Consider the following 72,089-nt stretch of genomic DNA (forward strand, 5'->3'; position numbering starts at 1 on the left):
GCGATAATGCTTCTGCTTTGATTTCACTCGAAGAACAGAGGAATGTTGAGTTCAGATCTGTGTGTTTGTGTTTATGTGCATGTGTGTGCACGTGCATGACTGGTGGTGCGCATCCATTAGCGGGCTCAAAGTGCAGCAAGTGAAGGCGATAACAGCATGCCAGAACGCATCAGCATGTGAATCTTTCCACTCCATCTCAGCCAGTGCAGCGGGGATTAAAAAGCTTGTTTTTGCAGGTGGGAATTGCTGTGCCATTCAAGAACGCTGACAGCTCTCTCTCTCTCTCTCTCTCTCTCTCTCTCTCTCTCTCTCTCTCTCTCTCCTCTCCCTCCATCCATTTTTTATCTGCTTCAATAAATACATCTGCCTCCCTCCGTCTGACTCTGTTCCTTGGCTCATTCCATCAATCACTGACTGTGAAGCTGGAGAAATGGGAGAGAGAGCTACAGTCGGCTACACACACACACACACACACACACACACACACACCGACAGAGGGGCTGTAATGAGAGGAAGAGATGCAGGTGAACGATGGAAGATTACAGTTTGACCTAATGTCTTGGTTTTGTTAAGACAGTCAGCGGAAACAAATTCTGCACACACATGCAGAGTCACACACACACACACACACACACACACACACATCACAGAATATTAAGGCTGCACATTGTTTTATGGCCCATCATAGCTGTTGTTGGTCCTACTTTACATGCGGTGCTCAGTATTTATATCCAAGAACTATGAATAAGATTTCTCCAGTGTTACTACTCCAGTGTATGTACATTTGCGTGTGTGTATGTATGTGTGTGTGTGTGTGTGTGTGTGTGTGTGTCCTTTTTCACCCTACAGCCCAATGTATTTATTTTCCAGCACCAGGCATTCCAGACACACTGAACTAACACTGAACAGGCCAAAGGTCACTGAATGCAAAGAGAACAGAGAGTAACATGCATTCAGAGGGTTGAGACACACGGTATATGTGCATGTGTGCATTAATATGTTACTGGTGTGTTGTGTAAGTGAATACTTAAAACTAGGGATGCAACTTGGGTCATGGCGACCTTTTATTCTGAAGGCAAGTAGAAGCAGAAGCGCATCCAAATGAAAGAGAGTCCAAACAACAAGGCTGCAAATCCTATACAAGAAATACAAAAACATTTCCACCTGTTCACACCAGAATCGCTGGACAGTTGGTTGATGGTCCAGTTGCTTGTTGGACTTTTACCGTACTGCCTGGTGTATGAGCGCACACTGGATTTCCCTCAGCAGACACCTAAGCAATTCATACTGTTATTCCCCTAAGAACTGTGCAAAGCAAAAAGCGTGACACATGAACAAAGGAACAAAAGAATGCACAAATAGGAGGCCAAAGTAATGTATTAAAATGAGGGGGGGAAAGTAGGGACACAAGAGAGAAGCTGCACTGTCGCTTCAGGCTCAGAACATTTACTAATGAAGATTTTCTCTAGTTTGACTGCGCTCCACTCGCCCACTTCAAATGACACAAAAATCAGCACCATATAAAACATAAACTGCTCATTTTTTATGTAAGTGAATGTTTTTTAACTCTGGTTTATGAATGTTGTGTAACAGGGTGTCTTTCTGCAAGACAATGAAAGAGAAAGAGAGAAAAAGAAACACTTATTTAGACAAGTTCCAGCAGAGTTTTTGTGTATTTCTCTGAGAAGAAATAACCTTGATAAGAGCATGAAGAGAAGGGGGAGGAGGAAGTGCGTCGCTGTCAGCCCTCAGGCTTGTACCTTATCACCTGGGAGGATTTCAGACATCACAGATACCGCGCAGCCCTTTGGTCTAGAGCAGCTGACATTTCCATCGGAGGCACTGACCTGATGCTCTTATCCAAACCAATGAGAATCAAAGCACAATTCAGTGGTGATGTTTTGTATAGGTGACTTTAGTTGGAAGGCTCCAGTGACCTTGTAAAGTGTTTGTCACAATCACAAGAAGTGGAGATGCTGGGGATTGAACCCAGGACCTTGTACATGCGAAGCACACGCTCTACCACTGAGCTACATCCCCACATCTGTCTCTCACACATCATTACAGTTTAATCCCCGTTGTCTGACCAAAGCCAGCTCAATATATTTCTAAAGAGGCTTCAGACACATTTCATTACATTCATATCTTTAATGGCTCTTTAGAGCAACAATAAATACATGGGAGCAAATAAACTTTGCTGTCTTCTGGGGCCCATGAGAGAGGGGTGATGTGTAAGTGACAGATGTGGGGATGTAGCTCAGTGGTAGAGCGCATGCTTTGCATGTATGAGGTTCTGGGTTCAATCCCCAGCATCTCCACTTCTGGTAGTCATGACAAACACTTTCCAAGGTTACTGGTGCCTTCTAACTACCCATGCAAAATAATGTGCATAGTCCTGCCATTGGAAGGTTGTTTGATACTCATGCTTTTGGATAAGAGCATCAGGTCAATGCCTACAATGGAAATACCAACTGCTTTAAGTATTTGGTAATATAACTTTAAAAGATTAGCCCAAACAATGACTGCATCATGTGTGCAGGACAACATGTTTATTGTGGCCTTGTTATCATGTGCTGAATTCAAATGAAATAAATAGTTTAACTGAGTCCATTGCACAAGTATCATGATGTATCTGGGCCTACTTTGGGTATGGTACAGAATCAGTACTTTGGTTTTCCACTGGAGTAATGAGCAGGTGTATTCTGATTGTGTAGAGAGGAACATCGTGGCAACATCCTTACCAGAATGTCTTCAAAGTCATCAAGTGTCACATATGCAGTATGTTCAGGCTTCTGGTGTTACTGAATATAAAACAAAACATGATGGAAAAGCCTGCCGTGCCAGAATAATGCAGTGGGGAAAAAATATAACTGACACTTTGCAGAATTCACCCTGGAACACAGTGTTGAGTTCATTAGACAATAGGGATATTGCATTGCTAATTTAGAAAGAAAAAGAAAACACTGTACCAAGGTAGACAGTAATTGCAAAATGATGAGGAAACAATTACCATCAGTGTCAAATCAAAACCATAGAGAACAGAATAATACAGAATTACACTCTTAAGTACTTCAAAAAGAATACAAACTAACTTTAAAACAAAAGTGGTTTCAAAAACACTGCAGAATAAAGCCAGTTCTGGGAAAAATTGAACATTTTCAATTGTGTATCTAGACAACAGATCTAAATGAATACCAAGATGACAACCAAAATTTATGGTAACCATTGAATCACTTGACAGCAAACACCCCAAACTCACTGAAATATCCAATTACTGAATTGGCTGGAAAACTCCAAATCACTAAAGCAAATGAAGCTTGTGACCCTGATAACATCACAAATGAGGTGCTGAAATTACAGCCCATCTGGGCTTATCGTCCCCATAATGTCATTCACTAGTTGTGTAAACATAGAATTACTAAGACTCAGAAGACAGCCTGGATATAAGAGCTAAATACACACCAAGATGCACATGAAACACACAGAAAACACACACACTGATAAGAGAGGGCATAGAGGGCTTCTACTGTAAAAAAAAAGAATTATTTTCTGCACTGTGACAAAAAGGAGATTGAGATAAATTTAGGTTCAAAGGCAGTACGCTCTGGGATGCAATTTAGCAGAACAGGTTGAGTAAGAGTTATGGAGGAGAGGGGAGAGGAGAGGAGAGGAGAGGAGGAGGAGAGGAGAGAGGGGGAAACAGGTTGTTTTCCAAACCACACATGCTGCCCACAGGACCTCATTCTGTTTACCGTGCAAATCATTCCAGCGACTTGATGACAAAAATGAGCAATCATTTCCTTCTGTTTCCATGGAGATGGACATTTTTCTCTTTGTTCTCTCTCTCTCTCATGTTGTGAAATGTGAGCTGGTGGGCACACACACACACACACACACACACACCCACCCACACATACACGGGCTGGTTAAATTGGACAAATACATCAGTGATCGGCAACAGACTGAATCCAGTGCTGGTGGTCATTCCCTTGTCGACTGTTTTGCCAATTTAAATCACACTGTTATGTAGTCATTTCAAATGTGTTTAGAGCCACAGCCTTCTTCAGGATGTGCTGGTGTTGTTCCACTTGAGTGTCTGCTGGGATTGCACTGCGACCTGATACTTGTTCAGCAGTTTTTTTTTTCTTGACTGCGAGGACGCACACCGCACACGAGTACACACACACACACACACACACACACACACACACACACACACACGTTTCTTACTCCAATTGTAAGGACCTTCATTGACTACATTCATTCCCTCATCCCTGACACTAACAGGTGCTTGGGGACAGCTAGTATTCAGCAGTGGAACTGAACTTGCTAGCGATCCTATCCTACATTCACTACAGCACATGTAGGCCTATAGGCTAAGTTATAGGCACAGAATAGTAACTTCGAGCTAATGTAGCCTACATTAGCAAAACAGGATATGGTTGGTCCCTATTCTGCTATTGGCCATTTACTTATTTTACTGAATCAATTATGCATAGCTTTCCAACCAGTGTTTCTACTGTTTTTCCAATGATTCTGTATCGTACATCTATGATAGGCACAGAATAGTAACGTCTTGCTAATACAGCCACACTCAGCTGGACTTTGTGGAATTGAGCATGTGAAAGCAACACGGTGTGGTTTTCTTAAGGCTCTCTATCCTCTTGCAGATGTAAGCTATGCAGCACACCACATTAAAGTGAACTTTCCGTCTGTGCGCCTCCTGATCAATTTGCAATTCAGAAGGCAAGTGGCAACAGTGGTGATGGAAAACCCCACAAAACATTTGTCTAACCAGTCGAGCAAACAGGGAGCACCTGAATGCACCTCTCAATTTGCATTTGGAAAGACAATATGGAGCTAAAATACCCTGCAAACATTTGTATAGCAGGTGAACAATTGCTGCATGGGGATGGGGGAGCATATAGCTAGAGCCATGTATAGTGTGGTAAAACAATGTGACTCAAAATAAAAGGTAAAAAACTCCCACCTTTGGTCCTCATAACTATAAAAATACAAGAGACACAGAAACACACACACACCGGCAGCTTAATTAGTAGTGACTTCTCAAGCGTGAGTATCATTCCAAGAGGCTCTTCTTCTTCACAGTCCATTAGAGAGCATGGGAGATAAAGAGTGAGAGAAAAGAGAAGGAAAGGGAGGGAGGGAGGGGGTGAACAGATGGAAGGATCCGATGGAGATGGAGAGCCCTCTGGGTGATGAGTGCAGCTCCACTCTCCTTCGTGGCCGCCGTTCCATTCCGGTAATCCGCTCTCTCAATTCACTCCTTCCTCACTTCACGCTCTCCACCCTGTTAACCTCCATCTTCCCGCATCCCTCCCTCCTCCTCTTCTTCTGTCTCTGTGAACATCTAATGGGGTTCACGATCCAATGCAACCACGATACGATGTAATAAATAAAAGTTCAGTGACAACAAAGTCTGACTGTGCAGAATTATGTTTATTTATGAGCCACAAATCTTTCTAGCGATGCCATTGGCTCGCTAGAATGTAAACAACAATTTAAAAATGTCATTACAAAGTGCGAGAGCTTGTGAAAGTGTCTCATTTATGATTACCACAGCAGAATGAAATGGAGCTAATATCACGATTCATTTTTTTGCCCCACAATATGTATTGTCACATTTTTTGTATAGAATTTTGATATATATCGATATATCTTCTTTGTCTTTAAAGTTTGCCAGTAGCCAACTTCTGCCTCCACATGAGCTCTGCCTCTGAGAAACGTTTGTACATCTAAAACCCCAAGCTGCGATTAGAAATGTGCCTTCCATGATGAATCACATAAGCAGATACAGAAACATTTTGAATGCTGCCTTACATCTGGCTGCCTGTGTTTAACTTCAGCATCGCTCGCTGTGCCGGAGCATTGTGGGAAATTTTTTGATCTCAGCACGGTGCTTTCTGGATGATATTTTTGGGTCTCTGTGCTCATTCAAATGCAGGAAAAAAGTAGAACATCCAAGCAGTTTTTAGCATATGAAAAGAGAAATGTTTGCCTCTTCTATCATTTCAAATTCAGTGTTCTCCTACATTTTTGGGCTCTTTTATCTAGACCAGTTTAGCATAAATGGAACAGTAGAATAAGCTTAGATTCATAGATTGCTTACATTATAAACAGTTAACTGAAAATAGATGGAACAAATATTCCTATTTTCTGTGTGATAGATAGTGTTACATAAAGAAATAACCCCTTCTTCACAGAGCTAGAATAGAATAGAATAGAATAGAATAGAATAGAATAGAATAGAATAGAAAATGTGTATAATTCAGAAGCTGGGCAAGGAGCCATGGCAATTTATCACAAAGTGAAATGACATGAAGACTTAGGCACACGACTGGCTACTTTATACCTCCCCAGGGATCACGCACACACACACACACAGACACACACACACACACACAGACACACACACACACACACACACACCACATGCAGCATATCGATTTATAACGTTTGAGAAAGCACCATAAATTGGGCTCAGCGCTATCGATTTTCTGAAGTAATTGTGTGCGTGTGCGTGTGTGTGCGTGTGTGTGTGATCCCCAGTGTGGCATAAAGTGAGTCAGTGTGTGTATGTTGCAGTAGATGTAGTGAAACTCATATTCCATTGGCCAGTATCAGACTCGCGCTGGTAGGTGGTGATTCAGCCTGCAGCCACGGTGAATATGATCCGGTTAGGTCAGCATGGACAGGGATTCTAAATCAGATATCCTCCTCTCTCTCTCTCTCTTTTTTTTTTTTTTTGACACCTGCAGAAATAGGGACAACCAAACCGAATCAAATCAAATTGATATATGACATGAGAGGAGAAGAGAACAGACAACACGGAGGCAGTGAATGACTGATGCCTTGTTGCAGCAGGTGGCGACTCAGCAGCAGAGAATATCGTACTGCAGGCTGTGACACAGCTGCTGTGTGTTGCTCATATGGCTGCATGGACAAGCTAGGCAAGCAAGGCATTTTGGGTGAAAATTATATATATATATATATATATGAAGTACAAGCTCTTTAGGAGATCAATTTAGTAGTGTAAGTATCTATTTTTTACAACAGTGAATCAAAGTTAGGTCGACTTTTTTGTTTGCCAAAGTCCCTCTGGCTCCAAGCCCCTCATTTGCAAAACGCTACACATGCATTTTGGGGAAAAAATATATTATCTGGAGGTCATCATTTAATATCTCTATAATATAGATGATCCAAATCTGTAATACCATTTGTCAGCCAACTACTTAAAGTATAATGGACCCTATTTTCCATTTTTTTCCCATGATACCAATTAATTCTGTTGATTCTTCAGTCCAATAGGGCCAACGAACTCTCCAAAAATCAACCCACTTGACACAGCGGCACATGCAGACAGGCAGTGCTAAAGCAATGGCCAAGGTAACATCAAAACTGTTACAGACTAAGCAATCAGTGTGTTGAAAAAGACATGCTTAGGTGCTTTTGAGGTTGATTTTTTAAGTTAATTGGTCTTATAGAACTTTATTAGCATGCAAGACAGAGATGGAGACAAGTAACTCCGTGAAGAAATTGATGAGATTTTGATAAGGCTCGATCAGTATTATGGAGAAAGATGGGAAAATAAGGTCCAGGTCAAAAATGGTTTGAGTTTAAGTTACTAGCTATCCTTTAAACTCTTCATTGGTGTTACTGTTTCTGTGTGAGGAAAAAAAAACAATCACAAGTTGTTTTTTCATCAACATGGAGTCACTCGAAGTTACTTTAGCCTATCACCATATGTGTTTATAATGAGGGAATGGCCTTAAAGTCAGAGAAGCAAGCATATGGTTGTCAATTCAATTCCCCAGACTGTACAGAACTCTCAGCAGGCAAAATGAACCAGAGTTACTACACTACCACACACACACACACACACACACACACACACACACACACACACACATACACACACACACACTACACCTACAACTACACCCTCAGGTCATAGCTGTAAACAAACAAGCGTTCTTTCATAGTAAATGTGTCTGGTTAAATGTTATGTGGTGGTTCCATCTAATCCTATTAACTGTTTATAAGCCTGAATGAAAACTACATGCTGTGATCCGTATTATCAGGAGGATGCATTTGCTTTGACATTAAAAAGACTTGGCAAGGTTTCCTGCTGGTTAGGCAGATATTCCTCCAACAGGGGAGGCACAGGTTCAATCCAACCCAGACAGACACACAGCATGTGCAGTATTGTGTGACTCATCCGTTTGTTACAGGTCATTCTCCTCCCAATCCATCTATCAGCCTCTCAGATTTTCTGTCTCCATCAAATGAAGCCGTAGGACAACTTAAAACAGAGAGGCTGGACTGCAGCTTTGATATGAAGATCCACTGTTTATCCTTGAAATTATTCAATAAAACCTGTGTTGCCTAAGCTGCGAGGATTATAGACTTTGCTCAGTCTAAACTGTCTATGTTCTATTTAAAAATATCTGCCCATTTTATTTGGCCTTGATATGAAGTCCTTGATCTTAAAATACTGTTTTTTTTACTGAGCTGATGTCAGCTGTTTGATCTCAAGTTGTGTAAACAGCAGTTTTCGGTGAAAGCTTGACAGGGAGGTTGAGGCGTTCTTTTCCCATAAGACTGTGTGTTACATCAGCATCTTCTCTTCCTCGCTCTGACTTGAAATAAAAAGTCAAATGGAAATAAATAAATAGTCTGCAGCCTGGCTGAAGACGAAGCAACCATCTAACGATCTATGGCATTTTCTCCCTTAATTTTTTATCTTTTGCATTGTTTTTGCAATGCAATTCAAATCCCTGGAGGTGCCATGAGTACAATGTTCCTGCCTGAAAGAACACATCCTCTACTCAGAACCTTTAGAGGAGAGTGAACAAGACGAGATAACTGGAGGAATCTGATGGCCGTTTTATCGCTGAGGTTTACAGCGTTTCCCTGATAAGAATGAGAAGCCAGAAGAGAATAAGATGAGAAACAACTCCCGCCCCTCCCATTACAAACCAAAGATCTGATCTGCACTCACATTATATTTTACAAAGTGGGCATTTAGCTGATGCTCTCATCCATGACTGTTGCAATCAGTGCAACAGTAGAAGAAGCTTAACTTCCTAAATTACCAACATTACAAAGCCATAAATGCAACAAATATTCTTATGTCCCTCACTTAAACTCAGCTGGAGCTATGTGATTTACATCAGAGGTTTTTTTTTTTAGCAACCCACACGCTCATATTACAGTCACAATGAAATAAAAAAAAAAAAACTTTTTCACCTTGTTAGCTAATTCTCCATATTCTACAATAAATCAAAAAAAAAAAAAATTACAATATTTTCATTTCCTTGTATTTTTATATTAAAATCCCATTACCTTTTCTTCTGGAAAACTGTGTATGTTTAGTGATAACTTCATGGCTTACCAGTAGGCATAAATATAAATTCCAACCAATAAAACCATCACAGATTTTTTAACAGTCCCACCCCTCCGCCTCCTCTGTCATAAAACTGCATTTCTCTCCCTAACTGATATCCCACTGCATTACACTTTTGAATGCTCCCTCCCTGCGTTATGTCCCGCCCCAACATCCTGTTTCACCAGGAACTGCGTGAAGTTGAGGAAGAAAGCTGCTCCCAAAATGCTGTTTCATTGTGACTTTACATTTTGTTCAGACCCAAACCTAATTTTGTATTCTACTGCGCAGACCAATCTAGCAATTCGGCTAGCTAGCTTAAGGGATTTGAAAAGGGACTGACCAACAAACACCATAATGTAGCTTTAGATATCAGTAGCCATCGATAACGATTTCTCCCCGACGTCTTGGGGACACATTTTAATCCTGCGACGCTCCAACCTTTGCCTCTCGAGAGTCTGATCTGCATGTTGTTGAGATGAGTGACGCTGCTGTCTGGAGCCGGTCGATACTCTGCTACCTTCCTGCTTCCCTCCAGCCGCCAAGCAATTAACCAGCATCACATGAAGACAAGAGATCATTATGGAGGCTAAGCCCTAACGATCAACCCTGTGTGTGTGTGTGTGTGTGTGTCTGCTTGTTTCCTGTCTTTGTGCATCTCTTCCTGTGTCAGTAACAGAGCGTGGGTTGTGCTGCCACACTGACAGAGCGAATCGTTAGCCTCTGCTCTGCTTCTCTAATGCCATTCTCCAGCTCTCTCTCAGCCCTCTGTCTCTGGCCTGCCTCCCATTAGAGCCAATGCTGCGTTCCATGCAAAGTCGGAAGTTGGAAATTCCCCCGCTGGTAGGTCGTAATTCCAGTCTCAGTGCTTTCCAGTAGTCCAAACATGGACATGAGAGTTTCTTTGCCCAGCGTAAAATACTGTTCCCCATGCAACCACTAATGTTAAGCCTATGATATTCGGCAACATTAGTTAGAATAGACTATTAGCAGCTGTAAGTGCATTATATTTCAAATGCATTGTTTAACCAGTTACCACAAAGGTGTTTTGTTAGATTTAAGGTCACGCAGCACTGAAAATCAATACTTCAGTGTATTTTGAGGATTATAAACCTGTTAAGTAATGCTGAGTAGCATTTACAGGGACATCAGATAACTGGTTGAGAAATCTTGCCTTAGTTTCCTACTTGGAATTCAGATTTGAAGGGCCATTCCACAGCATTTTTTCCTAGTAGGATATCAGAATTTCCGACTTTCTAACATCCCTTGAACGCAGCATCAGCACTGTCTCTCAAGCCAATCAGTGTGATCATGTCTGCCCAGGGCGGTCCACAGTCATGTCCTGTCTGCTCCAGACAGAGCCAGGACTGACCCTGCACTAAGCCCAGAACAGCAGCCTGTCTCTGGGGTTTTTGACCCAGCTTTACCCCTTCTCATCCAGGCTGCCTCTCCTCACTCTGAAGTGGGGATGATTTAGTGGGTTCACAGTGAGAGTTACAAGAATTGGCATCAAGCTGCAGCATCAGTCTTAGGGTTAGGGGAATACAGGGCTTGACTTAGCGTAAAAGTTAAATAAATGCCGGTGTCCTGATTTACTCAGATTGCATTGCGAGGGCAATCTGCACATTTTTGGCCCTTTTTTCTGGTCGATTAGAAAAGTTAATGGAGGCAAACTGACCAACAGTAGATTATTTTTCTTTTTCACAATGAAAGGATAGCTTCAGCATACACACACATACACATTAATACACACACGCATACACATTCACACACACACAATCACAGGCACAAGCACAAAAACATGCGCATATACCTGTACACACACACTCTCAATGAGCGATAGGGAGTCAGCAAAAGGTTAAGCAGGTGATTTCAATGAGATTAGCCTCAAACTTGGACAGAATATAATCAGTGCTGGGCAGTGTGTGTGCATGTGTGTGCACGTGTGTGTTTGTGTGTGTGTGTGTACACTTGTGGGAACGTCTTTTGCAAACTGCAAGATTGCAGTAAACCATTACATATTCTGTGTCCTTCAAAAAGGTCACTCTCAACAACAGAGATGGAGTGTGTGTGTGTGTGTGTGTGTGTGTTTGTGTGTACGTCCATATTGTCTGTCGTCTTGAGGTCAAGTGCCTTGGTAGCCGACTCAGCGTCTTTTGTGGTGTATAAAGTCAATGCTGCTTCCCAAAATGATCATTTAGATGAGTTGAGCAGACTGCAGTTTTCCTGATGGTGCATCTGGTTCAAATTGAGGATGTAAATAACAATACTTAATATTTGGATAGTAAGGAAAAACAACTGTCCACAGGAAATACTAATTACTGGTCGAGAACCAGGGTTAACTGTCTTTTTGGTAACGCTTTATTTTACAGCCCACTAATTACTGTGAAACTAGTTTGTAATTATGGGGTACTAATAAAATAACAATGCTGTAGTTACAGGGTAGCAAAACAAGACGTCTGGGAATTAAGGAGTAATTTTGCAATTATGAGAGATTTATAAGGTAGTTATGGTGCAACTATTTTCATAATTACTGCATACTTAAAAATTATTACAGCGTACAAAAAAGTAATTAAGGGGGACTAAATGTTATCCGTTCTTAAAGGTTATTGCACTGGAAAAAGGCCATTGTAAAGTGCTACCCATGTTTCTATTAACTACATGGGTGGACAGGTTGTTCTAGAAAAAAATAATTCTACACCTGAAAAGCTGAATTGAAGATGAAAAACTTTTATTTTTATTTTCCTAAAGTATCCCCTCAGATATGATAGTAATAATAGGAAATGGTAATATATAGTAGTAATAGTAGTAGGTAGTAGTAAGATTAGAGTGAGCTAACTTGTGGCTTAAAACAGTGAAAGTGCAATAGGAATTAGCAATTAAATAGATTTTTCCACATAAAGAAATGTGGTATCTTAATACAAATTCCAAATATTCAGTTATGTGTTTCTTAATCATGTATAGTTTATAAACCATGTACAAAGTGGGACATCTCTGTCATCAAAGTTTACTGGAGCCTGATCTTCATCTGATGAATCATAGGCCCCCTTTACACCTTGCATTAAAATGCGTCTCGTATCCAGATTGTATCTAGATATGATTTAACCTGATTACATTTACACCTGGTATTAATATGTGTCTCCAGTGTCCACATTGAGATCCGTTCGCTCTGTCCAGCTCAAACAACCGAACGTCACATCCTCCTCTCGTTTGCGCGGGTCAAAAAAAAAAAAAAAAGATGATACCCATCTGGACTTATGCTTGCATTTGGAAGCGGGGGAAGAAGCCGTCTTCAACAACTGGAATGCCGAAGACGAAAGACGCGCGCGATTACGTATTTCCGCCCATGCAGTTGTTGTATGTGGATTGAAAACGCAATTGCATTTACACTTGTGTTCAATGTGGTCACAATGCGTCCCTGACCACCTCTGGAGGTGGTTTGGCCGATCGGATCACAATCCGTCCTCAATGCGTCCCGGGTGCATTTACACCTGTACTTTCATGTGGTCAAGCACTATCCGATTGCAATCCGGTCACCCAAAACGCATTTTAATGCAAGGTGTAAAGGGGGTCATAAAGCAGCTGGACAGAATGCAGCAGAGTTCATAGAATTTAGAATGTCAGAGTCATAAAGGAGCGACTGACCTGAACACAAACAGACTCACAGTTTCATCTCTGATCGGTGTTCACCTGCACATTGAGACAGAAAACACACGTTGCATTCATTTGGAGAAACATCAACAACATCTACCTTTTAGAAAGGAAAACATGGAGAGTGATTTCCAGCTTGGTAAGCCACATGTATTTATAATTTTATTATTTAACAGAAAAAGATTAGTACAGAGGGTTTTGCTGAACAGACAAACACAGACAGTCAGGATAGACTAGTTGTTTGTGTTGAAGGATTTTCATTTGTGTCCAGTTCTTCCTTAGTTTGATTTACATTGTAAATTGACAGTTAGATTTGTTGTTTAAACAAAACTATGATGAAAGGCATAAGATGAAGCTATGATGAAGCATGTTGACCTTGAATGAAGCTATATCAGGTGGCCTTATGGTTATTTGATAATTAAGATGTTGCCATTGTATTTCCTTCAGCATCAATGCAAATGGTCGCTCGACTCAATGCCCTTAATGACGATCGCCATGAAAACATCAACTGCATGTTTGCGAAAGTCCTGAATAAGGAGCAGAACCTTTATGCTGAAGCCTCTAGTTTTTCTGGAGTTCCTGCTGAGTTCGACTGTGACCTTTCACCTCATTCTGCTGTTGGTCTCGGCTCCAAACCTGCTTGTGGATTTGAGAGCCTCAATATATGGGAACCAATAGTGACCACAGCTTCATCAGCATACAAACGTCTCTTGGATATGGACAAAGGAGACCTTCCTCCCACAGAGAAAGAGTCTCCTCTCATGACCGAGGACACAGCGTTAGGTAATGCTGGAGCATCCATCCACCCAGCTCAGCATGTTGAGGCTCAGTCTAACCTGCTCCACCTTGTTGAGGCTCCAATGACTGATGACTTCAAAATCATTGAGAGGTTGAGTCAGCTTCAGCACTCCCCCTTTGGTTTTGACAATGACTACCACCTGGAGGCAGTTGGAAAGAGATACCTCTATGCTCCCCCATGTGACACATCTGGATTTGTGGCTGACTGCTGCTCACCCTGTGGATCCACTCTGGGCTGCCTGGATGAGTGGGAGCCACTGGTCAAGTCCCACTTTGACTTGGAGAAGGAGGGATTTGGTGAGGACCTCCTTTATGCTTCATCACATCTCTCTAGATTTGTAGTTGACTGCTCCCCACAGCATGGGCTGACTCTGGGCCAGCTTGACAAATGGGAACCTGTTGTCAGCAGCACTGACTCTCACCTGATGCAGTTCCTCTCAGTCCTCCTGGAGGAGGAGGAACTTGGTGAAAAGCACATGTATGCTTCCTCAACAGTGAGTTCTACATTTATGGCTGCCTGCGCTGCACACCATGCCCCTACTCAAGATCATCTTGATGAATGGGAGCCAATCGTCAGAGCTGACTCTAAACTGAAGCTGTTCCTCCAGCACTTGGAGAAGGAGGCCGAACAATGTCCTTTTATCTTCAAGAAGGAAACGTTCAGCTCTTGTGCACAGATTGAGGCCGCTGCTGAAAGCTCTGTCCCCGTCCTGCATCAACCTGAATGTTGTGAGGGAACAAAAGTCACTGTCCTCTCTGCTGGACCTGACAGTAACTCCACCTCAGAGGAGGATCTCCCCGTCTCTCTTGCTGAATACACCCTGATTCACCTGCTTAAGGAAGGATCAACCGACCTGCTTCAGGAGTCCCAGGCTCCAGCCATCCAGGTTGAAGTCAAAGCTCCACCAAGCCTTGTGGTTGAAACTGTAAAGGACACCAAGCATCTGTCCGGTCTGACCCTGGAAAAGACACTTCCACCTGTCCAACTGGTCGAACCTACAGGACCTCAGAGTTCCAGTGCCAAAGACAGCCTGTCGACAAAATCAAAGAAGAAGAAGCGTGGCTTATTTTCTTGGCTATCCCGCATATTCTGGGGGAAGAACAAGAAATCTGCTGACAACATGGCTGCAACAGCAGAGACGCCGCTCCAACAGACCTGCCAGACAGAAGGAGAGCCAAAGCCCTGCTTGACTGCCCTCTCACCTGCAGTCCACTTCTGAACTCCTGTCATCTTCCTATCCACTTTACACAGTTGAACAACTGAATCATTTTATTTGAATACATTTCTTTGCACACTACTGCTTATAGTGTCTTTGCGCATTTCTTCAAAACAAACCTTTATTCCTGCAGTTATGGATAACCTGTAGCCTAAAGCAGTGAAAGTGAAATGGGATTAGGAGATATTTGTTGGCCATTAACATTTTCTGTACCTCTATTACTAACAATTTATACCATGGTCTGGTTGAATACTCGATTCTGAGTGGCTGCAGGGTGTCCATTAATTTCTGATAATGGACACCTACTAAGTAGTTCCAGTGAAACTGTCTGTTCACCGTTCTAAATTAATGCACTGGCAATGTAGTATCAGCCTGTATCTAAAATGAGTAAACATAGCATAGTGCCTCATCCTCTGAACACCACAGGATGGCGACTGTAACACACAAGCTGCAAGAAGTACACTGCCCCTCTGAACTTACTGATACTTTGCATCACATACGGTAAGCGATCATCTCACATCCCATTCGCTATTCAACTCGCTACTTCAGGCTGCGGCCGACAGACACATGGCCACATCTCATTTGTTCGTGAAAATCTTGATATTGATTTGGGGACAATGACATGGCTGGATAGCTAGCTAGTCTTGTTGTTAAACATACTGTCAAATTATATTTACTGTTTGTCAACCGTACGCAATGTTTTTGACTTTGAATGTGGCTAGCATAACGTTAGCTTTCTGGCTCATAGCCAAAGGGTTCTATGAGCTGAGCGGACTAGAAATATCTCCCGTTGCCAAGTCGTATCTAAGGTGTGTCCTATTTACTGGAGTAGTGAACAACGTTTCCATTGCATAAGAACCTTATGGGATGGTAATGATTGTTCCAGGTATTAGTCAAACCCTCAGGTGTTACCAGGGAAACTGAGTTATGGCTTGTGAAAAACTTTAGATTTTGATTACAAAACGCATGAAAATATAAATTAATGGTCTTAATTTTTTTTTCTTTGGCAAGTGACCATGGTATAAGCGGGATAATGCCCTTCGAGGTGTCCATTATCAGGAATTAATGGACTCCGTGGAAGCAACCGTCCTCCACTGGACGACGTGGCCTCCCCGTCAGACGACGTGGCCTCCCTGTCGTCCATTAATTCCTGATAATGGACACCTCGTCAGGCATTATCCCTTACATAATCAATATTTACTCTAAATGAGAGTCATCTTTTTTTTTTGCTCCGAGCTTCAAGTGTATAAGCAATAAGCAATAAGTTGGTTTGCCTTAATATTGAGTTGTATGACCACTGGAAAAACTGGTCAAACCCAGTGTACCTCATAAAATAGCAAACAACAATATAAAGTATGCGGGTTTGTGCATGCATGAATTAGTGTCTGTTTGTATGTGTGTGTTTGTGTGCGTGTGTACACTTGTGGGAACGTCTTTTGCAAACTGCAAGATTGCGGTAAGCCATTGCATATTCTGTGTCCTTCAAAAAGGTCACTCTCAACAACAGAGATGGAGTGTTTGTGTGTGTGTGTGTGTGTGTGTTGTGTGCTTGCAACTGGTTTGGTTTCCCCTTTGGTTTTTTGGTTTTCCACTTTTCTGTATAGATATACTGTATGTCTTGTCTATTGGGAAGCAGGGTGGCCTAGTTAGGCTAAATATGCCCGTAATGGCCTATTGTATATGTCCATAGACATTGAACTCCTACCTACTCACTTGTACAGTAATTCACTCTGGATTAGAGTGCCAGCTAAAGCCTACAATGCAAATGTAAACGGTTTCCAAAGGGACAAGGAGAGATTAGGAGGGGAAAAAGGTGACGAAGAGGAGGAGGTAGACAAAGAAAAGAGGGATGAGATGGGAGTGGCGATCGATGGAGGATATACGAGCTTTGTGGCTTCGCTACATGGAGAGCCACTGATGTTAGCTGGAGAAGAGAACAAGGTCAGAGATCAAGGTGTGTGTGTGTGTGTGTGTGTGTGTGTGTGTGTGTGTGTGTGTGTGTGTGTGTGTGTGTGTGTGTGTGACTAATGGCACTCCATGACAAGCCATCGGTGACCACAGGGAATACTTCAGTGATGGAGAGAAGGATGTGGGGGTCGAGAGTAATGGAGAAAGAGGCAGAGAGAGAGAGAGAAAAAGAGAGAGCAAATGAAGGCATGGGTGATTGGTAACAAGAGCTGCATCAGGGAGACGATGCGGTGAAGAAGAGGAGAGAGTGTTATTAGAATTTTTAAGTTAGAATTTTAAAGGGAGAGACAGAGAGAGGGAGAGAGAGACATTGAAAAAGACTGAGGGAGACAGGACAGCAGAGAGGGAGAGGAAGAAGAGGAAAGAGAGAGCAGAGAAACAGGGCAAGAGAGTGCGAGAGGTGCGAGAGGGTGGGATAGGAGAGATCAAAAGAAAGTTTTTCAACCTTTCATCTGTTGCCTCTGGGCTGCCAATCGTCCGTCTGTTAATGACACATGAAATTCACACCAACCTCACACACACACACACACACACACACACACACACACACACACACACACACACACACACACACACACACACCCACACACACCCACACACATAATCTTCTACGCTCGGGTTCTGTTGCTCTTTTCATCTCTCCTCAGACCGTTAGCCGCCGCTTCTCTCTGTTTCTCCGAGCAGTGCTGGAAAAACAAGGTGATGAGGACGATGCAGCTCTCTCTCTATTCTCTCTATTCTTGGATTACATTCGGCTTTCCACTTAGCGTTTAAACTCATCCATTCTAATGTAGGGAGCAAAAAACCAGACCTAACAGGTAGACATATAGGGTTCTCTATCTCTGTTGTGAAGGCCACTCCTTTCATGAACACAGCCTGAGCCCAGCAAACATTTTGACGCTTAACAGATGTTGATATGATATCAGGAACTGTGCTCATCCTGTCCCTCCTATGTTACTGAAGGTTTTAAGCTCCAGGTCACAACAGATGGTCTGTACAGACAGTATTGTTCTTCTCCTGGAACAGCAGTGTGATCATAAGGTGTTGCTTTGTCTACAGCAAGTGTTTGGCCTTGTTACAGTGATTCCCTTTGAGAGAGGTGCATATATGCTTCTATTTTCCTTCTCTCCATTAAATGAATAAATCTTTGAAGACTGTAGGTGTGCTTTATACAGTAATTCAATGAAGAACCTAGGAAGATCATCATAGACCCCGAGTCTCATACATGGGAATGTCCTGTTGGCTGTCATACTGTCAAAGGAAGGCATGTTTTCTCTGTGTTCAACATGGTGGATGATATGACGCTCCGGAGCAACACAGGTTAAGCATTAAACTTTCACACCAAGAAGAGCAAAGTATGACCTGGGTGTTAACCCTGATCTGGATCAGGGGCGTTTCGGGGGGTCGACCCGCATTTCACCCAGGTCCCTAGTCCACTGAGAAAGGGGTATCAGCTGCACAATCTTGTTACAGCAGGTAAACAGTGATACCAGTTACTTGTTTAGCATGTTACAGTGGCAATGTTATGGATGATATTGCCATCAGACCAAACCAGACCAAACTACCAATGTCAATGAAGGTGTCAGGCTTCACCACAGTTTGGGGTTTGGGGGTTTGATTAAGCAGAACCACGAATGGAATTACAGGAACTTTGTCTCAGACTAACTGGTAAAATGTGAAAAAGCTCTAACGTAGGCTGAGGCTAACTATGATTCTGGGGCTCAAGATAACCCAGGACTACATGTGCTGTATGAAAAGAATGAAAGGTGACGTCCAGGTTGCATCTTCTGTCCTTTGTGGCACTCGGCTCTGGAGAGACGCTCTATAATTCTTGGGGGAAAAGCACTGAGACACAGGTTTCAGGTGTTAAACAGAAAGTCTGGTATTAATAATGTGGGTGAAAAGGAAGTTGGGCCAAAGGGAAGCTAAAGGAAACAAAGGGTTCTTGTCCAGTCGGCAGGGCAGGGAGAGGACACACAGAGGGCAGGGAGCGAGAGAGATGGAGGGATAGGAGGGGAATTGCCCGGCTTACAAATCCGTGAGTCCGCGATCCAATCCGTCGTCAATCCACTCTGCAGCAGGTCAGTTTCCGGGGGCGTCCACTCAATCAGTAAACCAGTCTGTCGGGCACAGGTTAAGCACACAGAGCACAGAGTAATAATCCAGTCCACAATCCAAAGGCAGGGTGCTGTACCTCAGTGGAGCGGTCTCTCTGGCCTGGGGCTTCTCCTCCCATCCCTCCCTCCTCCAACCTCTTAACAACAGACTTCCTTCTTTCTTCCCTTTCCACCTTTCTGCCTTTCTAACATCACCCATCTCCTTTTCCTCTATGACACCTTATGCGTCCTTCTCAATCAAGCAATAGAACGCAAAATATCCTCTACATTGTCAATCAGACAGTCTACAATAGTACAATTTATTACTCTCAGATCAGTTTTTTTTTATCAGGAAATTCACAATACAGCACCATGAAAAAATCGGTGTATGCGATTACTTTTGTCAGTCAATCTTATGGATGTATTTCCCATTGAGTCTCTCTTTCTCCCCTCTGTTCTGCCTTTTTCACCTTACTCAGAGAGGTACAAAGAAAAATAGATTAGCACGGAGGTATTAACATCACGGATGATAGAAGTGGCCAATTTTACACTGGCGATAATACGTCTGAATATAAAAAGATTAGTCATACATTAGTAATACAATAAGCGAGTACCTGAATCACCAATTACCCTCCATGCAGCAACAGAGGAGCTGCTTTTATGTGATTGCAGCCTTTCTCATCGTGGCATGGCTCAGGAAAATCCTTATCAAATGAATTGTTGTACGTTCGTATAACTCCATTAAAAACCACATGTTCCATAAACCCCGCTGTGCCGCTTTCTCTTTAGCTTTACTGAAGAGGATAAAGACGTTGGAGGTGACTCCTTCCACCATCTGCCATTGCGAGAAACTCTTGAAATTTAGCTCTGTTTGCTCTGGAAGAACAGCGCCCCCTTCCTGTTTTGTGCCATAAAGCAATCCAGCAGATTTCTTGTGGAATCTGAGCTGGTGGCGCAAAATTGCTGCCAATCTTCTCGCCAATGGTATCATTTGTTTACAGTAATTAAACTGTGTCATAATTAATGTGACAATGATTTATTGATGTTAACATGCTACAAGTAGCACCTTTAATAGTCAATTCATCAAGTTTGTTTACATTCTCAAGGCCATTTTTTGCCTTTGGGCATGCAGTTATTTTTATTTCATGAGCAGATTGAGAGGCAGCGGCGACCTTTGACCTCTTTCTTTCGCTCTCTCTGTCTCACTCTCTAGCTGTGGTCCCTGCAGAGACGAGCAGAAAAGAAGGTGAACCCAAGAGACCGTTCACAGTCACGACCGATTAACCCCTCCTCCCTTCCCTCCCTTTCCTTTCCTTCAGATCCACCTCTCTCCTTAACTGTGCCATTTTCCCACCCTTCGTTTCTACTCTCCTACAGTATTTATTTTTATTTCCCGAGCGTTTGTATTCTGTAAAAACGTAAATGGACAGGCATTCACTATCAGCTGATACAAAACGGTGAGCACTGTGAATGGGCATTGATAATGAAAAATGATCGATGCGTTCGTCCTTTCCTTTCTGCCCCATTATCTCACCCTCCCTCCCTTCCTATTCTTCTGTCTCTTTGTTGGGCTGAGCGAGACCGTTAAGGCTGGCCAGCTTCTCCTCCTCCCCAATCTCTCCTTCCCACATCCCTCCGTCCCTGCTCCATCAATCTCCTGCCTCCTGCCCTACCTTCTTCCTCCTTTTCTTCCATCTTATCGTCCCCTCTCTGGCATCTGTTCTCTCTCTGTCTCTCCCTCTCTCTCTTTCTCTCTCTCTCTCTCTCTCTCTCTTTCGCTTTCTGTCTCTCTTCTACCTTGGAACTTCACAGCGCTCTGTTGTCATGACAACTAAGGTAGTGTCAAGGCAACAGATCCAAGGACCTGTTTTTAACCTCTTGCTTGTGTGAGCATGCCCAAAACACACACATGTATTTGCGTGTGCGTACACACACACACACACGCGTACACACACACACACACACACGCACACAGACACGCACACACATACACACACACACACGCTTAAATCCCCAGGTGGTTGTTTTATAGCTTTATAGGCGAGACCTCGTAAACCCAAGAGACTCTTGTTCTCTCCCTTTCTATTGCTGTCTCTTTTTCAGGAATAGACACCTGTGGCCTTCATGCCGTTGCTATGGTAACCTCATCATCTCCATGTCCCTTTGCGGATCCCCCATTGGCCGAAACGCCCCAGGCTGTGTTTTGATTGGTTGGAGGGGAGGAAGCCGGTGTTCATTAAGAATCTGTACAACTATTCGGTGAAATAAGAATTTGTTGCAGAATTGATTTATTTGTTTTCTGTACAAGTAGCCAAGCTATTGGCCAGGTTAGTTGGGAATACATTTTCAGCTGGCTACAGATGCTTTTCTTCCTGAAATGTTGTGGAAAAACTGGCGTTACATTGCATCTCCTAAATGGTTGCCAAACCAAAAGTGACTGGGCTTTTACCATCAGAGCCCCTGCATTCTGAAGAAACAGTGTCTGAAGAAACAGTGTCATCTTTGTCATCTTGTTTTTACCCTCTAGTATGTCTACTTTTATTATTATCATTACTATTATTTATTTCTTGTACCTTCTGATTTGTATTCCTTGTACCTTAAGAAAACAAAAACAATTCCTGTATTTTCTAACAATTACTCTCAGGTGTCTAGTGGCCATGCAGCAGGAATAGACTGTTGCATTTAGTGAATGCACTAACAAGGAAGACAACAATGGAGGATTCTGCTGTGGTACATTCTAATGAAGCATTTCCAGTCAAGGGCCATCACACTGACTAATTAGATAATGCTGAATAAAAAAGAGCAGTAATTGAAGGCAGAAATGGCTCTAACACTAACCTTTTAATGTGCAGTGACATTACTTTTCAATGACAGCACCGCATTTTCTACTTCTCAACTCTTGAGCAGCAAACTCCCCAAAAGCTATTACTTGCTCTCATTTACCAGTGCCAGCCCCTTTCCCTCTAATGGCTGTAACCCCTAACTAATCTATTTCTCCTTGCTCTCACAACCAGACTAATAGGCAACCTTCAGTTCCCATTAGAATGAAGCAATTAGTGTGTGTTTATTATGTGTGGTTTAAGCATCAGGCCCGAAGATGGCTGTTTAATGTGTCCTTTTACGGTCTGTGATCAGGATGGCTTGGAAGATGCACTAAAGGTGTGTGTGTGTGTGTGTGTGTGTGTGTGTGTGTGTGTGTGTGTGCTGGTATGCATGAATATATGTGCTTAAGTGAACGTGCCTCTGCATGCGCACGCGTGCGTGCTTGTGTGTGTGTGTGTGTGTATGTGCTACATCTAAAGGTCTCAGTGAGGCTTGTTTAATTGTCTGGCTGCGTGAAGGTCATTTCCATGATGAGTCATCTCTTCTATCCCACAATGCATTGGAGACAGACTTCCCCAGCCAGCCAGCTAGCCAACTAGATAGACAGACAGATGGTTTTAAAAAAGTAGAGCACACTGACAGATTAGAATGGCTTTGGAGCAAATTGGGACAAAACAAGATTGGTTGAATGGAAATTCAGTGGTTCTTATAATGTGGCAGAGGCACACAGGAGGGGGGGGGGGGGGGTAAAGTAGGTAAGGTAAAACACCTAAAATGAACCACTCTGACTGATGTCATAGGCCTGTAATCCATATATCCATATATTTATTGCCTATAGTGATTTGGGAAAGCATTCACTGAACACATTTAGTAGCCTAATACGACAAAATACTACAAAATGCATTGAATTATTATACTGTATGTATATATTTTGGTTCAAAGGCGAGGACTGTCATTCCCATCCCATTCAAAAAGGGAAGAGACCAGCCACTGTAGACACTAAATGCTGTATGATACCACATCTTTCCATCACAGTGAATTGAATATCAAAATCTCAAATTGTCTGCTGCAGTTCCCAAATCGCACACGGCTGGATTGTTTTTGCAGGGGAAGATCCTTCAGACGGCTTGCTAGACAAAGTATTCATGCGCTTTGCAGAATCCCTCGTCTTCATGTCTGAGAAAAACATTTTATCCACACGGGACGAATCTGAAGCGTTCATATCGCATTCATCTACCAGCCACCAAATTCTGAACATTGAGAAGGAATCGTTATAGCTGATAACATCAGTGAATCTGGTATTACATAAGACACAGTTATTCACAAACAATACAGTAATTCTATCTTCAGTTGTTGTCTTATGTCTTATGCTTCTCATAACCCCTAACTCCCTCTCTCTCTCTCTCTCTCTCTCTCTCTCTCTCTCTCTCTCTCTCTCTCTCTGTCTCTCTCTCTCTGTGTGCATGTTCTGAGCCATGCTCTGTTCATCCCAGTGTTCAGAGTCTCTTACATAAGAATGTTGTCTCCTTTAATAATTAATTGGCTCCCGTGAAGTTTTGCCACCACCCACATGCTCTCTCTCCTTCTCTCTAACACTCGTTCTTCCTGCTGTTTCCATCTCCCTTGTTCTCTTTCTCTCTCTCTCTCTCTCCCTCCCTCTCTGTACTGGCACAATGCATCTCAGGTAAAGATATAAATGCTAATAAAGGTTATATAAATATCAGTCTCTGTTCTGCAGTGTCAGAACTGCCGTCTCTTTCTCCTCTGCTGTCAACAGAGCAACCTTGAATTGAAGCGTTTTGTTACAAAATGAAATGAAATGAAATGCTATTTGAAAAAAGTGTCTCACAGTCTTACAAAATAATTGCGAGCACAAGATTAAAACAATCCAACAACAATACTTATTAAAAGACTTTAGATAACTTATGATAACATGATAACACTTTACAGGCTGCATCCTCTATATTTTAGAAAAAAAACTAAGCAATGAACTGGAAGTATGATTGAAGAAGTGGTGCTCATAAGGCATTATGAAGCATCATAAATGCAGTATAAGCATGTTGCGAGTGTATGACAATTATAATCAAAGCATGATATGAAGAACATGGTGTGAAAAAAATAAAATACTTTATGGACAACTGTGTAGGTAATGACATGATATTCAATCAAATGTAATTTCTTTGGCTGAAGATGTGGGTCAATATTTTAACAAAAGTTTATCTTTGCTGCTAATGGGCTTAAAATCTGCTTCTAATGTGTCTCAATACATTTTAAGTTTTATACAATTATTTCTAAAATGGATATGATATACAGTCATGTGTTTGAAGCCATGGGTAGGGATGCAAAATGTGCTGCTGGTGTGTGTATTCATAAATGCAGTTATCAGAACGGGTTCCAAATCTCTCTCTCTCTCTCTTTCCCAGCAATTCCTTCCATTGTGATGTCAGTGATTAGAATGGTCCGTCTGGATGTTGTGACCATTGTGACATCACCATTTAGACTGTGACTGTCATGCTCAGATGTTCTGCCCATTGTGATGTCATATTTCACATTGTACTGACCAACAATCTCCAATAGCCTCTGTTTACCTAAGGATTAATTACAGAACCATCATATTAATTGTCTCTGGATATTCTAAGGTCTGTAATGTCTCATTTTGGAAGAGTCTTATTTACTACAGCTTCATCTCTGCAGTTCTACCGGTGAGACGCGAGGAGACATTTGGCTGAATTGCACCCAAACATTCTGTTCTTCATCTCCAAGCAGCCGCTTTTGAAGTCACTGAATAGTTCTCTCTCGCATTTCTACTGAAGTCATCCGGTTCAATTCGATCAGATGTAATAAAGATTTCAGCCTCTTCATTGCCTCTTCAATTCTATGCCGTCTTGTCATTGGAGCGCATCACCATAAATGACCCTTCAGTACCCAGCTAGACGGCTGTCTGCGAACCCACACACAGCATCAGCCATTCACATCGCAGACTCACTCGTCTCGTCTCGTCCCCCCGAACTAACTTTTCCTCCTCCCCCTTCTCCTCTAGTTCATATGTCAACATGGCACTATGTCATCTATCTAACTGTCCTTCCTCTTTTCATTGCTCTTCACTTCAGATGCATTATTTCTGGATGGTATGTGGTTCCAAGGACTAAGGTCAGTGGTAGAAGAAGTACTCTGATCCTTTACTTAAGTAAAAGTACCAATACAGCAATGTAAAAATACTCCATTACAAGTAAAAGTCCTGCATTCAAAATCCTACTTAAGTAAAAGTACATAAGTATTAGCAGCAAAATGTAGTTAAAGTATTAAAGTAAAAGTAGTGGTTTGGTCCCTCTGACTGATATTTTATTATATATGACATCATTAGATCATTAAAGGGTAACTTCGGTATTTTTCAACCTGGACCCTATTTTCCCAACTGCGGGTGTCTAAGTAACTAATGGGGACAACAATTTTTGAAATTGGTCCAGTATTGAGCGAGATCGCTTCAGCCGGCAGCCGCGAAACAGACTGCAATGTAATCCGACGGGGCAAATGCGCACCGTCAATGTACGTCCACTAAAAATGCTTCTTTTTGCCACTGACTGGCTCAGATTGTTATTATAAGTGTCTGACACAGTATGGAAAGGAGCCTATACAGAAATGAAACGTACTTCCTTACCTTTAGCTTGATCCCGTCTGTGTGTAACCAAGTCTCGCCCAAGTCCCGCGAGAGCTTAGTTGTTGCAGGAAGTCACCTGTGGAAACGTGAGTGAGAGTTGGAGAGAGGAGTGCCACCGGGAGGAGTTTGTTGTGTTGGAGTACAGAGATCGTAGCTTAGCGTTATCTAAAAGATCTAAATAAAAAAAACAAAAAAAACAATGATTCGTGTTTGCGCATTTCCGAATTGTGCCAACAAAATCTCGCGCAACACTTCGCGCAGCTTTCACAGACTGCCTTTGTTGGATAGTGACCCGCTGAAGTTGTGGCTAGTTGTGCTACAAATGGATGCCAACACTCCTGTCCATACGCTGCGCCTTGCAGACCATCGGGTCTGCAGTGACCATTTTGACCGGGATGACTACAGCCAGCCAAAGAGGAGACGAAATCCTATCCCAAAGCACTTTTTCCTAAAGAAAAATGCTGTCCCAAGAGTGGAGAGACCTGCTGCAGACAGAGTGGAGGTAATGTTATTAGCTAAAGTTATTGCGTTGTCCTGGCATCAGTACACACGGCAAAAACAATCACTAAACTAGAAAGGCACTCGGAGAGCGCAGACCTCCGCCAAGGTTCATGCTATTATTGTTTGTTCGTGAGTCGGATCCAGATCCGCTCCAAAATTTAATGGGTTCTTCCTTGGCCCATGCTACACCCTTCCACCAAGTTTCATGAAAATCGGGCCAGTATTTTTTCCGTAATCCTGCTGACAGACAAACAAACAAACGGCACCGAAAACATAACCTCCTTGGCGGAGCTAGCCAGTAGTATGTGTAAAATAGCCTATCAACTGAGTCATGATTGATTATAAAATATGTATATAGATTCATTTCCCCTTTTCAGCAGTTGACATTCATAATAATACAATAAGTGATATCAACAAGCTGAAATTATCTGTGTAATATTGTTGCCAAAGTGTGTGTGCGTGGTGTAAAAATGTCATATTTATGCTTATCTATTATACGACCTATAAGACTACTTTTATGCCTACATTTGTATATCCTATACATTAGCAGATAGGCTATCATAGAGATACTTACTGGCAATGAATGATGATGGTAGCTCTTCAATGAGTAGGAGCTCTTCATCCGTATACTCTGGCTCAAATAAATACGGGCCGCCATCGAATTCAAAGGCCTCTTCCACGTTGTCGAAATCAGGTAAATATTCAGCCATGACTTAGAAAATCTTTTAGATAACACTGAGCTACGATCTCTGTACTCCAACACAACAAACTCCTCCCGGTGGCACTCCTCTCTCCACTCCAACTCTCACTCACGTTTCCACAGGTGACTTCCTGCAACAACTAAGCTCTCGCGGGACTTGGGCGAGACTTGGTTACACACAGACGGGATCAAGCTAAAGGTAAGGAAGTACGTTTCATTTCTGTATAGGGTCCTTTCCATACTGTGTCAGACACTTATAATAACAATCTGAGCCAGTCAGTGGCAAAAAGAAGCACTTTTAGTGGACGTACATTCACGGTGCGCATTTGCCCCGTCGGATTACATTGCAGCCCGTTTCGCGGCTGCCGGCTGAAGCGATCTCGCTCAATACTGGACCAATTTCAAAAAATGTTGTCCCCATTAGTTTCTTAGACACCCGCAGTTGGGAAAATAGGGTCCAGGTTGAAAAATACCGAAGTTACCCTTTAATACTGACGCATCAGTGTGTAAGCAGCATGTTACTGTTGTAGCTGCTGGAGGTGGAGCTAGTTTGAACTACTTTATATACAGTTAGCTAGTTTAGTCCAGTGGTTCCCAACCTAGGGGTCGGGCCCCTCCAAAGGGTCACCGGATAAATCTGAGGGGTCGTGAGATGATTAATGGGAGAGGAAAGAAGAAAAAGCAAAGTTCTGATACACAAATCAGTTTTTGGACTTTTTCTCTAATCTTTGATTTTTGCTGAAATATTGGATCATTTGAACATTTATTGAAATGAAACCATGTGAGGTTTAGAGGGAAAAATCACTATTTGGTGGAGCTGTTAACAACTCATAGACATCTGAAATATGACCCCGACTACACACTGCTTTTTGTAAGATGTCAAATGCCAAAAAGGTTGGAAACCACTGGTTTCATCTTTAACAATGTGTTGTATTTTAAAAGCTTGTTATATTATCCATTGTGTCAAATCTCCATCTGAAAAGTAACTAAAGCTGTCAAATAAATGTAGTGGAGTAGAAAGTACAATATTTCCCTCTGAAATGTAGTGGAGTGGAAGTATAAAGTAGCATCAAATGGAAATACTCAAGTAAAGTACAAGTATCTCAAAATTGTACTTAAGTACAGTACTTGAGTAAATGTACTTAGTTACTTTCCACCACTGACTAAGGTGCATACCCAGCACTTACGCCATTCAGGTCTGGCTCATGAGCTACAGTACAGTGTGTCCCATTTCATTCCTTCACTCGTATATTTCCCATTACTCTCCACTGTATCTTATATAAAAGACCAGAAATGCCATACAATTCGATATTTTTAAAAAAGCAATCTTCTTTTCCTCGCTTCCACCATTGTGAACACTAGATATGTTGGAATAGAAGACTGTTTAAAGGAAACATCCACCCTAAAGTGGGATTCACATACTTAATTCCAATCATTTTGGACATTTAATCCAATGAATAAATCCAACTGAAGGTAGAAACACCAGAGGCCAGATTCCAATCTGTAATGTCCACTGACAATGAAAGGGAGGCTATATAGAATAACCTATATAAGGAGAATTTTTTGTAATTTTTTTTTAAAGATTTATTTTTTAGGCATTTTATGCTTTTTTATTTTTGATAGAGACAGTGTGAGAGAGAGACAGGAAGGTATGGGAGAGAGAGAGAGGGGAGGACATGCAGCAAATGACCACGGGCCGGATTCGAACCCGGGCCGCTGCGGGAAGGACTGAGCCTTATGGAGCCTTATGGAGCCTTATGGAGCCTTATGGTACGCCAGTGATCCCCAATAGGCGGCCAGTGTTGTGTGCTAAACTGTGTGGGGAAATGAAAAGAGGCGATGGATACTGTGACGAGACTGGTAAATTCTGTTCGTGATAGTTCTAGTCTGCAACATCGCCTTTTCAGAGCATTGCTGGAGGAAATGTGAGCGGAACACAAGGATCTTTTGCTGCATAATGATGTTTGCTGGCTGAGCAAAGGCCGTGTGTTGGAGAGGGTGTGCAACCTGTGCGATGAGCTTGTGTCATTTTTATCCAGCCTGCAGAGCCAAAAAGCCCAAGGATTTCAGAGGTTTTTAAGTGACAACAAGGGGATGGCATGTGTGTGTGTGTGTGTGTGTGTGTGTGCATGTGTGTGAATTTGTGTGTATATGTGTGTAAGTGAGAGTGAGATAGAGAAAATGTGCATGGCCAGAGACTAGTGCTCCTCCCCACCCCACTGTCCAAATGTTGAGTCATTCTGGCCAATAAACTCAACTTCTGTTGCAACATTTCAGTCTGTAATATTTTTCAACAATCTTGATGAAATCTGGCTTCATCTCTTGTGTAAGAAATGCCTGTTCAACACTGAAGAACTATGAAGTAAAAAGTAAAATAATGAAATGGTTGGTTTTGGACTTATTTTGTTTCAAGTCCATCTCTTGTTTCAAGAGTGCATTTTTTTTCTTGTGTGACCCTCAACACAGGCTTTGAGAATCCCAGGCCTAAATTATTACTACTACCACGACCACCACCACCACTACTACTACTACTACTACTAATTGGCTTGGCATACTTGGCATAATAATAATAATAATTGGGGAACCCTGTGGTACGCGCTCTACTCGGTGAGCCACCGGGGCGCCACAAAGGAGAATTCATTTATATTAGTTATTTTAAAGCTGTATTCCAGTTACTAGTGAGAAAATCAGTCATGTATTCTGATTTCTTTTAGTAATCAATTCTAATCTTCTCTACTGCGGCCCCACTTTGTGATTTAGGCTGATAAGACGGGCAGATTTTGACATCAAAATCTTGCCTAGGGCAGCTTTAACATTTCTGGTAATTAAGAATGATGCCTCTATCTCTTATTATAACTGGGAGCTTGGTGCTGTAGCAGCTTCAATGGGCAGGCGTTTATGTTGGATGATTTACAGGAAGAGGAATGCTGAGATGAGAGGCTTTCATAAGAACAGAAATGTATAATTTGGTTTATGTCCTCTCCCAGCATTTTCCTAATTAGGACAAATCTCTTTCTCTTGTACACAAACTCACACACATGCACACACACACACACACACACACACACACACACACACACACACACACACACACACACACACAAGACCTACTTACACACACTCTGGGCTCTCTCTGTTTTGCTTTCTCTACCTCTCTCTCTAAAACAGATTGATTTGACCTTACTGGGAACACAGACAGATGTTATGCCCTGGACAGGTAATATCATGATGTACGCGAGTGTGTGAGTGTGTGTGTGTGTGTCTGTCTACAACAGATTGTGCAGTAGGCTAGAGAGAGCAGGGCATGGTTTTGCGTCACAGAAGGCACTCTCTGATTAAGTCTTGAGGGACTACTGACTGCTCTCTTGGGCCAGCTGTCAATACACACACACACACACACACACACTCACACATACACACGCATAAGCATTCAAACACACGCTGTTCCTCAACCTAAACAGCTGCACCAGTCCCTTCAGTCTGACCCGGAGTAAAACACTGTGAAATCAGTAATTGCAGGTCTGGCTGTGTTGTCTGTGTGTGTGTGTGTGTGTGTGTGTGTGTGTGTGTGTGTGTGTGTGAGAGGGAGTTAGTAAATGTCCTCCATTATTGCAGAGACGTTGAGGAAGTGACTTCCCTTGTACTGGCTGGTCCTGAAGCCCAGGTTAAAGGGAGACAGACTCTCCATTGAGAATGAGAATTTTGGGATTTTTGGGATTTTGAGAAGAATTTCTTCTTCTTCTACTTCTTCTTCTTCTTCTTCTGCTCCTTCTTCTTCTTATTTTTATTATTAGTAGTATTTTTTTTTTTTTTTTTTTTTTTTTTTTTTCATACCCATATTCTCTTCTTTGTCTTTAGTTGCCTAGTTCTCTCAATTTAAATGAAAATACCATTAATTACATCCTTGGAAAAAGGGAGACAGACAGACAGTGACATAAACATGCAGCTTTTGGGTCCAGCCTGCACAAAATGTTTGGCCTTGATTGGAGTTGGCTGTGTGGTGGAGAGTAAAGGGAGAAGGGAAGGGAAGGGGAGTGATGCTGCAGATTGCGCAGGTCTGTTTTCTCACTGTGTGAAAGGATGACAGTGGAGTTTTAAAATAGAAACCTGCCTCAGAGGATGACCTCAGAGGTCAGAGCCGGGGAGAGGAAGAACAGAACGACAGCACATCCTCTCTTCTCCAGAGGTTCCACCGCCAAACACTGATGATGTAACTTCGTGTAAGACTAGAGAATGAAAAAGACAGAGAGAGGGAGGGAGGGAGGGAAGGAAGGGAGAGAGGCAGAATGAAGAAAGAAGAGAAGTGATAAAGATATAATTTCTTTTTGTTTTTTGTTTTATCTGCAATGGCACGGGTTGGTCATATCCAGGCAAACTCTTTTGCTTTGACTAAAAGAAGAAGAAGAACTTGGTTTAGGACAATCAATTAGGCTGAAAGAGTTTTGATGTATTATGGGTGAAGTGTCCCTTTAAGTGAGACAGGGTTACAAATGGTTAAAGAAAGCGCAAAAGCAAGCAAGAAGAAGAAAAAAGAAAGTGAGCTGAGCCAGCTGTCCTCCCTCAGCGAGCCACTTAGCTGATATTAAATTCAGACATGATGACTTCATCCCAGAGCACTTAGCCACTCAGCAGATATTACATCATCAGCCTTGGAACGGGACGGGGATGGTGATGTCATCCCCCAGGACGCAGGAGGTGAGACGAGGGGACACACACACACACACACACACACACACACACACACATACACACACACAAACGAAGACACCCACACATCATTTTGTATGATAACACGAAAAGAGGCTTTTGCTTCTTTTGCTTTGTTTTGCTGGAAGAATAGTCTCATGAATTGATTTTCATACTGTACTTATCTGGTACACACACACACACACACACACTGTTTCAGCTATACATAAGAGGACATTAAAATGGCTCTTACTCATTCTCTAACACCTAAATTGCACCCTGATGCTTTCTGTAACCTAATTCCAATTCCATTACCCTAAAGAAGGCTTTTACCCTGGAAGGAATGAGAAAAAAGAAAGTCCTCACAAGTCATTTTCCGGTAGTGATACTGCACTTAAGGGTGAATACCTGATACATACACACACACACACACACACACACACACTGAGATACATACACAATGTATTAATGTCACTGATGCCCAGCTGCGAAATAAAGACTACACACTCGGTTGGTGTTTTTTTCTCAGAACTTGCCATGTTTTATAGTAAGGTACATACATGTACATTTCATCTGTCTTTGTGCTCACAGTAAGGGGGACAAAACACCTACAGTAAACATTATGTGGCTCGCATCTCTTCAGAGCACACACACACACACACACACACACACACACACACAGATTCACCCATGCACTCGCATATCGAAACACACACACACACAAATGCACCCACAGTTACTGTCCCCAATGCACTCAGTCTGTTCCAGTCCTCTCTCACCCCACCTAATTTAGGCTTTCTTGTACCGAAATAATGATATATGAAATACCACTTATACTTACAAAACATGTTCAACAAATCAACCAGGAGGAGTACAAAACGTACAACATAAATAAAAACAATCTACATTTTTATAAATAAAACATTATCTTTATAAAATAAAGTTTAATAATCCACATTTTTTACAGCATTGTCAGAAGTTGTTGTTCATTCTGTTTTTCATACGACGGAATAGGTAATATTTATAAGAGGAAGAGCAGAGGAAAGAAGCCGAAGAAGAAAAAGAAGAAGAAGAGCGATAGCGACATTTAAGACATTCTGCACTGCACACGGTTGCCGTGACAATTGCTTGTTGCCATGGAAATGATGTTGCATGTAACCGGGTGATTTTCGGCGACAGTCTTTGGGATCGTTTAAAGCCATCGGGTCCCCTTTAATCATGCCCCGCCCTCCTGAACCAGTTGAAACCCCAATAACTTCAAAGATTGATTGAGTGATTGATTGACTGATTGAATGATGACATCAATTCAAATGACCCCACCCACCCCCACCCCACCCCACCCACCAACCAAACACCAAAGTCCCAAGCACTCCCTTCCCCTTGTTCCCCACCCGCCCCTCACTGAAAGTCCAACGGGCCACCAGGCTAGCTGGACGCTAAATCCCGCCCATTCCTCGAAAACATCCCCGTCGCAATTGGACGTCAGAATCCGCCCGTCCTAATCCTCCGACATGGCGTGCCACTTGGCGATCTGGCGGCGCGGGTGGTCGCAGATCTCCCTCCAGTGCTCGCCGGGGGTGCCTGCCGCCGCCGTGCCCAGGACCAGGCGCCCCAGGACTGGGTTGGAGCAGCGCGAGTCGCCCCTCTCTGAGTCCAGCAGCAGCAGCTCCACGCTGGTGTCCCGCAGGCCCTCGTCGGAGGGCAGGTCGAAGACGAACAGCTCGTTGAACACCGGGTTGGGGACGCACTTCTTCACGTGGGTCTTCTTCTTGCACACGCGCTTCTTCCCCTGGTACAGGTTCACCTTGACGTACGGGTCTAGACGAGGAGGAGAAGAACGGAAGGAAGGAGGGAAGGAAGGAAGGAGAAAAGAAGGCATGGTAAGTATCCATCCCTGAAGCAGTCTGAGAGTGGCATATTATTCCTGGGCCAGATCGATATGGCGATCAATAAAGCGGAAATGATGGATGGTAGTGACGAGGACGGAGGGGCTGGCTGTGTAAACACTTTGCTTGTGTGTGTGTGTGTGTGTGTGTGTGGGTGTGCTTGTCACGAAAGTGCTCTCTATCACATCCAGATCAGATTACTTTAGTGCGGTGGCCGTGTCATTATGGCCACTATCACAGCATCATAAGTAGTCTGGGCTGCGCGACAGGAAGCACAAAAATCAATTTGGTCTCATCTATTTGTTGTTATGTGAAGCAAGCGTGCATGTGTATGTGCACGTGCATTTGTGTGTGTGTGTGTGTGTGTGTGTGTGTATGGTCCGTGCGTGCCCTCAGGCATGTAAGCAATGATCTCGTGGATTGTGTTTCGAAGGGAACTGCTGGAACTCTGAGCGTGCGTACCTGTAGGTCCGTTGTTGTCGGTCTTGGGCAGGTGGCGGGCCTTGAGGACGACCACGGTCAGGGTGTTGGTGGTGGACTGGTAGCACAGCGACAGCAGCAGCTCGCCGCGACCCGATGACTTCTGGGGACGGACAGAGAGATGGAGAGAGAGATGGAGGGAGGGGGGAGGGTGGGTAAATGTAAAGGGACGGATGAGGGCACAGAGAAGGAAAAGGAGGAGGAGAGGAGGCGAGAGGTGGTGGGAGAGGGAGCGGAGGTGAGAAAGAGAGTGATACAAAGTGGGGGAAGAGTGATGGCAGCGGGGAAAAGAACAGAGGAGAAAGGAGGAGAAGAGATTTTGAGACGTTTTCATCCAGTGAGATACCCAAAAGCATCTTAGGGAGCTGGCTAAAGAGAGCCAAATTATGTTTATTTTGAATTTTTGACAATTTCTTGTCCCTCAAAGTACACATAGTGTATAAAATATGAAGACCACTTTCCTAATATATTGTTGAGCTCATGTCTCAGTTGCCCTAAGGCTTAAAAACCTTTAAGCTTTCACCTCCTGTTCATCTACATCTCCTCTTCATGATTAAAGAAGATTTAATAGGTTTATAATAGGCATTTTAATAAAAGATCACAGCTTTTACCTGGATTCTCTTCACTGAAACTTACAGATCATCCTAATATTTTGTACGCTTATATTTGTACACTTTGTACAGCAAAACTGCAGTGAAAAATTGAATTGGTTATAATTGGTGGCAGTGCTGTCATTGGTGTCATGGCAACAAAATAATCATCAACTGGTTATGGACTCAATTCACATCATATCATAAATATGCCAGTGAGAAGCACCCCACTGTGCTACATCCAGCACACACACACACTCACACTCGAGGGTTGACACCTTGGCTGCTGCGATCACACTGAACAGGATCTCACACCTCCTGGGGCTGGTTACTATGGCAATAAGCACATTTGTATATGTGTGTATGTGTGTGTGTGTGTGTGTGTGTGTGAGCTGCCAGGTGGTACAGTATGTTCTCATCTCATTCCTCTGAGGACCTTCATGGAGATTAGGGAGATTACGATGATGAACTGATATTTACACTGCGGATAATGGAGGATGGACAGATGAGAGGGAGAGGATGAGTAAATAGAAGTCCACCGATATGAAAAATAGAATTAGAATGGAATTTATTCTATTCTATTCTATTCTATTCTATCAGTTAGTCGCTGTTGTTTTAGTACAATATTTGGAGAAAGATGAAAGGCTTTAGAAGAAAAGACTTTTGTTAATGAAATACTCAAAACTGGATTCCTGCTTATAAAAAAATGTTAATTATGAATTATCAAGGGCTTCTGCAGTAGTTAAATTGCATAGTTCAGAAATAATGACAATGCTGATGCAGCTGTACTGTAACGACTATATTATTATCGTGATATAACACAAACAATATTCCAGGTGCTGGCAGAAGAAGCACCAGTCCTCACTTGGCAATAGAGATACAATTCATTGCTATTATTCTTTAGGTTGAGAATGAATTTTTGTTTGGGTGCACACATACACACACACACACACACACACACACACACACACACACACACACACACAAACGCACACTTACAAAGGACTATTTTCTGTTCCTGTGGTTCAGTATAAATGCCTCCTAGGTGGATTGTCTGAGAACAGAAAAAGGGGCGATGCGCTGTTTATGACATGCTGTATCGATCATTCCTTGAACTGCTGGCCCCTCTCTCACACACACACACACACACACACACACACACACACAAAGCAGTCAAACAAAATCCATGCCACGTAGACAAAGAGAGCCACCACCCTGTCTGCAAAAGGCTGTAACTCATGCAGACAAAAGAGAGCCGACATCTCATATATCTCAAAAGCAGCAAAAACAACACCATCTTTTTAAAACAAGCACTACTCCATGTTATACACACATACACTGAATGTTGACTGTATATATATAGAGTGCCTGTCTATTGTATGTCTTGCACTGTCCCTCTGCACTCCATGTGAGGCTCTGTTGCCCCTCTGTGTGTCAGTGTGTACTCTATTAAAGTTGTTGATGTCTTTGCACCAGTGGCACCAAGACAAATTCCTGCTCATTTATTGCCCTTGGCAAATAGTCATTCTCCCTCTGATGCAGCAGAACCAGCGCCAATATATTCTCTTGCAATTGAAGCCAATACACAACAAATAACTGAGAGAGGCCGAGCCCTCTTCTCTTTTCCCCTGTCGACGATCAAATGATACAGAAGCATCCAGAAATAGCCCATCCCAGAGAAATATCACAAACTGTAAAACTAATGTGCGATTGATTCCACAAATAGAAGTTCAGACAGTACAGACACCTCCCTGCAGCAGGGGTTACTTGAACATTTGTTTCGCCAAATGAGAAATGGAAATGAAAAAATACTATTAGTCTTCGCGTGGGGAGAGCCAGCAGAAGCTATAGTGTAAGAAAAACAGGAAGTAACCGACCTTCCGGTTTCTCAGAATCTCAGAGTCAGATTTCCCAGCACTACTCTGGAGAACAATACCAGCTCAGAGATCTTTAATGATGTTACAGATAATATCACATTCCACCTGGAAATGCACAAAAGTATCCTCTCACACCAGGTAGGCACAGTCCGTCCATTTTAGCCGAACGTTACAGAGAACCACATCAGCCCGCAGATCTATAATTGCAGCGATATCGTCTCACATTCCACCTGGAAATGCCCAACCTTTTAGCCCAACTCATATATCATCTCTTATTCCATTTTAAATGTACTATTACACAGGATGCAATGTTGCAATCCCTGGTGCCACAAACCATGTCCAATCCAATACATTTACTGGAAATGTAAATATACACATGGGTATATTCTCTTACAGTTGCCGCAGCTCATCTTTTAGCTCAGTTCTATGGAGTAGTAAAGCAGCCCAAATCTATAATTGGTGTTGATATTATCTGACATTCCTCCATAGATAGTCCCATGCCTATTGGAAATGTACTGGAAACGATACGCATTTGCAGCCTTCGGAGCAGCCAAGCACAACCCGTCTTCAGCAGAAAGTCTATAGAGTATCAGCCCACAGATCTATAATGGAGCGGTGTAGATATCACTCCCTCTATTCAATACACTACTGGGAATGTACAAATGGACACGTGATATTCTCTTTCTCATCAGCCGTCCCAGCTCTACTCTGTAATGTAGTGAAGCTGTTTCAGACCGGAGATGTACAAGAGCAGTCTGGATATGAAGACCTTCAAATGACAAAATGATTGCTGGCTTGAAAATTAAACACACAACTGATTATAATTGAGATTATTAGCAAGTCTGAGACCTTTGCTTACTAATTAGCAGGTACTTTGGGAGGAAACTCTTCTATATGATCTCACATTTTGCCGATTAAATGCATTAAACACACTGGAAATGTACCAGTAAATGCATGTATAAACAAATGTATAAATTAATATGAATATATCGCTCTCTACCATATTTCCAATCACTGCTATGGGATGAAAACCTTGTATCTCAAAAGAGTCCACTCTTCAGCAATTGAAAATTCAACCTCAGATTGACAAACAGAATTTTTGAAACTAGTGTTTGGTTGAAACTTTCTTGGTACAAATAATAAACAGAAGCGAACATGCTGAAACAAATAAAAAGAAAAAACAGTGAAGCTATAGGCCTAAGGCTTTTATGTATCTAACTTCACAGCAGTCCATTTGAGCAGCATATCAGCTTACAGATCTATACTGATGCAACAGATCTCATCTCTCTGTCTCCGCAGAGGAATACGCCCACTCTCTGACATCCCAGTTGGCTTGCAAAGTACTAATGTAAAATACTTTGCAAGCTAACTGGACATGGATACAATAAAAGTGAATTCCCAGATTGCAATTGCAAAATACATAAATACAATGACTGAATGTCTGAATGTTCAATTCATTTGTAGCTTCACGTCTTTAACTAGCCACTGATGCAAGTGTGATTAAAGAATATTCCCATGCTTTTAAAAGTGTTCCTGATACACTGAATGCAAAATAATATATGATGCAAACAGCAATAGCTTGAATGATTAGAGTTAAAAATGGACAAGCTACATCCAAGATGCAGGGTTTACCATTGATGGGGACTTAAAAGTATTATAGAAAATTTCTGCCTGGTCATTGGTGTCAAGCAATATGTTAATGTCACATTTGCATGTAGATGAGTGGCAAGCTCTGTTATTTAAATACCATTATATTTTAAGTGATAAATGACCCTCAGCATGAATGTGTTGTGATTAATATTATAACACTGGAACTGCACTTTGGTAAAATTATGCAAATTCTTATATTTTTCTATATTTCTCTAAATTGCCCTGTATTGCTTTGACAATGCCAGAGTAGATTCTGTTAGGGACTAATGATGCAAGCATTGTTGTTATAATGAAGGTAACGATGAGGCAGTAATGGAACAATATTGGAATTTTAACCGATTTGCTGGTACATATACATTTTGTTGGAGTGTTAATGGAGTTGTTAAACCGTTATCAAAGGTAAAGATCTCCGGAAATCAATTTAGAGTTTGCTCGTTGTGAAATTGGTTTCAATTTGTGTCATGAATCTAATCATAATGCAAATTCCAATAAGGAAACTGATAACTGATGGTAGTTAAAAACTACCTGAAGATAACAAATACCAAGCCTAAAGGGGTTTGAACTTTGGTTTGTTCCGGCTCTTACCTTGACATTCCTCTTGATGATCTCCCGGCTCATCAGGACACGCCCCTCCGACAGGTCGATCCCGGCCAATGGGACGAGGGTCTCCCCGATGACCTCGTCGCGGGAGAACCTATCAAAGCTCAGCACCATGAAGTGGAGTGCCAGCTCCGACACTCTGACCAGCGGGATCCCGTAGAAGCTGAAGGTCTCGTCGAAGGCGGGGTCCAGAGTCTTCCTCAGCACTCTGGTCTTCACCCGGTGCTTCTTCTCTGGCAGCAGGGTCAGCTTGATGTAGGGGTCAGAGGTCAGCGACTGCTCATCAGTCGGGGTCAGGCCATGGGCTTCCTGGATGGATCAATCAATCAATCAATCAAAATTGTATTCATGACACAAACTGAATTGCACTTCATATGTTATATCAAAAGCAAAAAGGGAAAGACTAAACAAACGGAGACACAAGAATAAATAACATGGAGAGCATAAAATAAGAAAGAAATCTTTCAAAGATGAGCAGACACACACACACATCTAAACACACACTTATGCACACACACACACACACACACACATCTAAACACACACTTATACACACACAGTACCTTGATATGGACAACGAAGGCCTTCCTCTCTGGCTGGTACTCCAGGGAGAAGTGGAGAGTCCCCAGCCCGCCCTCCCTCTCCTCTCCCTGGGGTTTGTCCACGGCCGGTGTGGGCGCCTGGCTGGAGAGGGTGCTGGAGGGAGAGGGGAGGTCACGGCGGTCTATCACCCCAGGTTGGGTGAACCCCGCGTGGGGAGAGGGCAGCTCCAGGTCCGGGGAGCTCCGGACCTTCTGCTGCTGTAGGTGGTGGTGGGAGGGTTTGGTGGTGAAGTTGCCATTCAGATCCCGTTTCTCCAGGTCCAGATGCAGAGCCTGTCTGGAGCCGTTTGGACTTGAAGCCAGCTTAGCGGTGCCGGTAGGGGTCACCATCGAAGTGGTGTGGCAGTTTCCGTTAACGTCAGTTTTACTGGTGTCGTTAGTTGGAGCGCCAGCTGCGCCGAACTTCTTCTTGCCGCTGAGGCTCTCAGGATAGATGTCGACCCCTTTGAGCATGTGCACAAACTTGTAGGGAGGTGTCTTCTGGGATTTGGTGTTTTTACGCTGACAGCAGATCCAGGCAAAGGCTGATACACTGAACACCAAGCCAAACACACTCACCACGGCAACGCTCACTGGCACCTCCACTACGGAGGAGGAGAGAGAGAGAGACAGAGACAGAGAAGGAGAGAGAGGGAGAGGAGAGAAAAAAAGAGAATAAATAATCCACCTGCACATCTCACTGTTTATTTACTCTGTAACCACTCCTCTGTAGCCTGCGTATATCTCTGCACGTGTGTATCTGTCTGTGTGTGTGTGTGTGTGTGTGTGTGTGTGCTGTGCCAGCTCTGCTCTACAGTATATCAGACAAGCTCCTGGCAAGCTACTCCTCTTCACTTTACTTTGCTATCACTAAATGTCCCATGGGGTGTTTTGGCCAATTTGGCTTCAGCTTCTCCCATGCTGGGCTCCAAATGTTGAACCACCTCCAAACTTAAACTGACACTGTAACCATCACAAAAGTCCTACTTTGTACATGCCTGCTGCACCGTATTTTGAAAACCCCACCTTACTAATGCAATATTAATGCACTTCTGGTTATACACCTCAACAAACTAGCTTGTACACAACATTGTAGAACAATCAATAGTAGAACAATCACACAAAAAACTATTGTTCCCCATTCACAACCAACGACCAACCTCAAGAGGTTTTATGGTCATGCCGAGTCAACTGAATCCGTTCTGCCTGTGTGATGGTCTGACTGACGCAGGCTGCAGTCTGACTCACAGAGAGACGAAAACAACACAATCTGTTCAACCCCCATGAATTAGCATCAGAATCGTGTTCATATTCTAAACATGGCAAACGGCTGCTGTGTTTTGAATCATTCTAAAATTGAATCGCTATTATTGGTGAAGTGCAACCGTTTGGGAGAAATTGCATGAATCCTGTTTACGAGTGATGCTTGGTTGATTTCTTCATGGCAGCTGTATAAAAATAGTTGAACTCAAAAGCAAAGTATTCCATGTGCTTAATATAGTAACAAAGCCCAGGAAGAATAGCGTTTATTCTAATCCCTGTTTTTCTTTGAAGTGCCATCAAACAGAAAACAGGACAACTTGTCAAGTATCACAACAATCATTACGATAATCATCACTGTCAGGCCAATGATATGCAGACCTACATATCTAAACAGGTCAGAGACTTTTTTTTTTCCAATCTTTGATCATCTGTTATGCCATGACTTCAGCCAGATGATGACAAGGAAACATCATCATCCTGGTCAAAACAAAAACCAAGACAGGCTTATACAGAATAGCCAAACACATTATTATAGATTATACTGTACAATTTTGTCCGGTATTCAGTGTTTGTGCACAACATTGTATCCCTTACCACTGTGCAGGTAGGGTGGCCCCACAGAATTTCTTTAGTATTGTTTTCAATGGAAAGTTTTAGTGTCTCACTATGTTAATACTCTGCACTGGAAATAATTTCAGTGGAAGTGTTGTAAACTACAACTTTAACTTATCATTCCCCAGTGAAATACAAATTTGAAAAGGTCTTAGATATCATGATGACAGAGTAACAGCCTAGCAAATTGTGATCTGCTCACATTATGCTGAAATATATTCCTCCTAGGGATTTGTTCAAACTCAACAAGGGAGATGGTGAGCAATTTATTTAGTCACGTTTTCCTTACAATCCCTTGTAAAAAAAGAAAATAAATAAATAAGGGAGTAGGCTATATTCATTTATTTGTGCTGAGATGCTGATCTCTTTCTACCTTTCTCATATCACTCACTTTCCAACACCCATTTATCCTTTATCCTCTTTATGATATTCCTATAATATTCCTACAAGGAAAAAATGCGTGTCTAGTGAGTTAAGTGACCTTATTCTACTTAGCCTAATGGTATTTTTTTTATCTCCTATAGGTATCTCTGAAATATACCAATGGGCCTTATTGCTGTAATATTTGCTTCATGCCTTTCTGAGATGTATTTATTATAGGATTGCTATAGTTTATAAGGGATGGTCCACTGTGACTCCACACCAATCAGGCAGCCTGCTCAAGCAGCCAGAGATAATAGGTCTATTTCACTGGAGGAAACACAGACAATTTCCTGCAGTTAAGAGGATCGCCCAGTGGAAAAGCATGCAGGTTCACACCCATACAGAGAGAGAGAGAGAGAGAGAGAGAGAGAGAGAGAGAGAGAGAGAAAGAGAGAGAATACTTGCACACAGCAGGACATCACTCATGTGACAAAGTGACAATGTTCCTGCCTACCAAATCTGTTTCTTCCAGTGAAAACCAATTCACATAGACTACAGATGGTCAGCACTGCTACAGAGAAAAAAAAAAAAATCTCACATAATAGCATTGTTGCCTGAGAGACTGTAGTGTAGTGCCATGTCTGGACCAAAACAAAAAATAATTTTCATTTTTCTATATTCCTATAGGCACTTATGATTTGTCTGTGTTCCACATTAGTGTTTATAGTGACCTAATCACACTTAATGGTATTTTTACCTCCAGTGGTATCACTGTATTATTCCTATGCATTTCCTTTAAGGATATAGTTTTGCTGTGATATCACTGTATTATTCCTATGCATTTCCTTTAAGGATATAGTTTTGCTGTGATAACTGTATAGCATCCCTCTAAAACTTGGGCCTATGATAGGATTACTGTAGTTTTTAAGGGAGTGCCTTTCATATAATTATATTCGTGGGAGCGCAATGGAGAGATGGTAAAAATAATTACAGTTTTATTTCCCAGCGCTTGTACATATTTATTTTCCTTTCCCCTTTCCATTAATATTTCAGTCTAGCATCCTGGGTGGATTGGTTTTCTACGTGGCAACAACAACAGGCAGATGGCTGTGGCGACGGGAGGGCGGTGAGGGAGCTGAGCTGCTGAACGAAGAGAAAAGAAAGAAAGAAAAGAAACAGGTGCTTCCCAGCCTTTACCGGTGTGGGCTAGGAGCCACTAATACTATTTAAGAACAGGTAACAAAGTACTATTGCTTTCCCCAGTAACGACTAGTGTAACGAATTACTATTTCAAGTTCTGTAGTAATTTAGCTAGCTACCCATCTAAAAAAAAAAAAAAAAAAAAGAAGTCGTTAGTTTTCAGCCGTCGCCCTACTAAGCTAGTTTAGATGCGAAATTGAAGTTTAGCAGGTGGAAGTATTCCCAAATATTTTGATTTTATCCAGTAAAATGAACACACTGGATATCAACGCTATTTAGTTCCCTGACCATTCACAGGTGATGAAACTGTATCGTCCTTATTATTGAAGGCAAGGCGGGAGGCAACCGATAGTTTTGGAGGTTGTAACGGAAAACCAAAACAACGAATTAGCGTTACTGCTACCAGGGATAATGCGTAAAGTAACGAGAATACTTTTGGGAGGAGAAACGAGCAATGAGTAACGCGTTACTTAAGGGGAGTAACAAGCCAACAAGTCAACCACCAACAACCTCCCACACCCACACATTGGTTTAAACACATTAACCGGCGGTGTTTTGACTTACCGAGCTGCGCCCCGTCCGCCACCATTGGAGCCATAGTCGCTGTCCAAGGTGTTGAAATGCTCTTCTCAGTCTCACACTGATGTCTCTCCTCTCCTCTCTTAACGACGGCAACTCGGTCTCGTGATGTCGAGGTATCTCCGCAATATGTCGGCTTTGATTATGTTTAATAATGTACAGGTTTGTGTACGGCTTCAATAATTCAAAAAGCAGCCCTTGTTTTCCCAGAGAGGAGGATGGAGGGAGGAGAAGGATGCTCTGTTCTCGCCCTGCTGCCGTTACTCTGCGATGCGTGAGTGTGTCTCGGAGGCGGCAACACCCCGTTTCCTCTCTCGCTCTCTCTCTCTCTCTCTCTCTCTCTCTCTGTGTGTGTGTGTTCACCCACTCCCTCCTCCTCCCCCTCCCTACCGGTAACGCTGAGTTCATCGGTGCTGACGCAGTAGTGACGGAGGCTGGCTGTGATATCAGGGCCCCCGGTGAAGCAGCACAACAGAGCTGTCAATTTCCCCGATTGACCGTTAAGGGAGAGAGGAAACACTCTCTTCTCTCTCTCTCTCTCTCTCTCTCTCTCTCTCTCTCTCTCTCTCTCTCTCTCAGTCTGTGTGTGTGTGTGTGTGTGTGTGTGTGTGTGTTTGTGTGTGCTGGTCATCCTTACATAGTATCCTTACATAGTCCTTACACAGTCCATAGTATTTATGTTGATTGGTTAGTATACTATGACCCCTCCCTCTAATACAAGTCCATAGTAAATAGGCTAATAGGTTGGTATAATCCCACCCTCAAATATAACGCTGATTTTACATTTAAAATTTTAATGTAGGCGATGACTTAAAGTAGTCTACATGTAAATTTAAAATTTGGCTTAAAAAATAACTTTAAATGTAGAACAGAACTAAAAGATCTAGATCTCGAAGTAGAAGTTAACATTTCATCATCCAAAGTGACACAGTATAACATATTACACTTGTACCAACATGTACCAAGTGTATGCAATTTATTACACAGTCCTCAAAAGACTGATTTATGATGGAGAGATGGAGGGTGGGATATACCAAAGGGATTGCTTAAACTTAAATTTCGATATTTCAGTAATGCGTACATAAGTAGCTGCCTACATTATAACTGCATTTGAAATTTCGTACAGGTGAAACTATCTCAAATGGTGCAACCTGAGGAACCCATTGATGTAGGCCTAATTTTGGTAGAAATTCACCAGTTTACCCCTGACTTCAGACAAAAGAAGGGATCTGAAAGAAGCTGATTTCTGGAAAGTAAAGCAAAGGCTCGGGAAGATAAAACACATTAAAAGTTGTGCTTTGGTACAATCACTTTTTGATCTTGTCATTTTCTGCACCTCTAGCCGAAGGTTATAAAATACTGAACAGATACACCAGTCACTGGTTCAATGTTTAATATGATCAAACACTGACACCTGGTGTTCATACTGGAGAATGCATTTTCCTTGAAAAGTGAAGAGCCAGGGGTCATATGATATAAACTATGTATTAAACCTCTTAGAAAGTTGCTTAAATTTTGTCTCAAACTTAGATGGTAGTTGGTAGATCTGAGAGAGATTTTAGATCAGTATGCATAGGGCTTTGGAAAGTGAAGGGAATTCCTCTTTTGCAAGCGAGGCACCTTATTGCCACACACACTTGTTCAGCCTTACAACCTGAGATCTGGGGACCTTCTGGTGACTCTGAGCTAGCTACATGCAATATTCCTGTGACCTTGTGATTCAGGCCCAACTCTGCATTTCCCTAGCTGCATGACATCTGGATAACAGTCACTGCATTCACTTGCACATAATGACACACCCTTGAAAGCACACAATGCGGAGGTGATGAGTGGAACCAAGCAAAATCAAAGACTTAAAAATGAAAGTAAAAACATAAGACTCAAGAATAAGAAGAATGACTACAGCAGTCCTGCTAAAAGAGCACAGACATATATATATACAATCACACACACACACACACACATACATAGAAATACAAAACCCAAACATATCAACATATCACCCCCCCCCACACACACACACACACACACACACACACACACACGCAAAACCATCAACAAACTCTCTCTTGCACACACACACCCAGACACACACACAGCCCCATAAAATTCAATTAAAAAACTTAGAATTTAGAACTTTATTGACTCACAGAATAGTGACTATTACAGGGGACATCATTGAGCATGTTTGTGTTCACAAAACATTTTATGCATGTGGTGGGAAAAAAGTCATATATAGCAAATATAGTGTGGACAAATAAAATATATCTGTCATCTTGTTTGTTCAGGTTCTGAGACTCCTCATGCATCACACCATCCATCACAACTAACAGCCTTGAGTTTATTAAAGTATGGCCAACCATCTGATACTCCCCAATCCTCACAGACTGTCTTTGATCTCAAGCTGCTAGAAATTATCTCTTTTGCAAGGTCGGGTGGTCAGGCGATGCTCTGTTAGTTTCACTGTATGAATTGATACTCCATCTCAGAAGGTCAGCAGTCTACTTTGTGAGATCCTCTTGCTCTGTACACTGTTCCATGCATGCATGTGCAATAAAGACGACCGTACTTTGGAAACTCCTAACCCGAGTCTGATTTCCTCAACAATTTGGTGCCGTGACCCGGAGGACAACATATCTTCGAAGGTGACTCTTTTCCAGACTGCAAACCAGCATCAGTGACTTCAGGCCTACTCAGTCAAAGGTAAGGGACCCTTTTGAAAATCCCAATATTGTCACCGTGTGTGGGGTTAAATGTCTGTGTCAGAGTACTAGAGAAGATTGACGTCATCCGATTTTATTGAGTTGTCCACTGTGTGTGTTTAAAGAGAATGGAAGTTAAATGAAAAAGAAAAGGCCTAGAGAATAGAAGATAAGAAAAAGAGAGTAAGAAGTAAAGAAAAGAGAATAAAAGTAGAAGTAGCAGATAAGAAAAAGAGAACAAGAAATAAGCCTTAGATCCAAACTTCCATTGACATTGCATTGTACTGACAAGGGGCCAGCATTCCCCTGTAGGAAATAAAATAGGACGCTGTGTTATTTGCCCTCTGTGTAAACGTCTTATAGTGGACTATCAGTAAGAAGGTCCTGCTCACATTAAAGAAGTCATGCAGCCATCATGAGTGAGCTGTATGGCTTCCACATTATACCAGGAGCTTAGCTCTCAGGCTAGTGTTTACTGGTAGAGACAACTACGTAAGAATAGAACTAATGTTAGTGTGTATTGTAGAACTGGTTTTGACTAGTTTGGAGCGTGCTTATTATATTGGCCATATGTTGATTTCTCAGAAAGGGGTGTACAAAGCAACTACACACACACAGTAGTAGTAGTAGTAGTAGTAGTAGTAGTAGAGTATAAGAGACTAACAATCCTACCTTTTGGTCAGAGAATATCCTGCAGCCTACTGAAGTGTACTGTATGTGCTTGTAGGGTTTTCTCTCCATGCATGTCTGAATACAGAATCCACAGAAGACTTCTAAACGTTGCTCATTTATTTTTCCCCTACACCCCTTTAAATAAAAAAAAACCCTATTCATCACTTCAGCATTAATGTGACTGTACCAGGCCAAACTATCTGTACATTGCATTACCTAAACGTCACTGTAGACATATTGATAGTGATTTTATTTTGCCAATGGGGGGTGGGGTGTTGATCAGCTATACTGCTCTGTCTGTTACCACCACTTTACTCACCATGACCTTTCCTTACCCCTACAGCTGAGCTAATCCTTCAGCCAGAACAGCGATGGCAGCAGCAGGTTCAGCCTTGGGCAGAAACAGGGGAGTGGCTGGCAGTGGTTTCAGACCCACCAAAGGCCTGTACTTGATATTCAGCCTGCTGTGTCTGGTGGGTCTTGCCAATTCACTGGTAGAGACGGACACACTGGTAAATACATTGTTGATTACCCTTCCTTCCTCCATGCCTAGAAGTAAGGTACTGGTAGAACATCTGCAGCAGCCAGTTGCACACGTTGAAGGACCTGAGTCTCCTCAGGAAGAACAGCCTGCTCTGTCCTTTCCTGTAGAGGGCCTCAGTGTTGTCTGTCCAGTCCAGTTTATTGTTGAGCTGCTTCCAGGAACCGATAAGAATTCACTAATATTAAGTAATGTTGTTGGCATATCCTTTACTTTGTCAGTTGCCTGCAGTTGTTTATCTGCTGTGTTAGAACTGCTGTCCTGTTTACACGCTAAAACCTTCACAACATGCTGATTTTCACTCTGGATTTGCAGGAAAAGCTCAAAGAGGCACTTCGGAAAATAGAGCAAAAAGCAGAATCTATAAAGGTGAGTTAATCAGTCTCCATTTTGCTCAAATGGTGGATAAGTAGGCTAGAGAGTTATGTGTGCTGACAGAAGTCAGCGTACACATTGGACATTTGGTATCTGTCACATTCATGGGCAAGTATGTGTTGCTGTGGGTATGCCTCGAAACCTTTTGAAGCAGTCTGTACAAATTTCATTGGCTGATGAAGTCCGTTAGTGGATGATGTTTACCTGCACTCTCTCAAAAGTTCAACAAGTTTAAACTTTTTTGATGGACTGGGTTGCAATATCTTCACGTGCTGCACTCCGTCAATCCATGTTATCTGTTAACGTATAGGTCTTATTCAGAGGTGTAGTGCAGCGTATATGTAGGTATAAAGCATATACCTGCATGTGTATGTAAAGTTTTTCCTCTCAAATCTTTACAAACAATATTTTAATTAGGTGGCGTTCACAAGAGCATTTGTGATATGTCAAATATCAATATCCCATGTATTTCAATGAGACCAGTGGTGTAATGGTGTCTGGGTAGGTGGATATACTCAAACTTGCTTGATTTAATCATGACGTTGCCGATTAGGATCATATGAGAGAGATTTGAGTCTTTCACTCTTACATACATAACGATTACAGCTGCGACTAAACGCTGCGACTACCCTGGCAGACTCTGCCCGATGTCAAATCGTTGCCAAATTGGGCTTAAAAATAATGTCATGTGTCCTCCAATAAGAGAACTGTAACTCATAACATAAGCTAACAATACTCGTTTTATGTTATCGCTACATAATGAATCTATGGTTTTTCTTTCCTCCATCAGGAAGACTATGAGTCAAAACGCAGTGCCTTTTCAGAGGCTATTCATGAAAATGAGTGCTTTGTGAACGCTATGCTGGCAATAATAGAGAGAGCTCCACCTGAGTTGAAACCACAGCAGGCATCTTTTGAGACACTGAAGTCCTTAACTGAGACAGTCAAGGCTGACATGGATGGGAAGGATGAGGATATATCTGCAGAATTTGAGAACATCAACAAGGAATTGGGAGAAATGAAAGAGCTGATAAAAATCCTTGAGGAGTTTCACGATGAATTCTAATAGTTTCCATTCCTGTCACTGTTTCTGTCTCTGACACTGTATCCATGTGTGAAGTCCTTCTTTTTATTGTCCAACTTCAGTTTAATATTCTATATTCTCAGTTGTCCTTACTCCCCCTGTTACAGAGGGAGGTGGTGAAAACTTTGTCCCACTGGCCAACATTGCAGACTGAAACTTGGCTTTTAAGTATCAGCCCAACATGTTTTAGTAATATGGGATGAAGTTTGTATTTCAGTCAGTAATGCTAATTTGTGTTTTCCTCCTAACTGAACCTTTTGGAACTGAAGTAAAAAAAAAAAAAAAATCAATGATCTGCTTCAGCATGTCATATACATAATTACTAATATAAGGTTTGTGTTTGCTTTTGTTTTCTTTTTACTATTACTTTACATAGCTCACACCTTAACAGACAAAGCTGAGTGATTTAGTAGACAAATATCTTAAGTGCATTTTGTTTCATGAAGATCTGTTATTATGAATTTTTGATTTGTCAACTGCATATATCCATACAAAAATAATAAATAAATGACTAAAGTCAAACTATTTATTGGTAAAGATTGATTCTGTTTCTGTTAATAAATGATGAACCTCACATAAAAACAGAAAGAAGAAACAAAGAATGAGGGAGTGTTCAAGTCCAGATTCACTCTCAAAATAGTACAAAATCATGTAGCATAGCACAACTTCTGCTTCAGTGATTTCTGGAACCAACAATCTTTTAGTTCTTACATGGGACTTTAACTTGATTGACCAAAAAAAAAAAAAAAAAGTCATCATTTGAGGAATGAACAATCATTTATCCTTAAAATTCATCCGCAAAAAAACAATATTCAATAGGTTAGCAATTTGAGAACATTATCTATTCACTGAACACAACTCACATTCAAGAAAAAGGTTCATTGTACCAATGAAGGAAGTAATAAATTAACCAACTAACCAACCAACCAGTCAGTAAATCTTCAACTAATTCCCAAATTAAATTTATGGAAATCGCTTTGTGTGTGGCCAGGAAATGCATAACAGTGACATGGAAATCTGATTCCCCTCTCCTCATTGATAGATGGTCTTTAGAAATGAACAGTTGTATTCCTCTTGAAAAGATCACATATAGTCTTAGAAAGAGATACAACACCTTTCTGAAAATTTGGCAGCCTTACCTAGAGTATATAGGCACATCACTGACGCCACCATAGGGATATGATCATTTCTGGTTAGCTAGAAGGCCTCTTTAAAGGATATAACACTGTGTTGGTGCACTGACCTTTTATTTTATTTTATTTTATTTTATTTGTTTTGGGTTTACGCAGGAAGGGTAGGGAATTGGGATTTCTTTGTTGTTCTGTGTTCTGTATGAATGTAAAATAAATCTGAAAATAAAATATTCCAAAAAAAACATGCTGGCACAAGGACAGAAAAGCATTAAAAGCTAAATCACATCAAACCCATTTTTATATCAAGTGCTGACTCCCCCTACCTGGGCCAGTTTCGCCGTATGCCGGCATTTACAAGTGGACCCTTGATATGTTAGGCTTTGTTGATGATGGAATCAAGTGGAACTTTAGAGCAACAGTAGAATAAATGTAAACTCTTGGATCACCACGGTTTTTTTATAAACCCTCTCACTCCTTTCAGAATTGAGTGTTTAGGTTTCCAGTGTCTTAAGTAGGATCACATTTCCATCACTTTAATAATTTTCTTTGCAAGTAAAAACTAATTTTCACTCTGAGCAGCTGTAGCAAGTAGTAAGAAACTAGTAAGCAAATAATAGTGTTGCCACACACACTTGTTCAGCCTTACTGAGATCTGGGGACCTTCTGCTGACTCTGAGCTAGCTACATACAATATTCCTGTAAACTTGTGATTCAGTCCCAACTCTGCATTTCACAATCACTGTATCCACTTGCACATAATGCCACACCCTTGAAACTGCACAATGCAGAGGTGATGAGTGAATCACTGTATAAAATGAAAGCAAAATCAAACACTCACACACACACACACACACACACACACACACACACACTTCTTAATTTCTTGATATTTCCCTGTATATTTCCAACTGAGATCAAATCTTGGAAGGATCACATGTTGCAGTAGCCTGAAGTTTGTGTTTATTGATACCTTCTTCCCTGGTTAGAAGTGGATTACCACAAAATGTAACAAGCAACATCAAAGTATTAAGAATAAAAGATAGAAGACATAAAGCAACTGTCAAGAGATGAAGGTGAAGAGGAGTGGCTAGGCTACAGAGACCAAACACACACTGGCACACACATCCAGAGCACATGTGAAACATGATACCAGTGGTAACTTGTCTGGTGGCAACTGTGTCTTCTGTTCCCAGTATCGCACACACCCTCAATGACAAACAAAATGATTTGCAAGATTAAACAACTCATTATGTAAGTCCACCCCATATCTGTTTCTCATACAGTTTACCCCTGCTCTTCATGGTGTGTTGGAAAAACACGCCTGAAATTGAAAAAGTGCAGTGAGAATGACAAATGACAATTGCTTCAAATGGAAACCGTTCAGATATTTCAAATCACTGACATCCAATAGAATGAAGAAAGAAAGAAAGAAAGAAAGAAAGAAAGACAGAAAGAATCTGACCAATGTAACAGCTTAAAGTATCAAACCCAAACATATCAATTGTACAGTGCACCCCCCTCTCAGACACACGCACAGCCCCATAAGATTTGATGACTGCTGCATGTTTTTTACCAATAAGAATATAAAAGTGACGAGCAAAAATAAAATTAGTCAATAGGTAACTATATAAAAGTAGTTCTACTTATTAAATTGTTACAAGTAAAAACAGAAAACTGACTAATAAAACCAATACCTTACATTAAATTAGAACAAGTATCTATTTTATAGCAACTAGTAAATAGATAATTGTAATAAATAATTGTATCATCTGGAAAGGTGCAGGGAACATTATTTAGCATGTTTGTGTTCACATGTGGTCAAGTTTGTATGTGTGGTGGAAAAAAAGGTCATATATAGCAAATACAGCAATGCCACAGTCTTGTGTAACGACACTACCTGATGCTGGTATATTCCTGTAAAGTGAAACTGCCAAAGCACTTTGGTCAGGTGATTTCAAAGAACGTGAAAGTGAAGAGGCAGGAAGAGGAGGGACGCAAAGCAGTGGAGGCTAAATGAAACCTATGGAACCATATTCAAAATCAGTGGTGCATACACACACACACACACACACACACACACACACCTACACACACACAAACACACCCCAGTCAGTCATACCATGGGGGAGGAGCAACCATAAAAAGTGTTTTGTGGTGCATTGTCTCCTCCTTTTTTTCATCATCACCTACCGCTCTTTCTCTCCATTTGCATCACAAGGATACAGGTGAGAAGGTGGAAGATGGTAAATACTGTAGGCATGCTTTAATACTGCATCTTTCATGCTTTAATTCTGCATCTTTCATGCTTTAATTCTGCATCTTTCATGCTTTAATACTGCATCACAACTTCTACGGTTTTAAAAGTTGCAGTTTCAGTATTGGTTGACTGAACATCAACAAACTCAGCTCCCTCAACCTAATTCCAAATAGGTTTAAATACTTTAAAAATAATCAACATGAAAAATAATCAACACAGAAAGAAAACACTCCGTCATTAACAGCATTCCTGTTACTTTATTTGTTGATGGTTCAAAGTTTGTCCTGTAATTTTTGTTTCAGTCTCATAGACTGAAATTTCATATTTGCTAAGTATCTGTCTGTTATTTTTAGAGTGAAATTTATAACAGAAACAGTATTATCAGTATCGGTATTTAAAGAAAACTCCAAACAAAAATGTGTTGTCAGGCTATTAGGGGATATAAAGGGGAGTGTCTCCATCCAAATGAGCCAAATAATTCTTAAGTGCTATTTGTTTTGCTAAAGAAAATATATTTTTGTCTCACGAACATTCACAATATTTCCTCTTTTTCCAAGTATTACACTGCTATGCTGGATGGTTGGGATTAGAAATGAGCATGTGCTACATCAACCACAATGACACCAACAAACCAAGAGCTCAGACGATCAAAAGTCGAAGGCAGAGGTTAAAATACATAAATATATAAATCATTACCTTGGTGATGGTGAGAGGCACACATGCACAGCTGTTCGTCTGCACATACAGCGTAGCAGTGAAATACAAAAACAGAGAACATTGGTGGATCTTCGTGAGACACAATTGCTTTTTAATTTGCAGAACAAATAGCGCTTTAGAATTGTTTGGCTCATTCATAGGAGACAAATCAGCTCTCAGTTTGTTTTCAGTTCGCCAGCTTCAGGCCTTCGATCCAAACTTCCATTGACATTGCATTGTACTGAAAAGTGGGCGGCATTCCCCTTTAAAAAAAACCCTATTCATCACTTCAGCATTAATGTGACTGTACCAGGCCAAACTATCAGTACATTGCATTACCTAAACTTCACTGTAGACATATTGATAGTGATTTTATATTGCCAATGGGGGGTGGGGTGTTGATCAGCTATACTGCTCTGTCTGTTACCACCACTTTACTCACCATGACCTTTCCTTAACCCTACAGCTGAGCTAATCCTCCAGCCAGAACAGCGATGGCAGCAGCAGGTTCAGCCTTGGGCAGAAACAGGGGAGCGGCTGGCAGTGGTTTCAGACCCACCAGAGGCCTGTACTTGATATTCAGCCTGCTGTGTCTGGTGGGTCTTGCCAATTCAATTATTGTAACAATAACATATCGTATAGTTGAGTTATCAAGGACACTTTTGTGTGTTTGTGTTGAGAAATGTTAAAGATATCATAGGTTATGTTACGGCTTTAGCTGGCGTCTTGCTTCACCATAGTAACGGCCGCTGAGGCTCTTGGGTAGGCCAGCCTCTGCTATCATCCAAAACTGACAAAAAAACTTGATTTCTCAGAATCGAAGGTGAAATAATTAAAACGGATGGCCATAAAAATAACCTATCGTATTGTTGAGTTATCAAGGACACTTTCATGTTTTTGTGTTGAGAAATGTTAAAGATATCATAGGTTATGTTACGGCTTTAGCTGGCGTTTTGCTTCACCATAGTAACGGCCGCTGAGGCTCTTGGGTGCTCCCGAGTCCCGACTGACAGAAAATAAACGTGGAGCAGGCACGGAAGTTACTTCCAATTGAAATACATTAGTTTGAAAGTCGTGCTGAGTGACACGAAAAAAATGGAAAAATCGTGTCCATGAACACGAATCAATAGATTAAATTACGTGACTATTTCATGAACTGCCGTGAGACCGGGTTGTTTCCTCCTAAGTGAACCTTTTGGAACTGAAGTAAAAAATCAATCATCTGCTTCAGCATGTCATATACATATTATAATTATACATAATTAGTAATATAAGGTTTGTGTTTGCTTTTGTTTTCTTTTTACTATTACTTTACATAGCTCACACCTTAACAGACAAAGCTGAGTGATTTAGTAGACAAATATCTTAAGTGCATTTTGTTTCATGAAGATCTATTATTATGAATTTTTGATTTCTCAACTGCATATATCTGTACAAAAATAATAAATAAATGACTAAAGTCAAACTATTTATTGGTAAAGATTGATTCTGTTTCTGTTAATAAATGATGAACCTCACATAAAAACAGAGAGAAGAAACAAAGAAAAGAAATGAGGGAGTGTTCAAGTCCAGATTCACTCTCAAAATAGTACAAAATCGTGTAGCATAGCACAACTTCTACTTCAGTGATTTCTGGAACCAACAATCTTTTAGTTCTTACATGGGACTTTAACTTGATTGACAAAAAAAAAAAAAAAGTCATCATTTGAGGAATGAACAATCATTTATCCTTAAAATTAATCCGCAAAAAACTATATTCAATAGGTTAGCAATTTGAGAACAGTATCTATTCACTGAATACAACTCACATTCAAGAAAAAGGGTTCATTGTACCAATGAAGGAAGGAATAAATTAACCAACTAACCAACAAACCAGTCGGTCAGTCAGTCTCTATCTCTCGATCTATAGTTTCGTTTTTTGTGCGTGCTGTTGCTCTCTTGGCTGAAGTGAAAGTGAAAGTGTTTTCAAGATTTTAAATGAGGGTTAGGCCCTTAAAGGCAGTAAAAACTGGCAGCCTTCCATCTTAAAACAACATGCAAACAACAGTTGATGACTGTCGTCATGTATATTGCAATCCAAGAGTTTGGACAGAAATTCCATGAAGAAATAGGGGGAAATAATGCATTTAAAAAAAAATTGTTAAGCAATTGCAATTTACCTTTTTTGAAATCACGCTTCTGTAACATTGTTCTGATAACGTGTGTTGAAGCCTAAATGCTATTCCTATTGTGTATGTACCAAAAACTATAGCAGAAAAACAGAGGGCTGGGTGGAAAAATTTGTCTGACTTGTTAAACTATGGGCTGAGACCAGAAATGGTCTGCAGAGCTGCTTCTGTTGGGCTGAGGAACCCTGGTTCAACTGTGAAGTTGCTGTATAACCACTGACGGATGAACATTTTCTCTGGCCCCAAACCATTAAAAAATCAATTCCAATGTTTCAGCTGCTGTGTCATTGTGTTACTGTCTGCAGGGAACTATGGGAAATATCCACATTACTGACTTGTACGAGTAAACATGAAACTTAACATTTGCGTACCATTATTATTACCAGATATGACAACATGGCAATATGACATCATAACAAGTTCTTCCAGTCACAAAATGTCCTTGAAGGAATGATAAAGTCTCCTGCCCTCCTTTTTGAATATGACAGATTTATTCACACCTATGACACTCACCCAGGTACATTCCTCTGCCATGTGTGGACTATAAATATCAGGGGAAGAGAGACTCTGAGGACACAGACAGAACAACACAGACAAGGTGAGTGATGAAAATCATGAAATGATTGTCTTTTATGCATTTCTAATTGTATTGTAATTTACAGTTAAAATATTGATGAACTTGTAATTAGTTTTAGTATTAGTGTTTGTATTACAACTAGAATTAGTATAAGTTTGAGTATTAGTATTATTTTTATTAGTGGTAGCATTAGCATTGACATTAGTATTGATATTACTATTAGTATTGGTTTTAATATTAGTATCAGTGTTTGTATTAATTAGTATTTATTAATGAAGTAAATTAACAGATTTCTGGTGTAAAATAAGCCCGCCCACTAGGTGATGCCTGAGTAAAGAGCAGATAGAGACAAGACAGTTCTGGTCAATGCTTGTATTTTGAAATATTCAGGCAGGGGGTTATAGAGGTAAAATCCTCAGTTCTTCACATCACTTTTGAATGAGTTGAGAAGTTGATATTGTTTTTTTAAATTGAAAGAAAAGACAGTTGGAACAACATTAACAATATTATCATGGTGATGTATATAATAACTGAATTGGTATATGGTAATAGGTGGGTGATTAGCAATTGAGCTAATTAGACATTGACAAGCAACTCATCATGCCAAACCCAGCATTTAAAACACATGAAAACTGTTCACATCATAAAAACGTGATTACATACCGTACATCAACTCAAGTACATAAACAGTGTTTCAATTAGGAAAGAAATCAAGCTGCGCTCCTCTACGTAACAGTGAATAGGGCTACATATCATTCTGGGGAGGCAGGGGGGTAATTTACTCTACTCTGCTCTCTGTCTGTCTACCTGTCTGCTTTACTCATATGACCATTTTCCACACCTCTGTAGGACAGAACAAAGATGGCAGCAGCAGGTTCAGCCTTGGGCAGAAGCAGGGGAGTGGCTGGCAGTGGTTTCAGACCCACCAGAGGCCTGTACTTGATATTCAGTCTGCTGTGTCTGGTGGGTCTTGCCAATTCACTGGCAGAGATGGACATACTGGTAAATACACTGTTGCTTACCCTTCCTGTACATTATGAGTATATGAAATTGCACAGATATTTGCCAAAATCAACACCAGAGTAAAGGAGAGATGTAAGGTTCATTGAAAGAAAGATATGCCCAGGCTTGAGAATTCAGTGCATGGTCTTGTCATGGTTTAGCTCCACTCAGCCTCTCAGATGGCAGAGTGAATGTAAATAAATATACAGTCATTCTGAGTGACTGACTTCATGGCAGCTTGTAGCGGCCCCTCACCCTGTCAAGAAGATTTAATGTTGTCATATCCTTTAATTTGTCAGTGACCTGCAGTTGTTTATCTGCTGATTTTCACTCTTAATTTGCAGGAAAGGTTCAAGGAGAAACTTCAGAATATGGAGCAAAAAGTAGAATCTATGAAGGTGAGTTAATGAGTCTCTGTTTTGCTCAAATGTTGGATGAATGGCCTAGAGAATCAGTTGTATGTGCTGAAAGTAATTAAGAATCTATTTGTAAATGTTTGAAAGGAAAAACTGCATTTTTCACATCAGACCTTCTACAGCTATGCTGGTTGGCTAAGAGAGCTGTAATTCATTCATAACTGACCATAAATATTGCAATGTTTGTTACATAACATAACATAATGTAACGCCTAGTGATACTTATTTTATGGTGTTGTTATGAATCTATGGTTTTTCTTTCCTCCATCAGGAACACCGTGAGTCAAAACGCAGTGCCTTTTCAGAGGCTATTCATGAAATTGAGCGCTTTGTGAACGCTGTGCTGGCAATGCTGGAGAGAGCCCCACCTGAGTTGAAAACACAGCAGGCATCTTTTGAGTCAATCAAGGCCAACATCGACAAAACCAAGACCTACATGGATGAGGCGGATGTGGACATGGCTGCAGGATATGAGGAAATCGAAAATAAATTCGAAAATCTGAAAGAGCTGCTAAAAAGCCTTGAGGAGGATCATGATGAATTCTAACAGTTTCCATTCCTGTCATTGTTTCTGTCTCTGACACTGTATCCATGTGTGAAGTCCTTCTTTTTTATTGTCCAACTTCAGTTTAATATTCTATATTCTCAGCTGTCCTTACCCCCCCCCCCCCCCTATTACAGAGGGAGGTGGTGAAAACTTTGTCCCACTGGCCAACATTGCAGACTGAAACTTGGCTTTTAAGTATCAGCCCAACATGTTTTAGTAATATGGGATGAAGTTTGTATTTCAGAGTCAGTTATGTTAATTTGTGTTTTCCTCCTAACTGAACCTTTTGGAACTGAAGTTAAAAAAAAAATAGAATAGCAATGATCTGCTCCAGCATGTCATATGCACATTATAATTATACATATTTAGTAATATAAGGTTTATTTGTGTTTGCTTTTCCTATTTTCTTTTTTCTATTATTTTACATAGCTCACACCTTAACAGACAAAGCTGAGTGATTTAGTAATAAATATCTTAAGTGCATTTGGATGTTTGTTTCTTGAAGATCTGTTATTTTGAATTATTGATTTGTCAACTGCATATATCCATAGAAAAATAATAAATGACTAAAGTCAAACTATTTATTGGTAAAGACTGATTCTGTTTGTGTTAATAAATGATGAACCTCACATGGAAACGAGAGAGAAGAAAAGAGAGAGGAAAAAAACAAAACAAAGAATGAGGGAGTGTTCAAGTCCAGATTCACTCTCAAAATAGTACAAAATCATGTAGTATAGCACAACTTCTGCTTCAGTGATTTCTGGAACCACAACAATCTTTTATTTCTTACATGGGACCTCAAATTGATTTATAAAAATAATAATAATAATCTTGACTCCTCACCATATCAGAGACTGAACCACACATAAAATTATAGAAAACTTGCAAAAAGCAATATTCGATAGGTGAGCAATTTTGGATCATTATCTTTTCACTGAATACAACTCACATTCAAGAAACAGGAAGGAATGAATGAACCAACCAAGTGAGTGGGTTGTGTCCTTTTCTTTCTCTGTCTCTCAGTCTATTGTTTTGTTTCTTGTGTGTGCTGTTGCCCTCTTTGTTGAAGAAAGTGTTTTCAAGATTTTAAATGGAGGTAAGGCAGTTAAAGGAACAATTCACCCAAAAATGAAAATTCAGTCATTATCTACTCACCCCCATGCCAGTTTGTTAGTCCATACATCAGGCCCTGACCTCCACAGCGGAACGGCGTAGAAGCCTTCTCCAAAACTACTGAACTGAACTGAAAAAAATAACAGAACATAACCATAAAATGGCTCCATGCAGCTTGTCCAGCATAATGCAAGTCTCCAGAAGCCAAACGACCCCAAAGTGACTTGAAAAGACCGACATTTACACCATTAATTAGCTGAAACATTTAAAATAGGTAGAAATACTGTTTTAAACCAATTTAATCGTCAAATTCAATAAGTCAGCAGCCATATTAATGTTTGATGTCCACTTAAGTCTCTGTTCTGTATGTATTCTGCACAGTGTAATACATGCAGAAGTTATAGTTTCAGCTAAAGGCATTGAGGTGAGTCTAGAGTCAGGTCAGGTCTCATGTGCAGCATGGTATAGGCTAGAAAACGTGTTAGAGTACAGTAAGTCTGGAGTGGTGAAGTGAAAACAGTTTTCTCTAATTTGATACAAGGAACCAAGTTACTCTGTGTTCACACCAAATGCGAAGCAAATCTTTTGCGCAGCGCGATTACATACAAAGTCAATGGAAAGACACGAACAGACGTGATTTCGCGCTGGGCGACGCGTATGACGCAACGCAAATGACGCGAATGATGCAAAATTCGCCTCAGTTGCGTATTCGCGAGAGTTGAAATTTTTCAACTTGAGCTGAAACTTTGCATTATTCTCTGCAAAATATCTGGATTCAAAGTCTTTGTACTCATGCATGCAACTCACAGTCACACACATTCACACCCTGGGAGATGTATGACCACATTCATCTATTGTCGACCACAGAGCAACTTCCTGGAGCAGCTGGGGTTTACAGGACTTTATCAGACATAAGCACATATGCAGTATTTATGGAGGGAGAATAATCTTAGCAAAACCTGATTTCACAATATTTTATTTTATTTGTTTAATTTTCTAAATATTTCAATTAATCCCCACAACACCTTCAGGTTCAGATTTGAACCTGCGGCATTTTGATTTCATTTGCTTGCTTCTCTAACCTTGAGGTTACTGCTACATCCAATGAACACCAGTGATACATTGCTACTTCTGCTCAAAAGCTATTATTATGAATGAAGTGTCTAATAATGTCAGTGGCATTATTGGGATACAATCAGTAGTCGATTTGAGGAGGGATGGGAGGGGATGCCATCCCCCTTGTAACACCCATCCCCCTTTCATCCCTCTTTATGGCACAGAGATATCATTTAATCAAGAAATGTGTAAGCCACTTATTAGTGATATTTAATGATTTTAGAGAATATAGCACATCTGTTTTCAGTAAATCCAAGGGCGGGGGGTCACACGCACTTGCATTGATAGGGATGCATGTTTTTTATTGGTTGATGGCACAGCAAAACCTGCAACGCGGCTATGTTGAGGATATTATTTTCAGCTGTTCAGCTGGTGGGCAGGTAGATCTGTGGGACTTCTTCAAAAAGAAGAAAACTACAGGTGTGAGAAACGTCAGGAGTCATAATGATTCTATACTTTAGCCTACACTGTTTGAAGCGGGGGAAAAAGAGAAACAGAGATTAGATAGCTAGTTGATATTTTACTGTAACACCAAAATTATATTGATGAAGAAAAAAACCCAAAACATTAGGCCATACATTACGCTACATTTCATCATCAACAGGATGTTGCCAGGCAACAAAATAAACAGGAAGTCAAGATTAACTTAATTTGAAGGGTTAGGGTTTGTGGTTCAAGTGGCAGATAATCACCGTCAAAGAGAGGAAACCCTTTGTGTGTCGCTCTCACGTATGCCCAAATTTGACTAGATAAGATTTGACTAGATAAGATTTGACTAGACTTGATCATGGGACTTGGAGCACAAAGGCGTTTACTCTGGAAGTTTTGTGCAGTGGTTCCTAATTTGAAAAAAAAACGACTAAAAAACTACCAAGGCTGAAACAAATGTAAACACAGGCAAAGCAAGCAGGAGAGGATGACAAAACGAGCATGATTAGAGGTTTGATAACTATAAATTTAAAGTTTGGATGAGATAAAAGTGCCATGAGTATTAAGTTATGTTAAATTACACTTTATTGATCCTGGTGGGGAAATTTGTCCTCTGTATTTGACCCTTCCTAACTATTTAAAAGCAGTGGGCAGCCACAGTGCAGCACCCAGGGACCAACTCCAGTTCTGAGAACAGTGCCTTTGTTAAGGGCATTGGCAGGAGTATCTGATGGTAAAAAAGTAGTTCTACTTATTAAATTGTTACAGGTAAAAACAGAAAACTGACTAGTAAAAACCAATACCTTACATTAAATTAGAACCAGTATCTATTTTATAGCAACTAGCAAATAGCGACTAGTAGCTGACAGAATAGTGACTAGTACTATTTTAGTAGTTTTTTTTCATTTAGCATGTTTGTGTTCACATGTGGCCAAATGTGTATGTATGTGGTGGAAAAAAGGTCATATATAGCAAATACAGCAATGCCACAGTCTTTTGTAATGACACTACCTGATGCTGGTATATTCCTGTAAAGTGAAACTGCCAAAGCACTTTGGTCAGGTGATTTCAAAGAACGTGAAAGGGAAGAGGCAGGAAGAGGAGGGACGCAAAGCAGTGGAGGCTAAATGAAACTTGTCATATACCTCAAAAACAGTGGTTTGTACATCCTGCACACACACAAGCACACACTGACACACACAAACACACACAAACACCAGTCAGTCATACCATGGGGGAAGGTGCAACCATGAGTATATAAAGTGTTTTGTGGTGCATTGCCTCCCACTTTTTTTAATCATTGCCTACCGCTCTTTCTCTCCATTTGCATCACAAGGATACAGGTGAGGTGCTGGAAGATGGTAAATACTGTAGGCATGCTTTAATACTGCATCTTTGATGCTTTAATACTGCATCTTTGATGCTTTAATACTGCATCTTTTAACCCTTGTATTATGTTGAAAAAAAACGTACATCCATTATATTATGGGTCAAATTGACCCACACAGTTTAAATACATTCAAAAACAAGTAAAGAATCAGGTCAAAACAGTAAAACGTGATTATGGCTTGTCAGAAAATTCAGAAAGAAGAAATATGAGAACATGTGATGTATAAACTATATTTAACAACTGTTTAATAAACATATTTCCTTTCTCACAAGCTGTGGCATTTTGATAACTGTTTAATTCATGTAATGCAAAGATTTTCAATTTCCTAGTAGGCCTATATATTTTTTGTTTTTTGTAAAAGTAAGCTCAGTTACAGTTACTGTAGATATTAGGGATGGGATGATCTGCTTATCTCACGATACAACTCAAGACGCTGGAGATGATATTGGATTCACGATTCAATACAACCACGATATGATGTGATCAATAAAAGTGACAACAAAGTCTGACTGTGAAGAATTATGTTTATTTCTGAGGCAAAAATCTTTCTAGTGATGGCATTGGCTCGCTAGAATGTAAACAATTTAAAAATGTCTTTACAAAATGACAATAATATAATTTGGATGGAGAGCTTGTGAAACTGTGATGGTCAAGCATCTCATTTGTGATTACTACAGCAGAATAACATGGAGCTGATATCACTTCTGCCTGAAGATACCTATATTGTCACAGTTTTGTATTACGATATATTGAATTTCGATATATATCGTCCCATCCCTAGTAGATATGATTTCACCTTTTTTGTCAAAATAATCCCCTCACTTTTTCATTACTCTCCACATGATGAGCACAATGTAAGTGTGTGTGCTTTCTGCAGATGTGTTTCCTGCACTGTACACACATGGTGCTGGTTTTACTGTCTTGTTGAGGGGGGCAGACCTGGCATCTTTTCAACTATATTGTCCTCTGTCTCTGAAGCATCCTCTGTCTATGAAACCTCTTCCTCTATTTCAGTATCACAGTTGAAAATCTGTGATGTGACTTCTTGGATTGTCAGTCCAAGTAGTGTCTCCCTCCGAATGAGCCCAATAATTCTGACGTGCTATTTGTTTTGCAAAAGAAAATATATTTTTGTCTCACGAACATTCACAATATTTCCTGTTTTTGCAAGTATTTCACTGCTATGCTGGATGGTTGGGTTTGGAAATGAGCATGTGCTACATCAACCACAATGACACCAACAAACCAACATGGCAGGAAGAGCAACAGAAAGTGCTCAAACTATCAAAAGTTGACGGCAGAGGGAATTTCCAACTTCCCCTTTAAAAAAACCCTATTCATCACTTCAGCATTCATGTGACTGTACCAGGCCAAACCATCTGTACATTGCATTACCTAAACTTCACTGTAGACATATTGATAGTGATTTTATATTGCCAATGGGGGGTGGGGTGGTGATCAGCTATACTGCTCTGTCTGTTACCACCACTTTATTCACCATGACCTTTCCTTACCCCTACAGCTGAGCTAATCCTCCAGCCAGAACAGCGATGGCAGCAGCAGGTTCAGCCTTGGGCAGAAGCAGTGGTTTCAGACCCACCAGAGGCCTGTACTTGATATTCAGCCTGCTGTGTCTGGTGGGTCTTGCCAATTCACTGGTAGAGACGGACACACTGGTAAGCACATTGTTGCTTACCCTTCCTGTACAACATGACTATAAGAAATTATACAGGTATTTGCCAAAATCAACAACAGGGTAAAGGAGAGATGCAAGGTTTATGTCTTCATGGCAGCTTGTAGCAGCCCCTCACCCTGTCAAGAGGACTTAATGTTGGCATTTGTTTATTTAGTCACTTACCTGCAATTGTAATTGTTAGAACTGATGTTCTGTTTACATGCCAAAACAACATGCTGATTTTCACTCTGAATTTGCAGGAAAAGCTCAAAGAGGCACTTCGGAAAATAGAGCAAAATGCAGAATCTATAAGGGTGAGTTAATCAGTCTCCATTTTGCTCAAATGGTGGATGAGTAGGCTAGAGATTTGTGTGCTGACAGAAGTCAGCGTACACATTGGACATTTGGTATCAGTCACATTCATGGTCAAGTATGTGTTGCTGTGGGTATGCCTCGAAACCTTTTGAAGCAGTCTGTAGAAATTTCATTGGCTGATGAAGTCCGTTAGTGGATGATGTTTACCTGCACTCTGTCAAAAGTTCAACAAGTTTAAACTTTTTTGATGGACTGGGTTGCGATATCTTCACACGCTGCACTCCATCAATCCATGTTATTTGTTAATACATAGGTCTTATTGTAATACATTAAATATTTCCAATTTTTTGCCGTATCACAAATGCTCATGTGAACAACATCTAATTAAAATATTGCTTGTAAAGATTTGAGAAGAAACTGCATTTCACTTCAGAGGATCTACAGCTTTGGAGTAAGCTGGTTTGATATCTGTAATCATTCGTAACTGACCATAAGTATTGCAATGTCTGTTACATAACAAACATAACATAGGGTAACATAGCAACATGTAGCAATATGTATATGCTATGTAATGAATCTGTTTTTTCTTTCCCCCAGGAAGACTATGAGTCACAACACAGCATCTTTTCAGAGGTTATGGATGAAAATGAGCGCTATGTGAACGCTATGGTGGCAATAATGGAGAGAGCTCCACCTGAGATGAAACCACTGAAGGCAGTTTTTGAGACACTCAAGATCTTCGTTGATGCAGCCAAGACCTTCATGGATGGGGCGGATGTGGACATAGCTGCAGGACTTGGGAACATTGAAAACAAGTTGGGAGGAATGAAAGGGCTGCTAAAACTCTTTGAGCAGTTTCACGATGAATTCTAACAGTTTCCATGCCAGTGTTTTAGTAATATCGGATGAAGTTTGTATTTCAGAGTCAGTAATGCTAATTTCTGTTTGCTCCTAACTGAACCTTTTGGAACTGAGGTAAAAAAAAAAAAAAAAAAAGATCTTCTCTAGCATGTCATATGGACATTATAATTATACATGCTTAGTAATATAAGGTTTATTTGTGTTTGCTTTTCTTGTTTTCTTTCTCTATTACTTTACATAGCACACACCTTAACAGACAAAGCTGAGTGATTTAGTAATAAATATCTTAAGTGCATTTGTATGTTTGTTTCCTGGAGATCTATTATTATGAATTATTGATTTGTCAACTGCATATATCCATACAAAAATAATAAATGACTAAAGTCAAACTACTGATTGGTGAAGACTGATTCTGTTTCTGTTAATAAATGATGAACCTCACAAACGAGAGAGAAGAAAAGAGAGGAACGAAAGAAAGAAAGAAAGAAAAAACAGAATGAGGGAGTGTTCAAGTCCAGATTCACTGTGTGTACACAAAATATACTGGGTATAGTACGTATAGAACAACTTCTGCTTCAGTGATTTCTGGAACCACAACAATCTTTTATTTCTCAAATGGCACATGGCAACTTGATTTACAAAAGAATAATAATAATCTTGACTTGTTTTGTATTCATTCCCCACCATATCAGGCTGAAACACATATAAAATGATCAGAAACTTGGTTATCATTTACATGTAGTTTAGTTTTTCAGGAATGAACAATCATATATCCTTGAAATTCATCTGCAAAAAAAACAATATTCAATAGGTTAGCAATTTGAGAACATTATCTATTCACTGAATACAACTCACATTCAAGAAAAAGGGTTCATTGTACCTATGAAGAAAAGAATGAATGAAACAACTAACCAACCAGTCAGTCAGTCAGTCTCTATCTCTCAACCTATTGTTTTGTTTCTTGTATGTGCTTTTGCCCTCTTGGCTGAAGTGAAAGTGAAAGTGGTTTCAAGATTTTAAATGAGGGTAAGTACTGTAAGTACATGTAAGATGTAACTATGACAGTAGGGAACAGTCACCCAGGTACATTCCTCTTCCTCTGTGGACTATAAATACCAGGTGAAAAGAGACTCTGAGGACACAGACAGAACAACAGAGACAAAACAAAGTGAGTAATCAAAATTAGTAAAGTACTTTAGGCATTGCTAATTGTATTATAATATACAGTTAACAATTCTGAACTTTGATCAATTTTAGTGTTAGTATTGATATTAATATTAGTATTAATTACTTTTAGTATTATTATTAATTAGTATTTTATATATATATATATATATATAGTATAGTAGTGTATAAGTAGCATTATTATTTGTATTGCTATTAGTATTAGTTTTAGTTTTAGTTTTAGTATTATGTATTGTGATTAGTATTATGATTAGATTGCCACTGGTAACTTTGTATAAACAAAATATAAAAATAATTTGAATAATTCATAACTTAAATAACAACAAAGCAGTGAAAAAAATGTTTTAGACAGCTTTATATTGTGCCCAGGGCAGGAGTGGGACTCATTTTCAGCCCGGGAGTTTCATGCATCAGACGAGCCCACTTTGGGTGATGGGTCCGAGGGGGGGGGGGGTCCACAATGAAAATTTGGCAGTCCTAGCTCTTTTGATGATCTAATTAAAAATAAAGCCAACAGGTAATGGATCAAATAGCATTTGTCTCCTTCAGCACTGGCATGATTCTGTGCAACCCAGTTATTTCATAGTATCCTTTTCTATGGAAAACAATATTTTTATCTTCTATCTTTTATCATCTTTTAGTGCAAATGAATATGTCTAGCCCTAGAAATATTTGCTGAATCACACTTGACAGGTCAGACATGAACTTGTCACATCAGATTAGACCAATCACAATCTAAAGCGTGGCAGGTTGTCAGGAAAAATGGGGGCGTGTCAGTAGCAGTGTGTGTGTGTGTGAGTGTGAGGCACAGAGAGCAAGTCAGCCTACATGTTGATCTATTTACAAAATGATTGTGTTTCCCAACCCGTTACTGGCCCAACAACAACAGCGGCCCACCAGGAATCTTCACAGTTCTCCCCCGTGGGGAGTGGGTATTTCTTTTGTTGCCTGTGTCACTGTCAGTTTGATGATTCATACATGTAAAATATAAAGACATGTAATTTCTGAGAAAGAACAGTGGGAACTACCCACCTTACCATCTTGTGTTTCTCTCCCAAAGTAAAAACTGAAACTTAAAATGCTGACATATGAAAAGTACATAGGAATAAGCAAACTGGAATCTGGATTTACAAGCTCTTCAAGTTATCCACATATCAGATTTATACTCCTACTACTACTACTGTACTACTACTTTCTCCAGTTCATAGGGAGATCATTAATAGTTTTAGCTATTACCAAAACTTTGAGATGTCTCATAGGCCGTTAAGAGAATCAGGTACCTTTACAGATACTTCTGGCTACATTATAGCCTACACTGAATCCCAGGATAGATTCATGTAATTTAAGACTTTTTGTCTCACTCAAGACCTTTATCTTCTCCTTTTGAACAGCTGTTTTACACGATGGCCTCCCCCAGTGATCTCCAGTCCATGTGCCTATGTTCTATCTGTTTGAATACCTTCATTGACCCAGTCTCTACTCCTTGTGGACACAGTTTCTGCAAAGTCTGTATTGACACTCACTGGGACATGAGTGATGCTATTCAGTGTCCAATTTGTCAAGAAAGCTTCAAGAAAAGGCCACAGCTCCGTGTCAATATCACAATTATAGATCTGATGAATGCGCTCAAGATAAATGGAGAAAGCATACATGAGGAAGAGATTTCAACCCAAACTCAAGACGTTTTGTGTGATGTCTGTACCGGAGAGAAGAAGGCTAAGGCGCTCAAGTCCTGTCTACAATGTGAAGAATCTCTCTGTGCTGAACACCTGAAACCTCACCAGAATGATGCTGAGCTGAAGAGACATGAGCTGTGGGATCCTGTCAACAAACTGAAGGAGAGGTGAGGCCAAGTTTTGGTGAAGTTTCTATATTTTTTCACTTATGGTTAAGGTTAGGATTTCCCCCTATTTGTCCCTATTGTATATAAACACAGCAAATTGTCTCAGGAAGAATTAAGGCCCAAATGCTCTGGAAGTGACTTTTATCGCACCTTGTTTGATGCTCCTGGGACCATCAAACAAGGGGGAGGAGGGACATTCTAAAAAGAGTGTTAAAAAGGCTTAACGGGCCAAAAGACTATTTAACTTTGATGAAGACATTTTTTCCCAGGTATACAACACCATAAGAATTAGCAATGGTGAAAACAAAATCAATCAAAATCAATTTGATTGACTTGAAAAAAAGGGGGCTTAACATGGCTTAATGAGCTAATATTGAAACAAAAAATGCTGAAAATGTAACCATGAATTAGAGGCCATAACCCTTAACTAGAGCCCAAAAAGAATGTCTAGAAAAAACAGAGAAACATTTTTTTTTTAAATCACCACAGTCTGAATTTAGGCAAAATGTCCTAAAATCGAAATAGAAAAATTCATCTTTATTTCAGGCATCAGGGAGATACAAGGACATACTGTTGTGAAAATTTCAAGTTTCAAGTTAAAGGGAAAGTTAAAGTTAAAACTATGACAAGAATGAAAACACGCGTCTGATGTTTCCAGTGTGTGTCTGGCAAAATAGTTTTAAACAAGCACAGATACTGTACAGGCCCACGCCGCTTTCAGTTCAATTCAATTCAGTTCAATGCATTGAAGCATTGACACAATGTTTTAATCAGTTAAATGACCTAATTCCACTAACATTACTTAAATACCACAAGGTAATAACATTACCTGCCATTAAAGTTTGTACCGAGTTATCAGGTTACTGTTTACAAATCCCGTTACTAACACATAGGAGTTTGGAGCAAATTGTGGAGCAAAAAGTTTCACTTTTGTTTTCACAGCAGGAGACTCTGTTGGATTGAGTGCAATGCTCCTGGTCTGCTGTCTGTGCACCTCCAAATGACAGACATGACATGATACGCACATCAGGCGCATCAGAGATTGACTTAGATCGGTTTCTGTACATTGACCAACCTTTGATTTTGTGCCTCTTTATGGGAAACAGTGCATCTTGCAGTCCTGTTAGTTAGTTAGTTAGTTAGTTAGTTAGTTACATAGTTAGAGGCCATCTGATGAAGTGTTGATGACTGACTGACTGCCTGACCTGAATATGTCTCGTGACGCCCTAGGCCTTGCCGTGGGAAAAACATTCACTATGTTTTGTACTAATCTGATACACCAACATATCTCTAGGTTATTTACCATGTGCATTTAACAGCTTGTATAATGGCTTTTATATGGATCATGAGGAAGTGCAATTGTGGGGAATGTATTGAGGATCCATTTAGGAAAAAAATATAAATAAAGATGTATTATGGAAAATGTTGATACTATGATGGGGAATGGAGCTGCTTGGGATGGAAGGCTTCCACAGAACATCACATCTCATCCCCATGCCCACGGACTACAGATGAATAGCAGTTTGCTAACTGGTGGACTTGATGAATACCCTATACCCCTGTCAAATAAACTACTTAACAAATTAATCTGACCAACAGGGTGTGCAAGCAGCACAGAAAACCTTTGGATCTGGTCTGCCAGTGTGATCTGACCTGTGTGTGTGTCCTGTGCATCCAATCAGACCACCAAGATCACAACTGTGTCCCTTTGGAGGGCCGTCTGAGAAAGAAGAAGGTGACAGACAGATCAGGGACCTTTCCTTTTAGTATGAGTACTTTATTCTAAGACACCTGATTACACTATTGATAATGCACTGACATTCTTTAATTGGGACTATGCAGTATGATGTATTTACCATTTACCAATTACATGCTCAGATCAAGGTTGAGCAGGCATTGACAAAGGTGCAGCAGAAGATCAAGGAGCGGGAAGAGATGGAGAAAAAGGTTGTGCGATCAGTGGAAATCAGCGAAGTAAGTCAAGCTAAAGATATTTACTGTAATTACTTATAAAGTGAACAATTTTATGCAGGGGTTCTTAAACTATGGCTTGAGACCCTACATGGGTCAGAGGCAGACATTTGGTAGGGTAGCAATATGTTTTAAAGGGCCATGGTGACAGAAAATAAGATAAGACTGAAAACGTTTGAGAGCTCCTGATTTTTCACTGTTTAGTGTAATAGATATATCAATATCAAAATAATTAATCTAGGTTATTTCCACAGAATTTGAATGGATAGAACGGTGGTCTTTCCACTGTTTTCTATGGTATTTTGGCTGGTACACCAAAAAATGGCGTCTAGTTTTTATGGTGACAACGGAAGTTTGGTCATTAAGGCCGTAAAGTGTGTCACCGGCTGCCTCATAGCGGAGTGGGTTAGCTTTGTAATGTTACAAGACGAAGGTTAAATGAGTAAAATGTGATGACTTACCAACAGTAATATAGAGCGATTAAACCCAAACGGTCCAAAAATCCTTGAGTAGCTCCCGCTGACAGTAAAGCGATGCAGTTTTCCACTGCTTGGTCCTTGCTGCAACTTTCTGTAAATCGGTTTATACGGAAGCTAGGCCAATGGTACAAAGGAGGTTTTAAATTATGGAATGCTACACCTAAAAATGGCTACCGCTCCGACCACCAGGACCAGAACAGTTGATTAGAATGGGAAAGACCGTTCTATCCATTCAAATTCTGTGGTTATTTCAATGATTTAAAGCTCAAAATTGAGCTTTAGTGCAGTGCATCTCATGTATTATACTGTATACCATACTAATTTGGAATAAAATAGAATAAAAGTTTGGATCTTTAACATCTTACTTATTGAATTTTTATACAGATTGCAAGACATAACACTTGGACAGATATTATTCAGCTGTTAAACTTAATCCAAATTCCTTCAGATTATTTGATTGACTGTCAACCTTTATCCAAATTTTTTTTTAAAAACAGAAAAATGCCAGCACAGACACTGAAGACACCCTGAGGATATTCACACGTCTACAGCAAGTGTTTGAGTTAAGTCAGACAAGACTTCTGGATACGATCCCTATTCTACAGAGAAAAACAGAGGATCACTGTAAGTCGGTCAAAGAAAAGCTGCAACAGGAAATTGGTGAGCTGGAAAAGCAAAGAAGTGAACTAGAGCAGCTCTCTCACATTGAGGACATTGAGGATCTCCATCTTCTACAGGTAATCTGTGGTGCTCTTCTTCATCTCTTTCTAAACTGAGCATGATAATTGCAGATTGTAGTTTTAGTTCTACAAACATTGCTTTGGAGGCAGAGTTGCTCTGGAGGCAGAAATAATCAGTTAAGTTAAACTTCAGTGGGCGTAATGCTGTACGACTGAAGTCCAGTGAAAAAAACAAGATGTAAGAGAGGAGGATGTTAATATTACAAAGCCTAGCACTCTGCAACTAACTGATACAAAAATGGGAATCTAGCCATACTAAGTTATCTAGGTTAGCTAGTTAGCCTAGCTGACCTTAAGTTCGAACTAGTCATAGCCTATAGCTATCTAGGAAAGCTAGCTAGCCTATTGACATTACAAAGTCACAAATGCCATGGTCATGCATGAATAAAAACAAGAAGTCATTGCCATTTACTGTACATTTTATATTTATATTTTGATCAGGGTTCCTTCTTTGCCGTTAAAGTTTGCCACTCAGCTAACGTGCTGAAAGAAAATGGTTCTTTGGCGCCGCCCATTGAGCCAATGAAAGAAAGGCCAACCTACCAGTTGATTGCTGTTTTGAAGTTCACTTTCAAAATGTTCCTCCGTGATGTTTCCTAGACTATACAAACCAGTGTTGTTAATTTTTCCGAATCATTCAAGAAAACATAATTCTGCATAATTGCTTGTTCCATGCAACATTGCCATGATAGTCTGTCTGTCTTTGCCTTTGCCCCCCTCAATCCCTCACTTCAGAGTCTGAATTCCCTATGTGATCCTCCGACCACTAAAGACTGGTCTGAGATCAGTGCCTACAGTGATCCAGGAGTGGGTATACTGCAATCTGCTGTCAGTCAGCTGCTCATGACACTTCACATTGCAATCAGCTATGAACAGAAAAGAATGGTTAAAAATGGTGAGGATGCGATGTAATGTTATTAACAGTGTCCTGCAAGAAGAATCTAAATTTATCTGTCTTTTTTGACAGCTGAAATCATCACGTTTATCACTAATAGGTTTACAGGAGTCCAGGACTGGGTAACTTAATTCCAAAAACACTGTAAAAATAAACATATTTTTGTGGGAGGTTTTTTTCTTTCTTTTCCTAACCTAAAAGTGGGCTGGCAACTCACATTTTCATCCCTAAAAAAGTTTTCTCCAATATTTGCAACCTGTCATGCAAAACAGACCAAGTTGTATTTTGCCTTCATTCAAGGGGGTGTTGTTCTTACTTTTTTGTTTGCTTGTTTATTCAGTCATTAATTAATGAATTTTCATTCATCCATTCATTCATTCATTCTTTCATTCATTCCCTTACAGAGATTAAGAGAATTCAGCAATATGCAGGTACTTGTTTCATTGTTCCACTGTATAGTCTTATCATTGATGAATACATCAGTCATCTGAATACATCATCTTCTATTCATCTGTTCCATGGTCTTTTTTCACAAATTATTTGACAGAACCCAGCTGTTGCTCTCTCTCTGTCTCTCTGTCTCTCTCTCTCTCTCTCTCTCTCTCTCTCTCTCAGTGGATGTGACTTTGGACCCTGACACAGCACACCAGGTCCTCATCTTGTCTGAAGATGGGAAGCAAGTGAGACATGGATGCATCCCCCAGAATCTCCCAGACAACCCA

At 40.8% G+C, this 72,089-nt stretch overlaps 2 protein-coding genes and 2 non-coding genes across 4 annotated transcripts in view; 2 read left to right on the plus strand and 2 right to left on the minus strand.

Moving 5' to 3' along the window:
- Positions 1-1,968: 1,968 nt before the first annotated feature.
- trnaa-cgc (transfer RNA alanine (anticodon CGC)) lies at positions 1,969-2,040 on the minus strand. The gene has a single exon. It is a non-coding gene; the product is annotated as a tRNA-Ala (tRNA).
- Positions 2,041-2,246: 206 nt separating this feature from the next.
- On the plus strand, positions 2,247-2,318 carry trnaa-ugc (transfer RNA alanine (anticodon UGC)). The gene has a single exon. It is a non-coding gene; the product is annotated as a tRNA-Ala (tRNA).
- Positions 2,319-33,002: 30,684 nt separating this feature from the next.
- On the minus strand, positions 33,003-43,204 carry syt4 (synaptotagmin IV). The gene is made up of 5 exons (XM_071544964.1): positions 43,171-43,204; positions 39,151-39,773; positions 38,573-38,896; positions 33,853-33,973; positions 33,003-33,322 (listed from the first exon to the last, which is right to left on the minus strand). Exons 1-5 carry the CDS (start codon positions 43,202-43,204, stop codon positions 33,003-33,005), a joined length of 1,422 nt encoding a protein of 473 aa, XP_071401065.1.
- A 22,199-nt stretch (positions 43,205-65,403) lies between these two features.
- LOC139665919 (E3 ubiquitin-protein ligase TRIM39-like) overlaps positions 65,404-72,089 on the plus strand; it is an 8,184-nt gene continuing 1,498 nt past the window's right edge. The window contains exons 1-8 of the mRNA XM_071544965.1: positions 65,404-65,422; positions 66,831-67,282; positions 68,882-69,017; positions 69,161-69,256; positions 70,230-70,469; positions 71,208-71,367; positions 71,772-71,798; positions 71,983-72,089. The exon at positions 71,983-72,089 is cut by the window's right edge and continues 69 nt beyond it. Of these exons, the coding sequence (XP_071401066.1) occupies positions 66,843-67,282; positions 68,882-69,017; positions 69,161-69,256; positions 70,230-70,469; positions 71,208-71,367; positions 71,772-71,798; positions 71,983-72,089 (1,206 nt within the window). The 5' untranslated portion in view covers positions 65,404-65,422; positions 66,831-66,842. The remainder of the gene's footprint in view (positions 65,423-66,830; positions 67,283-68,881; positions 69,018-69,160; positions 69,257-70,229; positions 70,470-71,207; positions 71,368-71,771; positions 71,799-71,982) is intronic.

Source organism: Centroberyx affinis, unplaced genomic scaffold (assembly GCF_046629955.1).
Source record: "Centroberyx affinis isolate AG114_WGS23_722 - 3 ecotype Tasmania unplaced genomic scaffold, CSIRO-AGI_Caff_v1 ptg004741l_1, whole genome shotgun sequence".
Lineage (NCBI taxonomy): Eukaryota > Metazoa > Chordata > Actinopteri > Beryciformes > Berycidae > Centroberyx > Centroberyx affinis.

Excerpts from the sequence above, each read along its gene's own strand:
- syt4 (XM_071544964.1), bottom strand. The coding sequence starts at position 43,204 with ATGGCTCCAATGGTGGCGGACGGGGCGCAGCTCG. Across the intron at positions 39,774-43,170 it reads GGCGGACGGGGCGCAGCTCG|TGGAGGTGCCAGTGAGCGTT; the intron begins GTAAGTCAAAAC and ends CCTCCTCCGTAG. Across the intron at positions 33,323-33,852 it reads CGACAACAACGGACCTACAG|ACCCGTACGTCAAGGTGAAC; the intron begins GTACGCACGCTC and ends CTCCTCGTCTAG.